The sequence below is a fragment of the Triturus cristatus genome, chromosome 4_1 (assembly GCF_964204655.1).
Source record: "Triturus cristatus chromosome 4_1, aTriCri1.1, whole genome shotgun sequence".
NCBI lineage: Eukaryota > Metazoa > Chordata > Amphibia > Caudata > Salamandridae > Triturus > Triturus cristatus.
In genome coordinates, this window is record NC_140585.1 from 1,030,792,558 (window position 1) to 1,030,864,646 (window position 72,089).

The following is a 72,089-nucleotide window of genomic DNA, read 5'->3' on the forward strand; positions in this document are numbered from 1 at the left end:
AGACTTGAACCTTTGCCGGAAACATAACACATTACCACCACCCCAACTCCTGGAGCATCAGCACCAACATCAATACCTGAAATGCAATAGTGTTCAAAGTAAAAAGAAAATGCTTTAATAAGCATAAAATAATATTTTTTTCAAGAACACTATATACAAAGGCCAATGGCCAATCCAGAATAGAAGTCCTTGGGGGGACACATTGGCACGTGTCTCCCCTAGCTTGCCTGCACATTTGAACCCTCAGGTTCGTCGACTGGGGGGGCATCATGTGGGGAAGGGGAAGGACCAGGCACCGCAGGGACAGGAGGTGTAAGGGTAGGTGTGGTGGGTGCAGGGACGGACGCCTCCACCACAGGGGGTGGGGCAGCACCAAAGGTGGAGGTGAGCTCGGCGCTGCACACTTCTGCCAGGGCGTCCAGAGTATCCCCTGCACCGGAAGAAACCACAGGCACAAAGGAGGGGGGGGTCGGAGGGATGGGGTGCAGCGCTACTGGGGGAGGGGGTGGACATATGGGGACTCAACTCCCCTACCCAGGGAGTGCCTTGCCCATTTGCGGGCTGGTGACCCAGTGGGGCTGAGGCTCACACAGACATGTAGCTCTCCTTGTCTGACTGTGTGGCAGGGGAGCCAAGGGGAGTGCTTTTGGAGGGACTGGGTAGTGAGGCATGCGGACTCAGACTGTGGCTGCGTGTATGTCTGTCTGCCCCAGACCCAGTGGGTGTGCCTTTATCCCCCTGAGTGTGCGTGCCAGCAGGTGTGTGCTTGCCCTTACGTGTTGGTGTGCTGCCTGTGTCTGGTGGGGTGCGTGCTTGGGAATTTCTGGGTGTGCATGAGACAGGCATGGGAGTGGGAAGTGTGGATGGGGCTGGGGTGGGGGGGGCGAAGCGCTGCAGGAGACTCACTGCTGCCGTCAGTGAAAAGTCCATGGACCTCAGCAACATCCATTGGTCAGACATCGCTGCTGACATGCCCTCCATGAACGACACCATCTGTGTCAGCAGTCTGGTGTGGCCATGGAGGACATTCAGCATCGATGTCTGGCCAACCTGCAACTGCCGCTGAATGTCCACAGACTCTGCAGTGAGGGCAGCAGGAGTGACAGGGGCAGGGGGTGCGGTGCCTGGCACGAAGGAGACATGGTGGTGCCCTGCACGGACAGAAGGGACCGGAGCAACTGGGAGGGCGGTGATGGGAATGGAGGAGGCGGGGACAGATGTTGTGCTGCTGCCAGGTGTTGTAGCAGCCTTCACCCCCTCGAGGAGTTCAGCCTCGGACCCATCAGCGTCGTAGTCACCAGACAGATCCTCCGCCTGACTCCCCTCGCCCTCCGTGCCACTTGCTCCCGCAGACTCGCCAGCAGTGGTGGCACCGGTACTGGATCCCTCCTCCAGGTCCATGCAGGTGTCTCCCTTGGTGTCCTCCGATGATGCTGTGGGCAAGGTGAAGATACAGAAAATAATCAGTCACCTGTATACATCTGACACATGAGTACAAAACCAATAGGTCGCAGTGCATATCAAGCAAGGCATCATGAGTAACATCTAGTTTACTCCGCACATATGTAAGCCCTGTACTCCCCAGTTGGTTGACCCACTATGCCACTTTGGAAACAAGGAAAAATAGGACACAACAGCCAAAAATTTGATTTAGAAATATACTAAGAAGCTAGTGTCTGGGAACAGTTGAGCACAGCAATACTATGAAGGCATGCCACCTCTTGTTTACTGTGAACGAAACAGTATTGGTGCACCCAAGGCTAAATAAGAGACCTCAATGCTGAAGGTGTCCCCACACTCAGAGACCTGTAAGTACTTTGGAAACCCAAACAAAATACATTGTGATCCCTTGGGATTCACACCACTTTACACAATCTACATGTTTAGAATGTGTGAATGTGCCACTTTGTGAACAGAACACACATGTGCCTGTATAAAAAAAGTCACACAAGGAGGTGCACACACTACTACATTTACACAATCATTGTATGAGCTGCCAGCCTTATTCAAAGAAGCCACTGTTAGAAAGAAATGGGGTTTCAGTAAGTACATATACATGGCACCACGGCGGTCTGGATGACTTGACACTCGTAAGTTGGTATCAGCAACAAACAAGGACTTACCCAAATGCCACCACACTCTGGGAACATGGATATGTATAATCTGAAAAACAGTCTTATTCGAACTGTGCCTTTCTTAAAAATGTGCCAGCGTGTCCCCTGAAAGTGTAAAGGTGGTTTCTTGTGCACTTCCCTGGGAGACATCTGTCATGCAGGCACATTATTGTCCCTCACAACTAAACATAAAAGTCAAGCATTGAAAACATGAAGACATGTTGACAAGTGTAGTGAGTGCCAAGGTACAAGACTTCTTGACTAACAACTTGAATCATGCCACCTGTCACATGGCCATCCGTACCATGATGACACAGTTGGCAACACATCTGACCCACTGCCTGTCATGTGGAGTGGCAAACGTGTCCAAACACAGGACAATGCATAAGCCAATGGGCCTGCAATTGTGTCGGAGGAAGGCACACCTGCACTGAGTAGACACCCTCATGGCAAGCAAGAGTGTCCACACAGATGTCAGCACACAAAGACCAAACTACGTAGCATCTTGACCACACACTGATGCCAAAAATGGATGAGCAGGAATCATGTATTTAAACTTTTGACACATGCTGCAAAGCACAAACATGAAAGCCTGCACAACATCACTGGGTCACTGCATGTTGAGTGTCTGTCCAGACAATTATCACACACAGGTCAGACCTGGCAAGGAGACATAAGGTATGGACATGTAGGCCTCGCCCGCACAAACCCCCTATACCTGAGACAATGTGATTGAGACAGATCAAGAAGTGACACCTCTTAATCAGGGTTTACAAAAATGTGCATCAAGAATTCCAAAATGTACTCCACATCACCTCGTGAGGCTGCCAACATATATTTGTCACAAACAACCATCAACAGATAGTTGTAAATAGACACACAGGCACTGCCCAGTGTGAGGATGCACAAGCCAAATGGGGTCACCCTGTCCAGGGAACACATGTAGCACACTTTAGATAAATACAAATGAGGCCAGGGAACAATGCCACAGAGGGCAACCTATGCTGAACACACAGAGAATGGGCAGAGTGTTGGATGACACCAATGATTCTGAGGCAAGGGTGTCTCAGGGGACTGTACTGGGCGCACTGCTCCATGGTCCTGGAATGATCTGACTGTAACATGAGCAACCGTCCCGGCACTATGCATATCTCCCACTCATGCACATCATGTCTGAGGCCACAACATCGGTCATGCATTCTGCAAGTCTGTTAATTTGAAACCTCACACTCCTATGTTGAGACTCAGCATCAGTGCCAACAAATATGGACCCCCAAATGACTGAACAGGACAGGGCACAGGCAAGGTACCAACACATGTCACAGACCACCCCCACACATGATGCAGAAAGCAATGTGCACTTGGATTAACTGGCAGCCTAGATGACCATGTGCAATAGTAATTACACACAGACCAGGGAACACATGTCAAGGAGGGGAAGGGAGGAAGAACAGCACTGGTTGACTTGGGGGAACAGGATATGCACTGCACATATAAACCCTGGCAGTGTATCCAGGCGACTGAGCACTTCCAAAAGCTGGTGACACACAACAAACACACATGTACCTACCCCCTCCTTGCTGCTGTCTCTCCTGTAACCGCCTATCCATGTCAGGGAAGACCACCGCCAGGACACGCCTCATCTGGTGAGTCAGGCATTGGCGCCTGCCGTGGGGCCGTGGGGGCGTGGAGGTGAGTCCTCCAGCTGGACCCGGGCGATCCTCCGGGTCCAGCACCGGATGTCCTGCCACCGTTTTCTGACTTGGGCTAGGCACCGACTGTGACCCTCCACCGATATCACTACACCTGCTCCATGTCAGAGAGACACACATTTGAACATCTTTGATATGTTGAACAGGGCATAGGATGCTGCCAAGGAATAGCATCTTTGTCATATGGACATTGGCCTCTGTGGAAGCCCCAATGCACTACATGGCATTTTAAAGTACACAGGTGGCATGAGGGGTGCGACACACTCCATGATCATGGCACACACTGTGCATCACAAGCAACACCAGGCTGATGGACAGCACCTCCAAGCAGTTACATGCCCCAGGCCACTGACGCAACCTCAGCAGAGTACACAGACACACACAGGCACAGATCAATCACATGCCATTGGCAACAGCGGATACAAACCTCACTCTGCACATATGCCACTTGCCTGTGGGGTGTCACAGGTGTGGGGCAAGCTCAGCAAGTCAGACACACAGCACGGCTTACTTCTCACATCAGATGGGTAGAGCTGTTGCCTCCTCCATGCAGCTGTGGTGCAACACTTCACATAGACCCACATGACAAGGAACATTCACACACATCAATGTCCAGGGGGCGTACACATCACTTGGACACTCTCACCACAGCTCCACTCAACTCACAGACATCTGTGGGTACAGTCACCTGTCACACTGGGGGGACCACTGAATTACCTCAGGACTATAGACAAAAAATGCCACAAAGGATTAGCCAGGCTGAACGTGTCATGCACTATGCAGTGAATGTCACAGTAAGCACAATGCAAGTGAGGAGTGCACACATGAACTACATCATGCTCTGCATGGGAGACATAAGCCAATAACCCCCTGGTACCCACTCTAAACAACATTGAATGTCTGTCACACCTGGACACAATGCCAGAAGTGACAGTCACAAAAAAGGTGCACAGTCAAAGGTAGTGAAGTCAGCACTCACCTGCTCCCCTGGTCTCCCATACAGGCTGGTGTACTGTGGGAGGATGACATCCAGCAATGCCTCATTCTCCTCCTGGGTGAATGGCTGGGCCCTCTCCACAGACCTTGACATGGTGCCAGAGGAAGCACAGACAGCAGCAGTGTTGTCAACAGGAAAGTTGTGCAGGCAAGTGCCCTCTCATGGGTTCTGGCTGACTTATATCTGTCTTGCTGAGGAGCATTCATTTGGAGGAGTACATAGTGAGTGGTCAGATTCATTTGCATCTTACGTTTACTCCAATCCCTTTCCACATACACCAGTGACAGCATTTGCATCGTTCAAATTTTGAGCATCATGTCAGGTCAACAACCACTTTGCAACATTGTATTTTGTGGCCAACTGACTTTTCCAGGACAACTGATGGAAATATTTGAACTGAAAACACTGTATCCATGACAACCAGCATGCATTTAGTGCCTAATACTTGTCCCTTATGTGTCCCCTATGTAATTTTCAAATCCACACACAGGTACGGTGCGTTTCACACGTACCCCTATGGCACCAGTTGCACAGTGCGTTTGACACGTACGTGTACGCACTGGTAGTACACGTACCCGTCTGGCATAGTTGTCAAAGATTGTGCATATGAGTCTATGTGTAGTTTGGCTACATGCATGCAGTTCTTCATGGGTTAGAATCTCGATTGTGCATGAAGTCCATGGTTGTGTATGTATTTGGGCATGTTGGTCCCCACGACGGGCCGTCACCGCCTGCTGAGGGTGTGTCTCCTGTGAGTGGCTCGGCCTTCTGTTTCCTGATCCTGTGTCAGTCATCTTTGGTGATTGTGCATCCATTTTCTCTGGGTGTGCCATGGGTAACCGGACACTCCTTCCTTTACATACGCCTGTTGCAGTTGTCCTTTCTGACATCCTTGTCTTTGTGTGCTACTTTTGGCATAGTTTCCAGGACATGCCGCCTGCTGCTGCGGCCCCTGCAGCAAGGGCCCACAAAGTAGCGGAATTCTGCAACACACACGCCTCAAAGATGCTCCTCCCTGCCTCCCTCTACCCATTCAAAGTCAAAGTCAAATAAGCTTTAATTCGGTTTGTATAAATACAACCATATAAGCTGAACAAAGTAAAATACAATAAAATAACATGACACATAATTCAACAAAATCAAGGACAGATAATTATTCCTATACCAGCCCTAACTTGCACTGAATGGTGAGACATAATTAATACATCCATATATATCCATGTTTAGAAATAGATAAGACATTGTAATATTAGGTCATTAAAACCAATTTTGTCAGTAGTTATCACCATATAGGTGGAGGAGACACTTGACACGTTAAAGTGATACACAGCTACCTAGCAGTAATAAAATTACTAATACATAGTCAGTTATGAGCTATATAAAACACGAAGCCATTGGCGGCCAATTGTTACTCACATAATGAGTAATAGGTTTCATGGCATGATTCTTAACTAATGGGTGTCTATAAAAGTAAGCGACTGGCAGCAAAGTTGTGTTAAATTCCCAATGAGAAGGGGGGGGGCTCTAAGTAGGACTTTATGTGCCCAAAATGGCGATCTAAAACTAATAATGATACAGTCCCCATTAAAGTTCTTAGTTGTGGGGCCTATCCATCCTACTCTTTGAGTGAGTAAGATCTGTTCTGCATATATGATTGGGAAACCACAATTATTAGTTAACCAATGGAGAGTTTTGTTTTTCAAGGTCTCATTGGTCTCAAATTGCCCTTTCCGTGGCCTGGGGACATTACAAAGGACCGCAACATACGCTCCACATTCTGGTGGTAGGTTCATTGCAGATGGTACATTATCACTTTTATAATCTACAAGGTGGAATGTGCTCTTAGGTTGGTCTAGTATTTGGGGCCCATGTTTCCCAGTGCCTTCCCTTGAAGTTACACCTTTTTCCGTTGAAGCTTTATCTTTACCTTCGCTAGTCCCTACGTCAGGAGGGCAACCGTTGCTATTACCTGAACTTTCGGGTAAAGTACTTGGGGCACCTAGTTGTTTATCTACCCCCCTTGATCTAACCTTGGCACCCTCAGATGCGTACGGGACAGGGACAGGGACAGGGATAGGTGTAGGCGTGACCCTATTCTGATCAGGGTCAGGTATAGGGACAACTAATTGTGCTGGAATCAACTTAATTGAGCATAGAATTGACTGTACATGTTGATCAATAGAGCTAACCCTAGCTTCAAGGGCCCGAATATTCTCATTAATTGGCACTAGAAAAGTTGATACAAGTGCGTCCAGTCTTTTCCAAAAGCCGTCAGTACTGGCCTCATTGTTGATTCCATTTGGCTGGGCATTAGTAACATCTAACTGATCTTCACATAACTCTACTACAGGTAGATTTTGTACCGCTTTGAAGTGGCGTCCATTACCTTTACCCCTAGGTTTAGATACCTTCTGCTCTTTGTTATTTTGTTTTTGTTTAATTTTAGCCTTTTGACCTCTTGTTTTGACTGGTGAGATAATAGCAGGGGATTGTGCAATAACAATAGGTGTCCCGATGGCACTGTTACCATCTACATCAATAATATCATTGACCAAATGCTCTTCCTCATTCGAAACCTGCTTCTGGAATACAGGAGTGATGGACAGTCTGCTTGCCGGAGGTGTGTGATCCAAAGTCAAAGAATGATTGGGGTTAGTTAACTCCGAGTTGATATTAGCTCCTGGCAGTTCAGGTAAACCAGCATAAGAAATCATAAACATAGAGTCATAAGAATTACCCAAAGTTGTGGATGGATTATCAGGTAAAATAGGCGGAACTAATCCAATGGGAAGTGAGAGACGTCTTTCGGTAGACTCTATTGCTGAGGCAACTACCCCTATAGTCTTTTGCAGCATTCTGTCAATTGCTGTTAGGCTTGGAAGATGGTTGTTAGTTGATTTATTATGTCTGGTATTGGGTCGAGGTTGAATAGAATCATTTTTACCCATTGCAGTAAAGCGTGACAAACAGGTATACTCTGGTAGGTAGCAACTCTTACCTCCACCACGGGTTCTACAGTGCGTTAAAGGTAATGGGGGTAGCCCAGCCCTGCCTCTGTCTGCCCCTGACGGCCTCAGACGGCCCGCCCTCTGCCCGGGCTCAGCCCGGCGCCGCCCACGCGTCGCCCGCGATGCGGGGTCAGCGACATTCTTGTAGGCGCCTCCCGGCGCGACCGCAGCGTCAGGTGGCGCACAGAGTACTGGGGAATGTAGTCCTTCCCCGTCCCCGCTCTGCGACCGCCGATGTAGATAGCGGTGGCGGGGGACTGCAGCAGAGCACAGCAAAGCCCAGGGTACACGGCGCTAGTGGCGAGTAGCAATCGACCTCCTTGGATGGCAGGTTAGTTAAATTTCGGGAACCCGCTCCTTCGGGTCAGCGACGTTCTTGTAGGCGCATCCCGGCGCGACCGCAGCGTCAGGTGGCGCACAGAGTACTGGGGAATGTAGTCCTTCCCCGTCCCCGCTCTGCGACCGCCGATGTAGATAGCGGTGGCGGGGGACTGCAGCAGAGCACAGCAAAGCCCAGGGTACACGGCGCTAGTGGCGAGTAGCAATCGACCACCTTGGATGGCAGGTTAGTTAAATTTCGGGAACCCGCTCCGTCGGGTCAGCGACGTTCTTGTAGGCGCCTCCCGGCGCGACCGCAGCGTCAGGTGGCGCACAGAGTACTGGGGAATGTAGTCCTTCCCCGTCCCCGCTCTGCGACCGCCGATGTAGATAGCGGTGGCGGGGGACTACAGCAGAGCACAGCAAAGCCCAGGGTACACGGCGCTAGTGGCGAGTAGCAATCGACCTCCTTGGATGGCAGGTTAGTTAAATTTCGGGAACCCATTCATTTGGCTGTCATCATCTTGTCTGTGCCACTGTTGCAGCCACGCGGTGCCAAAGACAGGACTATCAGCACATGCAACGTACACATTGCACGACCCTCATGTCCCTGCATGACCCACATCACACTACAGTCTGATGTTGCAGCCACCCTCCAAGCAATGTCTATCCAAAATTCAACCGCCTGCTCTCAGGCATACCCTAAGCGCACACACGACACCTTTGCATGCTGAGTGTAAAACTCCAACTGCCTACACATCGCTGCCCCACCTTCCAGGCCCTGTCACACCAACCAGATCATGTCCCTCCTGCTCCACACCGGCTCCGTCCACCATCAAGGCCAAGGGAGTGGGACTCAGGCCTTCAGCATGTAGTATGGTGGCGTCATCTGGCACATGGCCCAGGGATCATCTCTCAGCGTGTCAATCTTCAATGTGTCCAGGCCCCCCTCTCCACCATCACATGCGCACACAACCTCATCATCATGTCGTATGCCATTGACACCCAGGTGCTCCTCACCCTCACCAAAGATGCAGCCATTGCCAGTTCCAACATTCAAGAAGGCATGAGGTCCGTGGATGAATGGCTGAACATCAGCCACCTGAGGCTGGACTTGTACAGGACTGAGGTAATCATCTGAGGATTGTCCCCTTACAGCTGGCTCAACTCCTTGTGTTCCACCCGCAGGGGCCCTACACAAGCACACAGCGGCCACGCACACAAGATGGTGTGCATCATGGATTTGTCACTCACATTTGCCATGCAAATCACCAGCATCTGTACCTCATGCTGCAACACCCTCTGCATGATGCACATGATCCACAGATAGATCCACTCCAAGGAAAGACAGACCATTCCCCAGGTCCACGACACCAGCCGTGTCAACTACTGCCTCACCCTCTACGGAGCAAGTACATCCAAATTCACGGGAAACTTGTCCACATACAGGGTGCATCTGCACAACTCAGCTTCAACATCCCGCACCCCATCCACATCAACGTCCACCTGAGATAGCTGCAAGGGATCACTGTGTGCTGCAGGATGACCTTCACACTCCTCACACACTCTCAGGAGGCAGTCATCAAACCCAGACCCCAAAATCAACCTTGTACGTCTGTCATCCAAGACTCCGTTGGCCCAACTCTATGCATCCGAACTTAGACTGGCCACCATTCTTCACATCCAAAACACTCCAGCATGAAGGAGATGGTTCTCCCACCTGGACAAACATACCTGGAACTCCCTCTCTGGGAACCTCCACATGAGCCATGACCTCTAGGCCTTCATCACCCTCTTCCTGATTGGTGTGTCCGCACAGTATTTCAAGCCCCCCCTCAGCAGCTTGAGGACATCATGGGTGAGTATTGGGCTCCCAGGCTGTATCGGATGAAACATTGTGACCCATGTGTGTCCTGTACCGGACTCAGATCCCAGGGAATGGATGGCTGGAGTTAGTTCAACACTCAGGCATAGTTTGACATTTACCCACACGTATGTTGTGGACTAATGCAAGATGACTGCAACATCTCATGACAAATAAATAGTTTTATTCTCGGTGGAGTGCGTGTTTTGCTAGAAAAAATAAGGTGCTCTACTGGGTGCATTGAATCCAAAGTTCACAGGGGGAGATGGGATCCTTGGCATTTGAAGTCATCAGAGTCCAGACCACAGTGTTGGTCATCATTGGTCAGACTGTGACCAGCAAGTCCATGTGGCAGAGAATGTCAGTGAATGATGTGCTGCTTTTGCGCATGTAGGCCAGGTGCCTGGCCAGGTGACCTGGGAGATGTGGATGGTCTGCTGCCTCTCACGGTCTTTTCTGTGGACGACCCACCTTCCTCCGGGGACCCTCAGATGCAGGCCTTGACGATGCTTGGGACGCTCCGTTGAATGAATCCTCCTCTTCCCTCCCTGTGGCTGGTGCTGGTCTGCGCCTGGTGTCACAGGGAGGGTTGCCCATGTTGTCGGCGATCCGACGGAGTGAATGGCTTATGTCCCTTTGCACCACCAGGAGCTCAGCCAGTCTTGCCTCCATCCATCCTTGGTATTGTTGTTGACTGGTGTGTTGCTCGGACTGCTGATTCTTAATGTCTGTGAGGGTCGCCACTACCTGACTGATGGCCCTGGTGTCACGCCGGTATACCTCCAAGATGTTGCGTACATGTGACATACCGGTCCCTTCAGCTGTCTGGTCAGGTTCTCACCTTCGCCTGCCTCCACTCCCACCACCCCTGCCCACACGAGCCTGGCCTGCCATTGTGGGCACATCGGGTCTACGGGACCCCTGAGGGATGGCAGTGTCGGTGTTGGCTGCCTCCTCCTGGGTGCTCGGCGAAACTTGTCCCTCCAGGTCAGACTGGCTCAGTTGTTCAGTGTGGGCAGGGCTCCTGGGTGTCTCCTGGGATGTGGCAGTAATGGGGGTGGTGGTTGGCACAGATGTACCTGAAGCACGTGCTGCAGGGGCTTGGACACCAGAGGGGCCAGGTGGGTTGGGGTCATCCGCGGAGTGTTGTGAGGTGTCGCTGCCGGTGGGATCAGGTTCCTCCCGCGCCTGGGACTGTGGTACTTTCCCCCCATTGTTGGGGGGAGATCCATGACGTTGCCCTGTGTGTGAGAGAGAGACAATGTTAATGCTGTTTAATGCGACATCCATGTTTCATACATATTCTAGTTGCCACAGTTCCTCCAGGTAGTTGTATGTGCCTATCATTCACATCAATGTTCACTTGTGGATGGGTATGTTGCAGGGGACTGATTGAAATGTTCTCCAGGGGGTTTGACATGTCAAATTTGGGTTTGGATGCTTCTTTGGCTGTGGCTTGATCTTGTTGTGTCACATGTCCATTGTGAGAGTGGGTAACTCCATTGGCTGCCCCGGGGGTGTGTGCTTGTGTAAGGGGTGAGTGATCATCCCGCAGCCCGACGCTGTTCAACATCCACATGGCCCCCCTCACACAAATAGCCCACCACCACAACCTCAAAAACATCTCCTACGCCGACGACACCCAGCTCATCCTCTCCCTCACCAAGGATCCTCACACTGCCAAAACAAACATCCACGAGGGTCTGAGGGCCATCGCCGACTGGATGAGGAGCGTCCATCTGAAACTGAACTCGGACAAGACAGAGGTCCTCATCCTCGGACCCACACCCTCAGCCTGGGACGACTCCTGGTGGCCGATCGCTCTGGGGACAGCACTGACACCCACCGACCACGCACACAACCAAGGATTGATCCTCACATCCTCCCTCTCCATGTCCAAGCAGGTCAACGCCGTGTCCTCCTCCTGCTACAACACCCTATGCACGCTCTGCCGGATCTACAGGTGGATCCCGACCAAAACAAGTAGAACAGTGACACAGGCCCTCGTCAGCAGCAGACTGGAGTACGGCAACGCACTCTATGCAGGACTCCCATCCAAACACCAACAGCGGCTACAACGCTTCCAAGACGCCTCCGCACGACTGATCGTCAACGTCCCCCGCCACAGCCACATCACCCCCCTCCTGAGTGACCTGCACGGCTCCACATCAACAAGAGGATCACCTTCAAGCTCCTCACCCACGCACACAAGGCACTCCACAACGCCGGACAAGCCTACCTGAACATCTGACTCAGCTTCTACACCCCCACCCGCCAGCTCTGATCCGGCAGCCTCGCCCTCGCCCTTGCAGCTGTCCCCCGCATCCAACGTACAACTGCCTGTGGCAGATCCTTCTCCTACCTCGCCGCCAAGACCTGGAACACCCTCCTAACCCACCTACGACTGACCCAAGACCTACTTGCCTTCAGAAGACTCCTCAAGACCTGGCTCTTCGAGCAGTAGTGGAACCCCTCCCCCCCTCAGCGCCTTGAGACCCTCACGGGTAAGTAGTGCGCCTTACAAGTACCCTGATCGATTGTTGATTGATTGACGGTGCCTGCTGGTGGGTGTAGTGTGATTTGGCAGTGGGTCTCCCAGGTGATGTATCTGTGCCCCCGTGGAGCATGCTGCCATGTCAGTGAGTGTGAGTTCCTGTCCTAGATATCTGAGCTTGTTGTGTTGGTGTTAGAGTTTGCAGTGGTCACAGGAGGGCCTTGTGCTGCCTACAGCAGGGCCAAGTGTCAGCTACCTTGTCAGTACTTTGCCAGTCCCTGTGCATTGAGCATGGTGCATGGGTATGTACCTGGGCCATATGGGCTGAGGGCAATGGTGTCTGTTTCTGAGTTGTACAATATGTTTAGTGATCCCCACCCTCCCAGCATCCAGGACATCCAGTCTTGGGTTTGTGGTTTGTGTAGGCTGGGACATGGCATGGCCTTGCTTTGTGAATGGGGCATACACATGTTAGTGCCATGAGCGTTGTTTTTGAGTGTGGTTGTGTCCGGTAAGGGCTTGGGGGTAGGTGAGTGCATTTGTTGTAGTTGGGGTGTGAATGCCATTACCCCTATGTTATGTAAGTTGTTTGTGTACTCACCAGGCTCAGCAACTCCTTCGACTCCGTGTACTTCCACCGGCGGAAGCAGGGCCATCACCTTCTCCTCCCAGGGATGGTAATGTACCGGTCTGCGGGGCAGCCCACCTCCAGTGATGTTACTCTGGGCGTAGTCCTGGTTCATTTTGTGCTTGACTGCCATCCGCAGATCGTACCACCTGGCTTGGCATTCATTCTTGGTCCTTCTGATGGGTGCAACAGCATTCACCCGATCGACGATCCTCTGCCACATGCGTGATTTTTCGGCTATGCTGGTCTGTCTGACCAATGTTCCAAAGAGCTGTGGCTCGAATCTGATGACTTCGTTGACAAGGATGTCCAGCTCCTCCCTTGTGAACTTTGGATTCTTGTATGTGGGCATGGTGTGGGGTGTGGGTGTGGATGGTTGTGGGTGTGTGGGTGTGAATGTGTAGGTGTGTGTGTGAATGTGTAGAGGGGGTATGTGTGAAGGAGGTTGTGTGAAGGTGTGTAAGTTAAGGTGTATGTGTGCAGTTGTTTGTGTGTGGTGTCTCTCAGCAGTGGGTCTGTTGCAAAGGCTCATGGTTTGTGAGTGTGGGCCCTTTTTATTGGTCCATTTGTGGGTGTGGCTGTGTTTGAAATTTTGGTGGGTGTGTTGTAAGAGGTGGTTGTGAGTTTGGGCCTATGTTTGCCTGTTTGGATGTGCCAGGTCAGTCTTTTTGATGTTTTTTGTACTGTAGACGTGTTTTGTGGTGTTGAATTGACCCTCCTTGTGCTGTTTTACAGTGTCCTGGTTCTGTACGAGTCGTTTTAGCGCATGTAAGGTGCGTACATACGCGATGTAGTTGTACAGTGCTCACATATGCAATGTTGTTGTACGGTTCGTACATATGCGATGCTGGGGTACGGTGGTGGGGTACGGTGTGTCCAGGTACAGGGCTGGGGTACGGTGGTGGGGTACGGTGCCTCCAAGTCCGGGCATGGGGTACGGCACTGGGGTACGGTGCATCCAAGTACTGGGCTGGGGTACGGTGCGTACAAGTATGGGGCTTGGGTACGGTGGTGGGGTATGGTGCGTACATGTATGGGGCTGGGGTACGGCGCTGGGGTATGGGGCTGGGGCAGGGCGCTGGGGTACGGTGCGTACAAGTCCGGGCATGGGGTACCATGGTGGGGTACGGTGCGTACAAGTAAGGGGCAGGGGTACGGTGGTGGAGTACGGTGAGTACATGTACGGGGCAGGGGTAGGGCACTGGGGTACGGTGCGTCCAAGTCCGGGCATGGGGTACGGCGCTGGGGTACGGTGCATCCAAGTACGGGGATGGGGTACGGTGGTGGGGTATGGTGCATACAAGTAAGGGGCTGGGGTACGGTGGTGGGGTATGGTGCATACATGTACGGGGCCGGGGTATGGCACTGGGGTATGGTCCTGGGGTAGGGCGCTGGGGTACCGTGCATCCAAGTTCAGGCATGGGGTACAGCGCTGGGGTACGGTGCGTCCAAGTATGGGGCTGGGGTACGGTGGTGGGGTACAGTGTGTACAAGTAAGGGGCTGGGGTACGGTGGTGGGGTATGGTGCGTACATGTATGGGGCTAGGGTACGGTGGTGGGGTATGGTGCGTACATGTACGGGGCTGGGGTAGAGTGCGGACATGGGGGGGTATGGTGCTGACATATGGGGGGGTGAGGGGGGCTATACGACTCGTATCCCGGGCACAAGTTTACCCGGATATGAGTGGTACGGCGTTCGCTCCGTACGGGGCCTTTTCCATGCGCTTGTTTCTTTGGAAGGGCGGTACGGATCGTACTTGCGCGCTCGGTCTTCAGTTTTATGATTTGTATGTAAAACTGTCCGGGGACGTCTCGTAGACTTTACCCGAAGCGATTCGTATGTATTTTTCACATACGAATCGTACTTCACCGGTGGGACGGCACTTGTACGATTCGTACGTAAAAAAATACGGATAGGAGTCTTACGGTAATTTTTTTTAACGGATCGGAATTTGCACCTTAATGTACAATCCAAACGTTAAAGCTATTGAACCTAAATCCCCAAACAAATTAAAAACTATACAAATATGAAAAATATTTATCAATTAATAAATGATTATTAATGATCAAGTAAGGATTCATTATTTTAAACTAAATTACTTTCCACCCTCTACCCCAATAAACACCAAAACACACACCTTAAAATGTTTGCACAATTTCCATAACTAATTTTAGATTAATAAATTAATATCAATTAACAACAAATCATTCATTCTTTTTTTTTTAAATTACTTCTCACCATTTACCATTACAAACACCACAACTCACACACCAAACTTATTACACACCTGGCATATTTAAATATTAATTAATTAATTAGCTTTAATTAACAAATAATTAATTAATTATAAATAAATTACCTCCCACCTTATTCCCCTATAAATGCCACCCCCAATTTCGTAAATCATGACACAATTAACATAATTAACAATTAATTAATAACAATTAACAAGAAGAATATAAATACTTATCAATAAAAGAATTCAAACAATTAACATTATAAAATAACATCAATTAAATATTTTATTAAAAATATTATTAAGTGCACTAAAATGAAATTACTTCCCACCCTACTCCTCTATCAACCCATAACCTGCTCCTAAAACAATAACAAAATTAACATAATTTCCAATTCATTAATATTAATTATCAACCAATTAACACATATGTAATAATAAATTAATTCCCACAACTAACAATATAACATATACATTAAATAAATATTAATTAATAAAAAATATGAATACATTAATTATAATTAAGTTACTTCCCACCCTACTACCCTATCAACCCACAACCCGCTTCTAAAAAACACATTATTAACATAATTAACAATTAGTTAATAATAATTAACAACTAATTAATAAATAATAATAAATTAATTCCCACAGTTAACAATATAAAATATAAAATAAATAAATATTAATTAATGATAAATAAATTATAAGGAAATCACTTCCCACCCTATTCCCCTATAAACCCACAACCCTCTCCTAAAAAGATGACACAATTAACATGTTTACCAATTAATTAATCAATAACAATGAACAGATAAATATTAATTAATTAATTATAAATTAGTTCCCACAATTAACCCTATAAAATCAAAAATAAATAAATACTAAAAAATAAAAAATAATATTCAATGTATTATAATTAAATTACTTCCCATCCTATACCCCTAGAAACCCACATCCCGCTACGGAACTAAAATGCAACATGTAATTAAAATGAAATTAATAACTTCTAAAAATGTAACACATATATTAAAAACAAATGCAATACTTGGACAAAAAAATAGAGCACATACATATAAAATACATTCTAAAATACATAACACTAACTAAAAAAATTCTATTTTTTACAACTATACTTCTGCAAACGATATTAATAACTTTGATATTTTAGAAAATGATATTTCTTACCTGAAACTTGATATTCTTGACCACGATATTCTTGCAGTCAATATTTATGTATCTCGATATTTTGCACTTGATATTAGTGCAAGTCAACATTTCCTACTCAATATTTTGACTCTTTACCATCTCTGGGTTCATGTGGTTATTCTTCACCCTGGGAAGAAAACTGTTATTAGTAGAATTTGGTGCAGGAATGACAATCAGAATCAGGAATTCTTTACATCTAGTATCTGAGTACAAAATCTGTCAAGCTCATAGCGAGGTCCTGAAGGAAATTGGTATATCGATCATTGACAATCAAATGTCTAGCTTTGAAATAATCACAAATATTGCAGACATAAAGTATTTACTAAAGTTAATCTTGCGAAATATAAATAAAATAAAAACAACTACCTCTTTCCTTGTAATAGACATTCAGTGAGCAGATGGGATAGAATATGGTGTTAAATAATACTATGGGGCCGATTCCGATCCGGGTCGGAAGGGCACCGAACGCGATCCGGCCGGAAAAACTACGAGCCGTATGCGTGTTATCCGCCCAACTCGTACAGCTGTACGAGCGAGCAAGTACAATGCGAGCTACATGAAATTCACCGACCGAGTCGTTTCTGGGTCCGGACCGCTCCGTACGTCTCGGTTGTAAGCTAACCGTGGCGTGCAATGGATGCGATTCACGACTAACCCTGTACATTGCACACGTCGGACGGCCTGTGCGAGCCGGAGTGTCCGGCTCGCAAATTGTCCGAGTGGTTGTCTTTGGGAGTCTGCATCGGACCCCCTGTCACCCACAGCCCTACGACTCGGACACAGGGGGAGACCCATGGGTCTCCCCAACACAGGCATGTACGGTGCGGATGGCACCGATGCGTACCCACTGTAGGGGGCGCACTTGTCCGCGACGTACTCATTCAGTCAATGGGTGCCCATGTACGCGTCGTACGACCTGCTCCCATTTACTTCTATGGGAGTCCGACCGAACCGAGTCCGACAGCATACGGCCGCATCGCACTCGCTGGGTTGGACTGCAGGTCTCCGGCTCGGTTGGAAAACACTCCGGATCCGGTTCGGTCAGAGTGCTTTCTGACCCGGATCGGAATCGGCCCCTCTGTGTATAAATATAATACAGTTATTTAGTGAATATTAATTTTCATTGCACTTTCAGGTCAATGAACCATCTTAAAAAAGTACTATTATTTTGTTTCTTAGCTTGCCCAGCCCAGGCAGAGAAGGTTGAAGACCATTGAGAGACTTGTTTATTATTGAATTTTAGAGTTTTTGTATATTGCCTACTGTTTTTAGCTTTCCTTGGTGTTTCGGAAATGCATCAACAATATGTATTTCAAGGGGAAATTTACCACTAAATAAATGCATCTGCAGGTAGGTGACATATTCAGAAAGTAATACTTTAGGAACCCAAAACAGTATGCAAGAGACAGGGAATACGACGCAAGGAGACAGCTTGGACAAATGGAGTAATAAAAAGAGACAAATGGATTAAAAGCATTTTTATCTTTGAACGTTATTGTTTTTTGAATCATTGCAATGGGATTGAGGGGAATTCGCTTCTGCAGTAGTGAGTTTATAAATATGGCAGCAGTAACGTTTGTATTGTCTGTATTGATGTTCCCTTGAGTAAGAAACTGCAATATTAATTCTATAGGTCTGACTGTGACAAAAAGGAGTTATATTGTAATGTGAGAGCATTACTCCGAGTTGGCATTTTCCAGCTAGATTTATTTTAATAAATGTTTCATGCTGCTTTAGTTACACGTTTCTCTGGAATCCCCCATCCCACGCTTTGGTTCTTGATAGCTGAGCAGGCATTTCTATCAAAATTATGCCTTTTTCTATTTCTGAACTGCATGTTTCATGGCTATGATATTACAGCTTGAAATAAGGACTGGAAATCCTGTCAGTCATGCTTTATTTAACGCTCGATTGATTTCCCTGCAGTAAATGAGAGTGCCAATAGGAATCATGGCTATCGTGCTATTTGTCCACATACAAACCCTCCTGTATCCTTCCCCATCCCTCAGCTCCTTACTCATGTCACACAATTAACCCCCTAATGGATCGCTTCGATTATCAGCTGAGCTCCGTATTATTTAATTGCTTTGAGAAACACAGTAATCATCATTACGTGCATTTACGTTTTCTACTATTGCCCTTGAATATGTTTATGAAGTGTGCATAACAGTGATAAACTATCACGTTCATACATGATTCATAATCTTAGTCCAATGTACTGATAGAGGCATTTATACATGCTTGTTTTTTTGTTTATACGTATGGCAGGAAACCTCTAGGACACATTTGCAAAATATATCTGAATGATCTAGGTAGAAACAGTCTAGTAAATGTCTTCCCATTCACACTTCACTCATTTACTATTTATTTAATACTTTGCAAGATCATGAGTTATGTGTTTCACTATCAAAAATGGAGGCTGCCTTTCATTTCCAGCACCAGTGCTTGATGCTTTGCGTTCTTTCAGTTGTCATCAGTTAACAGAAGAGAGAAAGGGTTTATATTGTGCCTGAAATGGAAACCATGCAGCATATTTGTTAACATTTGGCACAACGCAGCTTAGCGTAACAACCAGAGTTGCATCACAGGGAGAAAGTGTGATTATTACTCCTACGTAAGTGCTTTCAATTATTTGCTCATTCAATTCGAAGTTTTATGTCTCCCAATTGCTGCAGATTCGTTTTCGTCCCAGCTTTCTCTCTTTCTTACAGTTTTTGCATCTGTTTCTTTTTGCTTTTTGTGTTTTTCCTCAGTAATGCCTCAGAGTCGAAACTCAAACAAGGTAGATTATTGATAGCAAAATCCTGACATGTTTTGACATTGAGGCATTATATAGAAATATTACACAAATGGGGCATTGACGGTTGCTAGTGATACCCTAAATTACTCGTCGAGTTTTTAATAGAATTGGTCAAGATTTGTCTCACAAAATGTTTTTCACTTTTTAAATCAGGGTTTATCCTGCAAATAAAAGGGGCAGCGATGGGATGCAGCTTTGCCCCTGAAACTGTACATATTTATGTGTCTTAATTTGCAGAAAAGTGGATCTATTAGAAAGACAGTTCTTTCAGGGATGCTATCATACAGTAGCATCACTATATTGACGATGTCATTGCCATCTGAAAGGGTCCAATAGAACTACTGTTCACATTCCATGAACGGTTTAGCAGGAGGTCAAATGACCTACATTTTATGATATATTTTGAAAGACTCCATTTTCTAGATCTATGGATCATCAATAGAAAAGGCAAGCTAAAGATGAATGTTTACTCTAAACCAACAGACTAAAATTATCTTTTACATTTCTCTAGTGCTTACCTCACTCCCTTACAGAAAATGTGCCCTATTGACAACTCTTAAGGAGAAGAAAAACATGCAGAGAAGGAATATTATTTTGCGAATGCTAATACCCTCAGCTGCAAATTGATTGAGGATGGACACCCAAACAAATTGGTCAAAACAGCAGCCAAACGAGCGTGGTATGCACCTAGGGAAACCTTACTCAGTCCTAAACATAAAAAAGCAATACTCCTCTGTCATCTATACTTACATTCGGACCATGAGCTAATAAATTCAAAAGAACGATTGAGAACAACTGTTACGTAACTTGAATCTTCCAGATCCTCTATTTACTTTTACAAGAGGAAAGAATATCAGACAGTATGTAGAATGCATAGCGACACAATCAGATACATTCAAATCTGATATGAGGACCATCCTAGCCTTACCACCAGACCAAGACCATTTCAAATGTAGCAATTGCAGTGTCTGTGTATGCACTTACAACATTAAGAGAACACAATAAATGGTAACATAGTCAAGCATTTTTTTTTCCAATTGCAACATCAAGCATTTATTTGATGCTATAAGTTTTCCTTGCAATTTGTGGTATTTAGGATGCACCACCCAAGAAGAGAGGAAAGGATCACACAACACAGGTCCAGAATTATATGCCATATACAGGGTGCCCCACATAGATATGCATTATATGGAAAAACAACATATCGCAAATGAAAAAACCCGGACAGTACTGGCAATATTAACTCCTCACTTTAGAGGAGGGTCCATTGAAAGAAATGAGTCTAGGTGTGAGGACACATTTATTGAAAACATTGTAACTGTATGTCATGCCCTGAGTGATCATGATGAAATGGTGGTTTCGATGAATAAGTGATAAGCCTAGGTGAATATTTAATTTGGCATCTTTCTGTAACACTCTATATCGATGAGGACCCATTGTAATTAAGGCATATGTGGCACAAGAGACCTGACATTTGAGACTGTCAAGAATGTGTTTGCTGAAACAGCAATAGACTACCACAATGTTCTACATGAAATGCTGAATGACAATTTTTTCTGTTGCGTCATACTGTAAAACCTGTTGTGTTATACCCTGATAATAGTTATTTGACTGGAGTTTAAATAAGGAAATTAGCTAATGATATTATACCATTGATTATGTATTGTGTAAATAAGGAATTCTACTATGAAAGGGATTATCTCTGAGTTATGTTCACCACATATGAGGATAACAGAATGAGAGATGTATTTCATTAAGTATTTTATACAACTCTTCGTCTTTCAAACATAACTATAGACATAGAAAGGTGCATAATAGTTCAAGTAACAATACTCCCCTCCAAATATGCAAGGGGGTAGTGCTGTACTTACTAGTAGTGAAAGATGGCAACATAGGATAGCTCTCTAGAGTACACGACGTTAGAATCCAATCAAAAGTACGAAACCAACTAAACTAAGTACTAAACCAACAGCTATATGCTGCATTGCAGATACCAAAAGCAAACAAAGGAAGGCCTTTTAGAGCATCTGACTCGTCACGCCAATTAGGACCCCTAAATGAAAAATGGAATCATTCGCACTAATTCAAATAGTCAGGGAACTGAGTTCCTGTTTACAAACCGGTGCAGCGGATGACATATGAATAATGCCAGCAGACCCTTGAATAACGTCATAAGAGAAAGATTTGTCAACATAGGTAAGAGCAAAGGCAAGCCCTAATATGAGCTCACAGACAGTTGTTTGGTATTTGATGAATACACATGGTTTTAAAGCATGGTCACGACTGGTATTCATCTTTTTACGGCCCTGGTATCGCCATCTTTGCTAAGGCAGGCGTGTCAAGACCAATAGCGATGCAGTATTTACACAACATTGTATTTGCTCACCTAATCATCTTTTGGGTGCATGAGGACATAGATATCACAATATCTCTTTCAGTATATATATCACCTGCATGGCAAGGGGAGTGCACAGCAAGCCAATTGCACACAAAAGAGACTATGGGGCATATTATCAAGAAACAGAGTTAAAATTATCGCCGCTTTACTGCCGCTAAAGCGGCGATAATGGGCTTGATAATATGCCCTTGAGAATTCCCATAGAAGCCCATGTTTTGGTGACAATATGGGCTTCTATCGGAATTCTCTGCGGCATATTATCAAGCCCATTATCGCCGCTTTAGCTGCAGTTTTCTGCCGCTAAAGCGGTGATAATTTTAACTCCATGCTTGATAATATGCCCCCTTGAGTGGAGGTTTGAAATTACTTTTCACTAGCAGGTGACTAAACAATGCAGTAGATGGAAGATAGTGGCTAGGACACAACCAATGAATGTAATTGTGAGTAAGCACACAAGATTGTATATTCAGGTATACTTAAGTTGACATAAGTTTATTTGCTTCAAGGTTGATTCGATGATTGAAATTAATCCTTGAGAATAGTCCTGAGAAGGCCCAAAGTAAACTGGCCAAAACAAATCGACCAACCTTATTAAGTGGAGTTCCCAACATTTGCGAATGAGCGAATATATTTGAAACCAATGGGCTGCCTATGCAGGACCATATCTATAGGGCTATAAAGTGCCATGAGGGTCAAGATACGGACTTATAGTAAACTGCCAAGTTGACTCAATTTGACAAAATGATTTGAGGCACTCATACAAGTGTAACACAATGAATATAAGACTGAAATTAAGATAGTGACAATAAGTGTCACTGATGTATTTATGTTTGTGTTGCCTAGATGTATGTTAATGGGTAATGTATAATATCACAATTAATATGTACTTACTGTGTGGCAATGCAATATTAAAACAAAGCAAATTGAAGTTGCAAAGCCATGTCTCCAATAGTGAAGCAGTTCTGTATCGTAGAGTTGTAACTAAGATCTAAATATTTAGGGCCAGATGTGCAAAGAATTTTTGTAGTTGCAAACAGAGAGATTCATAAAATAGGACCATTTGTCAACACAAAAAAGCTATTTCAAATACACAAAAGGCAAAATGTGATTCGGTAACTTACTACCAAATTGATATTTGTATTTGCCATTCAGTATTTGGAAGGGGAGTGTTTAGGGCATCCCTTCCAAACACTAAATCGGCATGGTAGATAATACTGTTTTGCAAGCGAATTCCAGTCGCGAAACAGTAATACTTTACCACCAGTTTGAAAGAGGCGGTAAGCCATTTGCAAATGTAAAGGGGTCCCCTAAAGACCCATTCACTTTTGAGAATGTGAAAAAAAAATGTTTTTAAGAGCAGGTAGTGGTCCAAAGGAAACATTGTTTTGCGACCAAATTCCAGTCGCAAAACAGTAATACTTTACCACCAGTTTAAAAGTGATGGTAACCTTTTTGCAAATAGGAAGGGACCCCTGCACCTTTGAGAATGTAGAATGTTAAAAAAAAATTAAGAGCAGGCAGTGGCCCAAAGGAAACATCGAATTTTCCTGTTTTCCTTAAAGGAAAATAGGCTGCATTTAAAAGAAATTGTTTTAATAAAAAGCAATAACAGACATGGTAGTCTGGTGACCTGTGATGGTGGTGATTCCCAGTGAGTCACAAATTTCGACCGATCTTCTTAATATAAATGAGGTAGGTCAATTTGCGACCTACTAGGAATTGCTATTTAATACAAAAATGCACACGTTAGGAATACCAATTTCCTAATTGCGATTCGGAGATAATCGCAATTAGGAATTCGGTATTCGCAATATCTGGCTAAATCTGGCCCTTAGTTGGCCAGGTTCACATAGGGTGACTCAGGCAGTCCCCTTACTAGCCTTACTGTTTATGCACCCCGCCAATAACGACTTGCCATCATTAAGCACTGGTTTAAGATTTCTTGGGATGTTAAATCACATAATTAATCAACATTGCTGGAAGAAAACAATGAAAGTACAATACAATATTATCGATCAAGACTGGCTTTTAAGAAACGCCCCTTTTGCTAATGTCCGGGTGATAGCAACTCAAAAGCGTTCATAGGTGCACCGCGTGTTTGTATGCAGAGTGGCAGCTTTCTCACAAGGGTGCTAAGGAGGCAGCTGCTGCGATCATTCATCCTCTCACAGCATTATTGCTTTTAGTTTTCGGAGTTTATTTGATACTTAATCAAGATGCCATATGTGAAATCATCATAATAAGAACATTTCACACCAAAAAAGAGATTTCCAATTGCCTTGTTCATTATTAAATCCTGAAATATAACTGTTTCCGTGTAGCAATAAAACTGAAATGTCTGCATATTGATTTGCCTTAACATCTTTACTGCACTGATTCATGCAGTTTGAGCGTCTTCCGATTTTTGATTGTGAAGTTTTATTAGGCTCCAGTATTTCTTTTCTCTTATAGGAACTCCACACTTTACTATTTAAGTGGCAGGAAGGTGGAGTTGCTGAGAAAGACAGTGAAACACACTGATACTGGGGCATATCATCAAGGACCGGCGATAATTATCGCTAAGCGCACTTAGCGTTAGGATAATTATCGCCGGCTAGCGTGAATTTTTATCGCTGAGATAGCGTGCTATTAGCAACGCTTATCTCAATAGCGATAAAAATCCTCACGCTAACAGGCTAACGTGAGATTATCGCTGGAAACCCAGCGATAATCTCACGTTACCTTGTTGATAGGGACAGGCAAACTTAGCCATGATATCCTTATGCCATAGGATATCATGGCTAAGTCAGAAAACTACCAGACGTAAAAAAGCAGCGTCAACCGCGGTTAGCGCTGCTTTTTTTGTCTCTAACAGGGTTAGCGACATTCTTGATAATAGGAGAAATGTCGCTTAGCGACATTTCTCCTATTATTTTACTCTGGAACGCCCCCTTTGCATCTCATTAGAGATGCAAGGGAAGCATAGAGTAAAAGGGTGCTAACATGCAAATTTGCATGTTAGCACCTTGTTGTTGATAGGGCGCTAGTTTTATCTCTCCTTTTTTGGCTTTTAAAGCCAAAAAAGCAGAGATACAGCCCTTGTTGATATGCCCCTAAGGAAGTGCCACGAGTAGCCATGGATTAATTAGTTAGCAGTCAGATGCGTGTCGGTTTTAGGAAAATCTCCGAAGAAGGGACCATGATCTGTATCTGTCCTTTAAAAAAGGGTAACATGAAGTGTTTCAGTAGGATTACAATAGTATTAATACACTAGTCCAAGGGAAACCGCAGTCTGTAGATCTGAGTACGCTTTACCTTTGGCAGTCTTCGATGTTAAAGGAATTGAAGATTATGCGAAGTAGAGTGTGTTGGACCTGGCCTGGTCTTCAGGGCCAGGTGCCCCAAACCTTTTGCCTTCCACTGCTAGCCAGTGCTAAAGTGCTTGTGCTCTCTCCCAAGTAGTACAAGTATTACAACGTTTATTGTGTAGATTACTTAAAACCAAGACAATATACAACATTTAGTAGGCATATTAGACTGAGAAAAAAAAAAAGGAGAACGATGAGTGCAATAGCTGGCACTTGGTGCCCAAAGATAACAGTCAAGGTATGCAAGCAGTTTTAATTAAGTTAAGGGTATTTGACCATTTAAAATCTGTTATAAGAAAGCCGGTTTAAATTTTTTATGTAAGCCGGTTTAAATTTTTTATGTAGAAAGTAAAAATAGTTTTAAAATCAACCGCAAAATAGAGTGAATGCATGACAGATGTTAAAACTCAAGTACAAGGTAGCGTGCCAACATGGCGGCCGCAACTTAGGCAAGCTCCGCTGAGCCCGTCTGCATTATCCTACATTTATCCTACCTCATCGGTTTGCAATCTCCTACGCGATGCCTGCGGAGCCCCTGAACATCTGGGGGATGCGGTGATATTGCCGGCGACTGGCCATCACCTACGTGGCGCTTGAGTCGTGCGGACGCGCGGCCGACGGGCCTGGCTGCACCTAAGGGGGCGGGGCTCCCGTGACATCCGCTGGGCTCGTGTCTGGCCACTTTCTACGCAAGGCCCCGGCTTCTCTTGAAAGAGTGGGACTGTTGTTCACAGCCCTTAGCACGTTGGCGCTGGCGACTGGGAGCCGGTGACGAGAACGTTGCCCTCGCCATTCTCTTCGCAGAACGGAGTGGCTGCGCCCATCAAGGATGGAGCCCGAACGGATTGGCGAACTTCAGTGACATCCTCGGTGGGATCTGCACAATTCACCTCCTCCCGGCCCCTGCATCATTGGCGTTGAGGGCACCTGAGACTACTACATTGGCGGTCGCTGCGCGCGATGGATCGCGCCCGCTGGGCCTGGCATTCCTGTCGACTGGTCCTGCCCACCACTTGCTGAGGGCCCGATTGAAGGGCTTGTGGTGCCAGCATCTGGTCACCCCTACGCCACAGCCATAGCGGACTTCCTTCTGTTGGGGTGCCCTGGGTGTGACTCCTGATCCACACAGCCCCGGGGCCTCCCCCTAAGTCTCCATCGGCGGTCATTTCGGGCCGTGGGGAGGGTCCTGCAGCGGACACTGGGGGACCGCCCACTTCTACACGGCTGCTGGAGTGGCTGCAGCGGTGGGCTACGTGGGGTATGCCCTAATTATCCTCGCCTTCATCTGCCCTCCGTTCTGAATGTGCGTAGGCCACGCGCTGGGCGATTTGGTGATTTGAGGCCTTCTGAGTCCAGCGGGGGTCCTCTACCTTGGAGAGGTAGCGTGGAACGACAGCGGTCCTTCTGGGAGGTACACCTGACCCTCTACCTTCTTTCTTGTGGCACCGGTCTGGTCCTAACGGTGCGCGCCTGGGCGCCTCCTGGAGATAGGGGGTGCAGACTGCCTGCGGCGGCGACCGGGTGTGTGTTCAGTGAGGCTGAGGATTGGACGGCTTTGACTCTGCTAGCCACGTATTCAACCTTGCCCAGATCCCCTCCATTTACTTGGTGGCCTCCTACTGACACCATGACCAGAGACAAACTCCATGGGGAGGTGGCAAAACACAACACGATTGATCGCTACACAGCCCCAGGGGCCTCTGCTCCTGACCCTAGAAGCGCCCAGGGTGGAGTTCCACACAACGCAGCCCTTATGGCCACTATCACAGAGAGCAGGACGACTCTTGAGCTCAAAATAGGAGAGGTGGGCTCTGAGGTTTGGCTTCTCCGCCAGGACTTACGAAATGCGACTGAACGGAATACGGTGGCTGAGACCAGGGTCTCCGAGGTTGAAGACACCGTAGCTGCATTGAGGAAAAAAGTTGCGTCCCTGGAAACGATCTCTAAATCATTGGCCACATGCATCGAATGCGCAGAAGGAAGGGCTCGGAGGTGCAATCTTTGTTTCATGGGCTTCTCGGAGGGCTGTAAATCCGGTGCAACGGAACAATTCCTAACCACATGGCTGACCAGCTGGCTCGCACTGGATGCTATGCCCGCTGTTTTATCATTGAATGCGCCCACAGAGCTCTCCTGCAGAAGCCACCCCCTGGGTCTAGACCGCGCCCAATCATTGCCAAGCTCCTAAATTACAATGACAGAGATGCTATCCTGAAGCAGGCCCGCCTCAAGGAGCCTCTCCATTATAATAATTCTCAGATATTGATCTTCCCGGATTACACCAGGCTAGTTCAACAGCAACACCAATCCTTCCGGGTGGCCAAGGCCCGCCTCCGCAGCCTATAGACACCATCCTCTCTGCTCTACCAGGCTTGCCTACGGGTCGTCTACCAGTCCCGCACTTGTTTTTTCGAGTCACCCGAAGAAGTGATCACCTGGACTGATAAGACAGTAAAGCAGCGCCCCCACGCGTCGCCTCCTTTGGATTCAGACTCATCAGCTGGAGGTCCTACTCGTCAACCTCCCAAGCTTCAGGACAAACCTCCTGGGAGGTCCCGTTCTCGTCGCCGCTCACAGCCCCGCAGTGATGTCAGCAGATCAGCCACGTTATCAGGCCAGGGCACTCGGCATCGTGAGTACTTTAGAATACTCCCAATGGAGAAATGACACGGTGCCTGCTGCTTGATGCCTAACTATGATGCCTAACTATGGTGGCCGCCTTCTGGTGGTTGTTTGTGGGTCCGTGGGCCTACCCCAGGACAGGGGTTGGGCATGTGTTCTGTATCATTGGTACATGTGATTTCTGGCTTGAATCTCCAACGTGGCATACGCATAGTTCTCTCGGCCCGTTGCTCTATAATAGAATCACCCGACCGATGGGGCTCCATAGGGGCCTTCTCCCTGTTTGACTCTCTGAGGTCCAGGGGACAGGGCTCAAATGTCAGGTGGGTTCTATGGGATCCATTGGCGAGATGGCTGGAGTGCTCCCATTGGGGCCCCCAGGCCGTCTTGACCATGACAGATGCTTCAATGGTTATGAGGTATGGGGGGGGGGGTTGTTGGGGGTTGCTTTTTTTATGCACTGTCTCTTCTCTTCTGCTATTGATATATGTACCTTGATTGATACTGCTCCTCTACATAGTGATTGCATTCATCTCCTGTACACTGTATATATAATTGTATTCTTAGTGTGCCGTCTCCAAGTGGCAGATCCCGGTGGTCTGGTCCATGCTCCAGATACCTCCGCAATGGTAATTGTAAATGTCTCCTCCTATGGTGAGTCGGCAGTCTAATACTGCAGATATTTCTATAATTAGCTGGAATGTTCGGGGGGCACTCGACAAAATCAAAAGGGGTGCTATCCTCCGGCAGGCCAAGCATGATAATGCTGATGTCCTGATGCTCCAGGAAACACATCTACTGGGTACCAAGGCCCCCTGTCTTCTCTGCTATGGCTTTGCACAGGTCTTCCACTCTGGCTTTGCCAGGGGCTCCAAGGGAGTGGCCATTCTTATCCACCGACGGGTTCCATATCTGCACTCCAAGGCATGGGTGGATCCAAAGGGCAGATACATTATACTTCAGGGCTCCATCTACGGGGAACAAGTAACACTAGGTTCTGTCTACACTCCTCCCCCCTGTCTTGGACCCTGGTAGAACGCCTTTTGACTCTCTGGGAGGAGATCCCCTCTGGTATTGCTGTTATTGGTGGCAACTGGAATAATGTGATGGATGTGTACCGGGACCGCTGGAGATGGGGCGGCCTGCCCATGGCCTGCCTCCCAACTAAGTTGAGCTTCCTTGCGACTGGTATGGGGTGGACAGATACCTGGCATGCACTACACACCGTGGACCGGTGCTACACTTATTTTTCCTCTGTCCATGAGTCCTTTTCCCACCTAGATTATCTATTCGTTCCGGTTGGAGATATCAATAGGGTGCAGGGGGTGGACATTCTCCCAAGGGGCCTTTCTGACCACTCCCAGGTAGCCTTAACATTGTAAATCTGCCCGTTACGACCTCCTTTCCGATGGCGTCTCTCCACATGGAAACTACAGGACGAACAATATCATGCGCATATGGATAAGGCCATAGATCAGTACTTCGAAGTAAATATCGGATCTGTGAAGGTGGCTGAGCCCCTTTGGGAGGTCATGAAGTCCATGATACGTGGGGTAGATATCTCTTATTGTGCCGCAGCACACCAGAAACAAAAGAATGAGATGCTGAAATCTGAGGCTCGCTTGATCGCTTTGGAGGAGTTGAGCACAGAGTAAAGCGGTGCGCTGGTGCGCCGTCAGCTGGGCCTTGCGCGCCAAACCCATGCAAATTTACTAATGGAGGAGGCCAGGTTGGTGTGGCTGGCTACCCGTAGCAGAATTTATCAATGGGGAGACAAATCGAGTAACTTACTGCACAGTCTCTGCCAGGGAGCTGTCTGTCCCCTGACCTTCCCTGCTATAGTGGGGCTGGATGGCGGACCCCTGGACAATCCCCATGCAATTGCCGAAAACTTTGCACAATATTATGCTACGCTATATACTCCTTGGGAGAAGGTATCCGAGATACAGATCCATCAGTTCTTGGATGCCATCCCGCCCCAGCGCTTTTCTGATGTGGCTCACGATAGCCTGGATTGTCTGCTCACGGTAGATGAATTGGGGGTAGCATTGGCCGTCCTCAGCTCGGGTAAGGCACCGGGCCCTAACGGGTATCCCAGTGAATTCTATAAATGATTACTAAATTAGGACCCCATCTCTTAAACACTATAGAGGAGGCAAGCGAGATTGGTTGTTTGCCACTAGCTTGGCAACCTGCCGAAATAGTGGTCTTCCATAAACCAGATCGACCCCCTGATAGTCATGCCTCATATCGTCCTATCTCGTTGCTTAACATCAAAGCCAAGATATTGGCCAAAGCTTTGGCCAATAGGCTCGTACCTCATATTACCTCGGTGGTCCACCCAGACCAGGCCAGGTTTATGCCACAACGGGCGACACGGCATAATACACGTCGTGTCCATGTCGCAGTTGATACTATCCAACGACTCAGTCTCTCAGGCGCCCTCTTCCTCACGGACATGGATCGGGCATTCGATTCACTCAGCTGGACGTATCTGTTTGCCCTTCTTGACCGACTGAACTTAGCACCGTGGTTTCTATCCTATTTAAGACTCTTGTATATGAATATTACAGCCTCAGTCCGTATTGCAGGATCCGTCTCATCAACGTTCTCGTTGGGTTGCGGAACCAGACAGGGATGCCCTCTGTCGCTGTTCCTCTTTGCCCTAGCCATGGAGCCCCTGGCAGCATGGGTACGCATTGATTCGCAGGTGGCAGGCTTTGAGTGGGCGCATGGGGTGTCAGATCGCATTGCTTTATACGCGGACGATGTCCTTCTCTTCCTGACTGATGTTAATAGGACCGGCTCTAGATTGCTCCGGATCATGGAGATCTTTGGAGAGACCTCTGGGCTATATATGAACCCTAGTAAGTCCACCCTTTTTGTTCTTGGCCCTCAGCTGGCCCTTGGGCCTCTACGATACAGACGACCACGCTTGGCATGAAATATCTGGAGGTCTTTTTGTCATCTTCTGCTGAAACTTCATGGGAACGCAACATCCAATCGATATGGGCGCGGGATGAATTGAAAATATGGTCCCATATGCCCCTTTCCCTACCGGGTCGCTCAGCTATCTTCAAGATGTTCTCCCTGCCACGCTTATTATACCAACTACAAAATTAACCTTTTCATATCCCTCCGTCGTGGTTCCGTCCGGGTAACTCGGTGCCGGGGCTATTTCTGTGGGCCGGGAAATCTTCCAGGGTGGCTTTACATACGTGTTTTCAGTCCACCTACTGTGGTGGCTTAGCCACCTCCGATATACTGTCCTACTATATGGCCTCACACCTGCTTGTCCTGAATGAGTGGTGGTATGGGGCTCGCACAGACCCGGCCAACCTATTAGAGCGGACACTCATGGGAACCCATTCCTTGCATACCATACTCTACTCTGCACCGGTGCGTCGGGCCCTTCCCTCTAATACCGTTGTGGTGTTTTAGGTTTGGAGGCAAGCCTTGCGTAAAATTGGATGGTGGGGTAGACTTACTAAGGAGACCCCATTGTGGTCAAATGGATTGCTGCCCCAACTGGCGGGCCTGGCGGGTTTCCGAGACTAGGATGCCATTGGGATTTCCACCCTTAGAGATGTGATGCAGGGTACGGCCCTTAAGTCCTTTGCGCAACTCCAACAGGACTTCATGATGTCCAAGACTCAATTATACAAATATTTGCAGCTCCGACATGCTCTTCTCCCTAGTGTCTCTAAACTGGAGTCACATCCAGACTTCAGCCCTATTAAAGCCAAACTGTTTATGGGGAATCTACAGGATCACAAAATCTCCAAAATGTACCAGTCCCTGGTGACTAATAGTTCCACCACACTGGATAGACTCCGGGAGTCCTGGGAGGAGGATCTGGGCCCATTGGAAAGTGAAGACTGGAGAGAGGCTCTTTATTCCCCTAGAGAAACTGCTATCGCTATGCGGCTTCGCTTAATTCAATTTAATTATCTACATCGGGTGTACTATACCCGTGTTTGTCTATATAGGGCTGGCCGGATAGCCTTTCCACTTTGCCTGCGCTGTGGGCGCAATGACGGTACTTTCTTTCATACGGTATGGCTATTTGAGGTGATTATGCGATTCTGGCAAAGAGTGTTGGCATGCCTGTCGGAGGTCCTGGGATGGGACTTTCTCTACTCACCCAGGCTTGTACTCCTGCATGTTATGGAAGGGATTGGAGGCAGTATATACAAACGTCCGCGTAAGTACACAAAGATATGGAGGCAGTGGCCGAATATAGAGGTCTTCTGTTAGAACCCGCCTCACTTGGTATTGACACACACTGAAGATGGTATGTTGCAATGTAGTTCAGGAGTAGCTCTGCTTAGCCGGGGTCATGTTCTTTTCTCCTTTTGCTTTCGCTTTTCACTGTGAGGTATGAGCAGTAACTGGTGGGGGAGGGCATAATGACAGTGCATCAGGGGGTGGGGGCGGGGGATTATTACTCTTTTTTGTTGTTTTTTTATATTGTCTTATAATTTGCATATCATAAACGTCAATGCTCTTACTGTATCATATCTGTGGCAGAAGTTCTCTGGGTTACAGAGCTCTGCAGAATATTTGTTGTTAGACAAAATAAAATCTGTTTTAAAAAAAACAAACTAAAGTACAAGGAGGTCAAACATTACTATGCATAATGTCCAAGATGCGAAAAACTAGAAATTGTCAATCCACACACATCTCTATGTTTGGTTGTGTGTTTTTAAGAAGGTCCCGCACAGCTTTGAAAAATGCGCCTATTCTTGCCAATTCAAAGGGAACCATCGTACTAAAAATCCAGTTCATTGCGTTGTTGCATGTTCTTATCCGTGAGTTAAAAAAAGTGGCTTAAATAGTGTTCGCCGGAGCTCGAGCAGCGTCGGACAACTGCAAAGTAGATGTTAAAAGGTTTCAGATGTGTAGCCACAGCGTCTGCACTTGACTATCTTGGAAAGCACTGGCCAGTTGGGGTTGAAGTCTTTAATCTGTAATGCCAGTATCCTTACTGCCAAAATTTAGGTCAGGCAAGCTTTCCTGATTGTGCAATTGAAATAAGATTGAGCCTGGAGGCCGACTTGGCTGTCGTTGTTGTATGATAGTGCCAGGGCCCTCAGTGGCAGGGTGGACTTAATGGTTTCCAAGTCCGCAGACTTCGAGAGGAATTTGATCTGTTTACTCAAGATGCTTTTTACTGCAGTATGCTTGAGTAATGGGGTGTTCAAGACAGCAAAGTCGATGCGAAGGCTGACTACCGCCGTTGTTAGGTAGGTCGACCACGGGTTATTGTTCTGTTTAAATATATTTTGCAAGGTAAATTTCAAGGTGCCTGGCGTCGCCGTGGTACATCTATAGAAGTACTTTAGAAAAGACCCCATACTGGACCATGCAATGCCCTCCAAGCCAAATTCAAGTCTCACCAAAGATCCCCTGATGTAATAGGGCAATTTGAACACTCTTTTGTAGACTTTTAGGTGTAGTTTTTCGATGGTTTTAATAAGTTGGCCTGGGAAGGCCTTACTGCCATAGGTGACTGCACATGGTAATACGGCCCTGAACACTTTTCTGATTGGAGCTGAGGTGGGGCTTTCAAAGGCTGTGTGTAATTGACAGAGTCTAGATGTTATCAGTGCCGCCTTATCCTTTAAGTGGCACTTGTGTGCTGTAGATGCGCCATTTGCAGAGAACCATGTGCCCAAGTAGTTATAGGATTTGGCTCCCGAGATTTTTAAGGGACCCAGAGACCAGTTGCTGCTTAAGTGTTTTAGCGTCCTGCTGAAGGATAGCACCTTTGTTTTGGAGGCATTTACTGTCAATATGTTTGCTATATTGTATTGGTGCAGAGATTTTAATGCTCTCTGTAGTCCTATTTTTGAATTGTCTAGCAGAATTATGTCATCATCCGCGTACTGCAATATTGTGATCTTAGTTTGACCAATTTTTGGAGGGATTAGATTAGCGTTGTTGAGTGCCCGGGACATGTTTGCCGTGTATAGATTAAACAGCATTGTTGCAAGGACACACCCTTACTTTAGCCCTTGGTTGGTGGGGATCTTCCTGGTCAATGCAGTGTCTGACAGCTTGACCCTCACCAAAGTTGATGAGTATAGTGATAAGATGGCGTTAAGCAGACCATTTGGAATTCCCCACACCTGGAGTTTTCTCCATAGGATACCTCTGTCCACCAGGTCGAATGCTGATGAATAATCCACAAAGCATGCTGTTAGACCTGGCACCATTGGCGTGAGTCTCCCTTCCTTTTTTCGCTGTGTCTCCTCTGTTTTTTCTGGTTATAGATGCTCTGGGCGCTGTGCCACTGCCATTCAGTGCCACAGCGCGAATGCTCCCTTTGTAAAGATGACACATGAATTGGTACATCCATGATTGGCTTATTTGGTTTACCTGTTAGCCCCTAGTAGCGTGGCCTGTGTGAGCCCAGGGCTGGTAAACCGAATGCTGCTGGTGGGCCTGCAGCACTGGTTTGTGCCACCCACAGAAGCAGCTTGTAAAGTGCGTCTCAGACCTGCCACTGCAGTGTCTGCGTGCAGTCCAGAACTGACATCTTGGCTGTGAAGTGCACCCACTTCCTAGCCCCTAAACCTTCCCTTGGCATCCTGTAAGCCCCCCTTATGATAGGGCGCATTGTATGTGTAAGGTAGGACATGCCCTGTTGTATGTAGCATGTCCTAGTAGTGAATTACACCCAATTTCGTTTTTCACTACTGTAAGGCTACCTGTTCTCCATAGGCAAGAATGGGAGGTCTGGGCTATTACATTCTATAGTCCTAACTGACCCACAGAACATGGTAGAAAAACTAATTTAGTATGCCTGAGCTCGGAATATTAAAATGCATCTTTTAGTGAAGGTTATTTTTATATTCTGTGTTTGAAACTACCACTTTTAGAGTATAGGTACTTTCTTGCCTAAGCCTTCCAGTTTGCTCTGCTATTATGTGTATTGGCTGTCTGGTTTTGGAGGGACAGGGCAGGCTGAGTCAGACCTGGGTTGAATAGAGCGACCTGCCTTGGTGTGAGGGGAGGGGTAGCTCCTGCACTTGAATAGGGCTGTGCCTGGCAAGGTGAATGCTGGCTCCACCTCCCACTGTGCGTCTGAGGCAGACCCCCTCGTTCTGAAAGGAAGGATGCAGCCTGATCAACAAAGTGCTCCAGGGCTGGGCAGAACTGTTTCTGGCTGGGTTCAGAGACTTGGGACCCCTAAGAACAAAGACTTTGGGGGTATAAATATTTGTGCACAAACCCCTACAATTTGTATTGCTCCTGGACAACAAGAAGAAGAACCTCTGTCCGTGTGACTACAGGAATCTGCAGGAGAAGGACTGTCCTTGTGCTTGTGTGCTGTTTCTGGGACTGGCCTGCAGTTGTTACTACTGGACTCAAGAGAAGAGGAAAGAAACTTGGATTGAACTTTTATTTTAGCTACAGCAACTACCCAAGGGCTAGAAGAGAGCTAGCCTCCTGCTGGAGTCTCAGGCACATCAGACTCCACCATCAGCCTCCTGTTTCCTCCCAGCGAGGATTTCTATCGGCAGGTGAGGCTCCTGTGAGTTCCAGGGCCTCTAGTTTACTGTTGAGAAGAGAGCGCTGAAAATCGACGCTAACCCCCGTTAGCGAGCCGCTGCAGCTGGTGAGCGTGAGGAAAATCGCCGCTCCGCTGTCACCGAGTGCTCGCTAACCCCGTCGCAGCACCTGTCTGCGGGCCTGAAAACGCCTGCTATCCGAAGATCGTCGCAGCACCTGTCTGCGGGCCTGAAAACGCCCACTATCCGAGGATTGTTGCGTTGTTTGTTAGCGGGCCCCAAAGCGCTCGCTAACCCCAAATCATCGCATCAAGCTCATCGCAGCGCGGACGCCGAGCGTTCGCCATTTTCCCCGCATCGTATCCAGATCGTCACTCCCTCGCGGAGCGCCATTTTCTTCAACGCTGCAGAATCGCACAGGCAACAGGCTCGGTACATCATCCTCCCTTCGCGGCAAGGATTTTATCGCATCACCGGCTTAGCGTAAGGAAGTTTGTCGCTTTATCCTGCCCGCAACCCAGCGCATCATCCTCCCTTGCGGTAAGGATTCAACGCATCGCTGGTTAGCGTGAGGAAATTTCTCGCTACAACTCCTTAGCGACATTTTTGTTGCTTTGCTCCAGGAACCAGATACTTTGTGAGTAAGAGGGTCGCAGAGACCCCTGCCTTGAACTAGACATCATTTTGTGCATCCTGAACTATTTTTCCTTGCAGCATTTCTGAAGTAATTATATTTTTATAGTATTGTGGATTTTTTTACTGTTATTGGTCTTGTGATTAAGTCTATATAAAAATACCTATTTTTCATAACTACTTGAGTGGTGTCCATTTGTAGTGTTCCTCATTATATTACTATGTATGGTCATAAATGCTTCACACACTGCCTCTGAGATAAGCCTAGCTGCTCGTGCTACGTTACCACAGGGTTGAGCAGGGGTTGTCAAAGGGTGTAGGCTGCTTACTCTGACTTAGGAAGAAGGGTCCCTACTTAGACAGTGGCCAGCCATTGCAAACTAGAGACCCCCATTTCTAACACATGCGTAAAGTACTGAGGATTTCCGACTGATTGCCTGGTGGGCAAGATAAGATAGGGTAATTATGTTATCCAGTGTGGAGGAGTTGGGTCGAAAGCCTGTTTGGTAGAAAGGAATTATTTCATTTGTTGTTACCCAAGTCTCCAACTCGTTTAAAAGTGTTCCATAGATCTTGACCTCAATATCCAATAGGGCTATCAGACGATAGTTGATAGGGTTCGGTCTGTCTCCTTTTTTAAATATTGGGTGCAGTATTGAACCTCTCCCACTGTCGGGCACTTGATGGAGCTTGGTGCAGGTGGTAAACAATGGGGACAGTATTACGGGCCATAGAGCTAAATCTTCTTTGAATAGTTGGTCCGGGAGACCATTTGGGACAGGTGCACCTGAGGCTCTTATTTTACGTATTACTTTTTGAATGTTGCTGTTTGTATATGTGGAGACACAGTGTTTCGTGTCATCAGCGGAGTCTAGATGTTCAAACGGGAAGATTATCGGATGATCGACTACGTATAGCTTTTTTACATGTGAGGACCACAGGGCTTCATTGCCTTGTATCTTCCTGGCGTGTTTTGTTTTTAATATGCCTCCATAAATCGTCCTGATTATGCTTGCTCATTATTGAGTAGAAATAGAGCCAATCCTTTTCCCTCTGCTTGTTTTTTTCCTGCCATATCAATTGCTTATGTTGTTTTCTTGCGGCTTGAAGTTCTAATAACAATGCGACGTTAGCTTGTTTGTTCCGGGTTTTCTTATGTGCCCTTGTCAAATACGCCGGGAGCTAGTCAGTATGAGTTGATTTTTGTTGAAGGATTTTAAGTGATGTCGCCCTCGGCCTGTGGGGGAGTTCATTGTTTCATGGATGCCCCTGGTTATAGATGCCCAGTGATTTAGTAGGTATTCACCACTTTGGGCCTGCAGGGGCTGTCCTGTGTCGGCTTTCCATGATGCTTGTTTCTGGAGGTTGACATGTCCCTGTTTTATTCTCCGAATTAGATGTGCTGATTCATCGTTACAGGCAGTGCCCAGAACGTTATGGCCTTTACAATTAGGTAGGTGGTGATTAAAGATTGTACAAAGAGGGAGGTGGTCACTATTGTTTGTGGTGTGTGCTTTGAAACTCACAAGATCGTTCATGAGTTTTTCAGAGGCAAAAATGTAATCAATAGTGCTTATCCCCTGAAAGTTTTTTTAGTCTGGGTTGATGGTTCAAAGTTGTTGACTATGGACTGTGCAGATTTTAATCCATGTTTACTTAAGGTTTTGTTTAGTTGAGTACCTAGGGAGATTAAAGATGGGCTTACGTTGTGAAATGATCGTAGGTGTCTCAGGTTAAAGTCGCTGCAGATTATTATTTCATGATTAACATGGTCACAGAGGATTTGATCCAAATTATCGCTCAGCTGGCTCAGTCTTGTTGCTCGTAATGATCCAAAACTATTGTAATAGACGTTGATCAGGAGGATCTTAATTCGTGACGCAGATGTCTTAGGGCTCTCCAGTACGAGCACTTGAAGCATCTCGTCTTGAGTTGGAATTGAATGTGTTATTATTTTCATGATAAGTTTAAGATATATTGACAAGCCTCCAGAGGGCCTCCGAAAGATGTTTTTTTTCTTTGCTGCTTGGTGGACCCCTTGGAAGCCTGCGATTGTTAGTGGAGTTAGTGACCATGTTTCTTGGAAACAGAGAATGTCTGATGCCATTAGCAGTGATGTTGCTGTGTTTGTGCTTAAATATCTTGATAGCCCAGCAACGTTCCATGACAGGAGAGTTATATGTTGATGTGGCTCATCAGTGCACGTCTCACTGCTAGGAATTAACTGTGGCTTCACTAAACAAGGAAAAGGGTGCTCTCTCCATAAAACCTGGTAAAATTGGCCTACAGCTGATTGGCACTTTTAAGTTACTTAGAAGTTCATAGTATATGGTACTGCATGTACCCAGTGCCTGTAAATGAATTGCTACTAGTGAGTTTGCAGCACCTATTGTTCCACCCACTAAAATGGGAATTTAGTACATGTCGCAGGCCTTCCATTGCAGCCTGTAGTGCAGTTTTAAACTGTCATCTGATCTGGCAAAGTAAACCTTCTGCCAGGCCTAAACCTTTCTTTTTATTACATATAAATTGCCTCTAAGGTATGCCCTAAAGTTACATAGGTCATGATGGCTTGTATTTAAAAATGTGAACATGGGCTTCTATTGGAATTCTCAATGGCATATTATCAAGCGCATTATCGCTGCTTTATCGGCAGTTTCCTGCCGCGAAAGCGGCGATATTTGTAACGCCGTTCTTAATAATATGCCCCCATATTTTTCTAAATTGGGTTGGGATTTTTCTTGCGTTGTGTTTTCACTTTATTCCTAATTGTGTGCTGCATAAATATTAGACGCATTACCATTTTACTAAGCCTGGCTTCTTTAATGCCAAACTACCAGATGGTTAAGCACAGGTTAATCTAATGACTTTTGTAGTTCACCTGAGTAGGGATTCCACCCCTTCAACCAATTATCCAGTATCTTACAAAGTGTGGGTTTTGCAGCAAAGAAGAAATCCCATGTGAAATGACTGGCTCATTTACAAAGTCCATTCTCCATTGAAATGTTCATTAATCCAATTTGAAGTACAACTCTATTGCCCGGTTCTTCCCAAGTGTATGTCTTCCTATTCGAGCTTCAGATGTTACCCACCTTTCTTTACATTACCCACCAGTCCCACAGTGTTATATTGCCCTTTTGTGTTTGAGATTCTTGATGTTCTGCATCCACAAGTTTCTTGGTGGTGATTATTCATATTAGAAGTTTAAACTTATTTTAGCCTTGAACATTTTTCTTGAATGCTATCAGAGGCTGCATTACAAAATACTTCCTTTACATATCTTTACATCACTGGAAAGAGGATTTCTCAGAGTTGGGTGAGAATACTATGTGGTGGGTCACATGGGCAAAAAGTCTGAGACACAGGCAGCCCATTTCCCTCAGCCTTTGTACAAAACTAGTCAATGACCTGTGAGAGAAATTATGTGCATTTCATCTGTGGAGTTTACAAGAGTACACTTTGATTTTAGTTAGGAAAAGTACTCAATTTTCAGACAAATTTATGATTATTTGAAAATGGGACTGCCAATCATTGTTTAAACTCTGCCACATGCACCATTTGCAGCTATGTGCATGACATTGAGGCCAAATTGAGATTTGATGATACAATGTAATTGGGAAAGGTTTTTGCGCCTAAGGATCTCCTCAGCATTTTTATCCTAGAAGTTTAACAGGTTTCTGTGGAAAGCTCTGGACGTGCTCGCTACAAATCAGATTTCGGCTGGAATTTTTATATCAGACTCAGAAAAATCATTTGATATAATGGTCTGGGAAACCACTTTGCGTACACAAGAGATATTTGGATTTCCTACCGAGACAATGGAATTTATAAAGAAAACGTACAATAGTGGCAAATCCAGACACATTTTACATTCTTCAGAAATCGGGACATTTAAGGTCCAATGTGGAACAAGGCATGGTTGTCCTTTGTCACTGGTTTTCTTTGCATTTTTTATTGAAACATTAGTCTCAGCTATACAGAATGACTTAATAATTCAGGGACCCAGCCCTCAAATGGCCAACATAAAGCTATATGGTGATGATAATATTATATTTTTGGACTCCAAAGAAGAAGCTCAGAAGGCAGTATTTCAAATAATATCTGCATTTCAAAGGTTTGAAGGATATAAAGTTAACAAATCCATAATAAATTAAGGAATTGCTCAACAGAGGATTTTCTGCCATAGTTCAGTAATTGTGTACATGACGGGCCTAAATGCTATAAGGGTTCTTTCATACACAGATGTGGGAGATCTGTATGATATAGATTAAAAACCCTTATGTGTAAAGTGGAAGGATTATTAACAAAATAGATACTGCTCCACCCTACACTACTTGGTATGGTAGCTTTAATAAAATGGTGGTCCTTCCTTTATTTAATTTTCTATTTGATGCTGTCCCCTGTATACTATATTCAAATTTTTCTAAGCAGGTGAAATCTATGATTTTGTCCCTTTTATGGTTTTAACTCCAGCCTGAGATTAACAGTAAGGAATTTATAGGAGCACAGAGGAGGGTCGTTTGGATCTTCCAAGCATAAAGTTATATTATTACGCATATTTTCAACAATATGCATTCAGTTTTAGTAAAACCTTTAATACAACTTGTATTTTACACAACCATTTGCAGAATGATATGTTAGACATGATGTTAACAGAGAATCAGATTAGAGATATTTTATGATTAACCAAATCCCCCAAAACCCTGCGGTACAAGATATTGCAAGGGTTTTTTTCAAAAGAATTGTGCAATTTTATAGAACATAAACAATCATCTATGTTAAATATGAGGCACATTTGGATCAACTTGAATGGGAGAATGGAGGCAATATGGGCCCTGCGACAGTAGCTAGTCAGTGGTTTTGGGGACTTTGTTGTCTTTCTGAGCAGTGATAAGTAGAAAACATTGAGTGATGTGGACTCACAGAATTGTAGTGATAAAATCTGGTTACAGTAGTCACATATTGCCTTATATATGTTCTACAGGTCCTAAAAACATATGAAGAAGAAAAGAGTTGGTCACAAGCTTTAATAATTTGGACCCCTCCGTTTTTAAATAAAATCAAATTGGCGGTACCCTAACCAATGTTTTGGCGTGGCACAGCTAACATCTGCTAAGATTTGCAGATCGTGCACAGACAACCACTGACAAATCCAATAGTCCAGGTTGGTTTTAGGAGTGTGAGAGATATGGCAGGACAAATAAGAATATTTGTAGTCTATTAGGAATTAGATTCTGTGATTGAATCAAGTATTTTTTGTGTGATCTAGACTCTTTAAATCTTCAGAGTCTTTCAAAGCACAGTGAAGACAGAAAGCAAAAGGTTTGTAGCACAGCCAACATGTGTCTTGCCCCCAAAACTGGGCCTTTCAGCCTGGGGCTTCCTCAGGGCGTAAAACAATCATAAGTTGTAGTTCCTTAAATAGTTCAGAGAAGTCCCAAAAACACAGCCAACTCATATTCTAAGAGTGAGTTATATTTGCGGTAGTTGTCTGTAAATGTCGTCAATCGGTGTGGGCCCGTTTTTTTGGGACTTCTCTAAACTATTTAAGGAACTACAACTTATGATTGCTTTACGCCTACATGTTGGCTGTGTTACAAACCGTTTTCTTTCTGTCTTTACTGTACTTTGAAAGACTCTGAAGAGTTAAAGAGTCCCGGTCACACACAAAATACAAGATTTAATAAAATGATCTAATTTCTAATAAACTACGAATCTTCCTATTTGTTCTGGCATATCTCCCAGTTTGGAAATAAATGTGTTATGGTGTCTTCCATTGCAGAGGACAAGTTGCTTCTAAAAAAATATCCTCAATCACATGGAGGAGTGCACAATATCTGGACCCATTACCCCCCATCTTTTCTTCTTCCTTGGTTCTAGGAGTATGTCAAATGTTGTGTTATTGTATCTGGATGCAATCACAGAAAGCTCAGAGAGACACCAGGATGCCGGTCGGGTGGTACACTATAGGAATCACAGAAACGTAGTTTAATTTTAAGCCATGCCTACAACTACACAGGACACGCCCTTTTTAGAGACCCCCCTTTTTTTATTCTACTTAAAGAAAAACCCATAAACATCTACGTGAAGAATGCAAATATTGCTCTGATTATTGTAAGTGTAATATAAGGGCACAAGTGGACTCTTCGTGCATCCTCAACAATAATCTATTTAGAACATAATGCCTGCCCACTTCCTTCTGGCAGAAGTCAAGTAAAGGACTTTAATATCAGGCCTAACAATAACACACAACTGAAAATTATCAGCCCCTGGCTTAAACCAGCGACTACAGTTTTTGTACCTGTCACTATGTAGTGACTGTGCATCTGTAGATGGGGTTCCAGCAGTGTTTGTGCTGTAAGAGGCATCAAAGACACAAAGAGTAAAGGATTGATTATAGAAACAATCTCATATCTTGTCAATATCAGTCAGTCACCACACAGGGATCATTGATAACCTAGTTTTCTGTACTTCACATTTTTGTTTGTCGTCCTAAAATAGTGAAAGCAAACAAAACCCGAAAAAATGGCAAAGCAGGTCATGAATTAAAACACAAAGTAAATATATTTTGCATCCATAATTCAGGTAAACAAACAGAGCATTTAAAAGAAAAACGGTTAAGTATGATGAAAATTGGCATATGAGAGACAGCATGATTCAGTACATCAACTGAGTTCCTAGATCTGTCATATGGCTAGGTATCACCGAGACCCAGCCCCCCATGAATGATCCTTGACCCTCCCACCTATACCTCCAATATACTCCATTGCTAATGACAGCACACACCACCCTTTAAAAAAAAATTTAGTTCGGGGTAGTAAACCCACGGACGTATTTGGTATGATAACAAAACAACTCACATAGAAATGCACTCTATTTTACAAAAGTTATATGCAGAAACCCCTTAAAACGTACAGTATTATTTACAATGTTGATGGATGGCTAACCTTAACATAGACTCTAATACATAGAAACTCCTAACCTTATCTAGCCTTGTCCCTGCGCATCCAGCACTGTGCCTATGAGTGAGATCATGACTGGTCAACCTGTGTGGGCCCTCTTGCATCCCATCCCCAGAGTAAGCTTGTGCAGGGGGCCCATCTGCCCACCAGTTTACCTAATTTGGGCACCTCCTATACCCTTATTATACCCCAAGGGCCTGTGCTAGCTTGGTTCCCAAGCGCCCATGCTTGGATTGGTTCTAAGGGCCTGTTGGCAATGAGCACTGCCACACCCTGCACCCTCTAGCTGCCTTGCTGCAAGCACCCATGCAGGGCCCAGTGAGATCGCTATCCAAACTATCCAAAGTTAAAGGGTGTCTTCTAAGGACTCGAAGTGACCCACTAATCATGACCTCACTTGCCACAGGCCAGCATAGTTCACCTATTATTTGCCCCCCTCAAGATGGTCCTGAGAAAGTGACCAATGTATCAATCATGCCAGAACATTTTCAAGAAATATCTCATTACCAAGTTTGGATAGGTGATCCCCATCCTGGACAAAGAAGTGCTCCCCTTGGATGTACCCATGCAGGATAGCCTGCAATCTTGATGATCTGAGCAGCTTATCAACCTTCTTATTAATCGGTTTGATAGAGTGATTGAGGGCCCTAAACGGACTCACCCCCTCTCCATTGTAAACTCAGGATGATGTGGGAACAAGCGATAATTGACTGAGGGAACTTCTTTGCCAACCAGCCCATTTCTGTGATCAATAGTTCAAACGATTCCCTCCTGCCACGATGCGCCAACATGTTGCCACCAAGATGCACTACCATGATCCCAGGGGGTGTGCCCCCCTTGAGTAGCCAAGTGTATGCCTCCAATGAGCCAACCGTAGCCCTCCTTGCCTGTTGAAACTTGAAAGACACATGGTAGCCTACCTGGCGGGCATGGTCCTTGAAGCTACTTGCAAAATAAGTGTGCTTAACCCGCTACACAGAAGAATGGCCTATTACCAATACTTTCATCAACTCTGTCTCCTCAGTGTGCACCAGAGTTGCACAGATTCCCTGCAGTCAACTTGGCACTTCAGACTTTCCACCTGCATCATAGGACTAAAAAAATTGTGAGAGAAGAAAAACCACTACGTTAAGCAGCAATCCTACAGCACGTTCAATCTAATATAATGCTTGTAACAATCAGAGGACCATCTGCCAATCCTCTGCACCACCTGACATGAGAATCCCATTCCTGTCACTGCACTGGCCACCCCACTCCTGAAAGAGTAAGAACCAAACTCCGTGGGGTTAAATCCCGCCTGTAGGAAAGTCCCCCTTAGTGCATGGTTATTCCCAAACTTTTTACCAGATACTCAATGCCAACTTAACTGAGTGTGCCCTGGGTCCCTGCCAATCAGGTTTCAAGGGCCTGTGTTCTTTCTCAAAACTGTACCTTGTTTCCACAGTTGGCACACCTCTTGGTGACATGTAATTCCCCCTGGTACCAAGGGCCTTGTGACCAGAGAGTGCCTCCGAGGGCTGCAGCATGTATTCTGCCATCCTCAGAGCCCCCTCACCGAAACACCCACACATTTTCATTGCAGGCTGAGCATTCTGGTGCAGACTAAACTGAAGAGTTGACAAGGCACCCATCCCTGGGTGCCATGTCCACCAACACTGCCTGTGGCATGGGTAAGTCACCCCTCTAGCTTGCCTTACAACCCTAAAGGCAGGGTGCACCATACCACAGGTGACGGCATAGTTGCATGAGCACTATGCCCCTACAATGTCTGTGCCATGCACAGACATTGTAAGTACACTGTAGCCATTTTGAGTGTGGCCTTTTGTTATTGTAAACTCCACAGCTCCATGATGGCTCAACTGAAAACTGGGAAGTTTGGCACAAAAGCCTCAGTACATTAAACCCACACTTATGCCAGTGTGGGATTTAATGTAAAATTCACCCTGAAAATGACACACCCTTGTGAGGTGCCTGATTGGCTACCAGCCATCTGCCATCACCAGACAGATTTCTGGACCCTTGGTAGACAGACTCTGCTCTCTGGGTTCTGAAACAAAGCACATCCTGGGCAGAGGTGTCATGTCTTCTCCCCCAGGATGGGCAGGCTCCACGAAGGGGAAGCTTTAAAGACTTGCCGCCTTTGTTAGCTACCCCCAGCCTCTGCTGCTATCAGCAGCTGGTTTCCACCTGTTTTGATGCCCTTTTTGGGTGGGTTATTCATCAGTAAAACCTAGTGAGACCAGGAGGTGTGCCCACCTTTGCCAACCCCACCCCTCAGGTGGGGGAGGAGAGGTGAAGCCCCCTCCATCTTGAAGATGTGGGGGTTCCCCCGATCAGGTTGAGTCCTATGCCACTCTCCTACTGGAGAGTTACTTAAAAGGTGGGGTAGAAACCCCCAGGAAAGGGACCCAGTGGTTGGAACCTGCACACACCTGTAACACCTCTAAATCTAGTATTTAGGTGCACCCATGAACCTTGCTCCTTAGATTTGACAAGACAAGACAAGAAGAAGAAGGACTGAAGAGCCGCGCTGCAGATTACCACTGCTTTCGCCCCAGCCCCACTGGCTTGTTTCCCGCCTCAGAACCCCTGCAAGCTGAAACCAACGTGTCGTGTAACCAGCAGCCTCCAAGAACCCCGTGGTCCTGCCCTGCCTTCAAAGAAAGACTCTGATCTCCCATTGGCACTGTATTTGTCCAACAACCCACTCCAGGTCAGACACCAGATCTGGACGGACCCGCATGTCTGCATCACTCTGTACCCAATGCTCATGGCCAGAGTCCAAGTGGCCCAACACCACAATGAGGTCCCCCTGCGATACGTACCGGGGATCTAGCATTGGACGACTTCCTCCAAACTTCACTGCAATGCCTGAAGCATCATCTTGCAGGGCCCGCCTGACCCCAACCAGAGCTGAAGAGAAAACCCCACACAATAGGTAACCCTTTCACCTGCAGCCCCCTGGCCATGAGGTGCCTGACCAATGGTGTCCCTGTGTCCAGCAACACTCCAACTTCACCCTCCAGTCGCTGGGTCCCTCCTCCAGGCTCCCCTCCGATAAGCCTAACTGCTCAGTCCAGCTAGCACTAACTTGAGAATAAGGCATTGTCTACTTTAACCTCTGCCATACCTTTGGGGACTCACTGGACTCCGTGCACACTATACCTCTTTTTACTATAGTATATACAGAGCCAACTTTTTACACCAGCGCCCTGATCGCAAACCCAAGCACCTTGGAGAGCTGAAACCTCATCAAGGGGGACCCATCGGCATGCACTAGGAGGGGGTCCCCTGCCCCACTGGGTCTATGAGCCAAAAATAATTCGAAGTTGCCCACAGGACAGCAGGAATTGCCCAATGCCATATGCAAGATGATGTGTTCACCCTTGTCACCCTGGTTTGTCTTAGAGCGCGGCAGCTTAAAAGTCAAAGAACCCTGAAAACATTCCACATGGGCCAGCTGCAGCCCCCCTTGTATGGCCTCCTTGTCTTTGGGCACCAATTCGCTCACCCTGAAAACCTGTAGAAGGCTAGCATAAACGCTGCCCTAAATAGGCGAGTCTCTTCTGCAAACCTACAGATATTACCCACAATGCCTGAGGACTGCCGTCAGATATCAATGGTGTGCTTGGCATCTGCATTGGTCCCCTGCAGCCACTTCCATACCCGCAAGGCCCTCTGCACTAGGAACTATCTGTTATGTATGGGTGGCCAAGCAATCTGGAAAAGAAGGAAATCACTAGCATGTGGAATCGCACAAGAGCTACAAAGCACCACTGATCCCTTAGGGCTCCAAAGAATGACAGGACAGAAGAAGAGGAAAGTCAAACTATCTCCCCCAGTCCTCAAGAAACTAAAGTAAGCATCGAATGCCCCCTGATACGCACACCTCATCTTTGGTGCTAAACTGGCTGCCACGAGGTCTGGTAGGCTTGGGCACTAAGCAGCCACAGATGGTCCAGAAAAGGTGTTGGGAATATCGCTGCTTCTGGGTGGTAAGACCTGAAAACCTCCATCTTGAAATGAGATAGAGCATCAGCAGGGTTGTGCAACATGCCAGGACATGCTTGGCCAGAAACAATGATTATACGTAGAACAATCTCCTTCAGTAACCTAAGTACCATCCTACATTTGGCTGTTTGTTGATGAATGCATCCCACCACTGTCATATTGTCTGACCAAAATATAACTGACTGGTTGAGCAACTGTTCTGATCAAATGGACAATACCACCAGAAGGCCAAAGAGCTCCAGGAAAACAATGTTGGGAACCAGCCGAGACTCCACCAATGCAGCTGGCCAGTGTTGTGCACAACAGGCTAAGCCCAGGATGGTACCAAATCCTTCGCTGCCCACAGCGTCCGTGAAGAGGCCCAGCTCCTTGCTGGACCTGGTGGGGCTGAGCCGCACCACAGTACCATTGAAGGTCTGCAGAAAGCCCAGCAAAATGCACATGTCCTGCCCAACCTGGCTTGACAACCTAGTGTGGTGGTGCTTCTCTCTCAGGCCAGACAGCGCATGTGCAATGGTTCGCGAGAATGGGCAGTCCATGGGAATGATTCTTAACGTGAAATTGAGCTGCCCAAACACCTTCTGAAACTGATTAAATGTGACCTTCTTTGTACCCAAACAGCCCCGCAAAGCCTGGGAATAGGCAGAAATATTTTCATTGGGAAGCCTTGACACATCAGCCTCTGAACCTAATTAAATCCCAAGTAGCTCAATGACCGTCGCAGGTCGCACAGTCTTGCCTCTTGCTAAGGGAACGCCAAACTCCCTCATCAATGCACAGAAAGACTGAAAACATTTCTGCATTCATGCAGACCAGGAGAACCCAAGAAGAGGAAATCAGCGAGATAATGCAAGACCCACCGATGGCTCATCCTCAGCCTGAATGCCCATTCGAGAAACAAACTAAACTTCTCAAAATAGGAACAGCCCATAGGCATGGATTTATCAAAAGAATATGCTCCCTCAAGCTGGAAACCTAGCGGGTGAAAAATCCTGGAGGTGCACATAGAGTGGGTGAAAGGCTGAGTCTATATCTGACTTTGCCAGGAAAGTGCCCGGCCCCAACTCCTGGACTCTTGAAGCATAACAATTACCTGGTCCAAGGAAGCATACTTGACAGAATATAAGGTCCCATCAATCGCTTAGTTTACCGACTGACCTATAGGAGCAGAGAGGTTATGTATTAATCTAAACTCCCTGGGATCCTTCTTGGGCACTACCCCTAAGGGAGAGCAGACAAAGCCTTCCAGGGGTACTGAAGAAAACAGGCCGGCCACTCTCCCCAGGCCCACCTCCTTGAGAGTCTTTGCTACGGCTACCTTCTACTTGGAACTCAGCGACTGCTTCTTCTTGCAGTAGGACACGCCCACCCATCCCAGGCTGGTATCCGGTAACCCTCTTTAAAACCTTCTAGCACCACCAGATTACTGTACACATTAAGCCATGGGACCATTGTCATCCAATTGACCAATGAGGGAGCCTTGAATAAGAGTGGAGTCATCAATCCATTTTTTGCCTCATTTATCTTTGGACTTCCTGAAACTCTTTGACTCGAGATGAGAGAACAAGCCACAGAAGGAGCAAGCATGCTTGAACTTGTACATATCGTGAGGCCTGGAAGAGGAATGCTGGTTGAAATCCCAACATGTCCCCTTCACCCCTCCGGCTGTAAAGAAAGCTGAGCGAAAGGGCTTTCTGGGGGCAGTGTCCGGGAGCTGATGTTTCATGTGGAGCAACCATGGGACAACATCAACCTGATCCCATTCAAAAGTGGAGCTAGTTGCCTCAACTCTCCTCAACTCTCTGTCATACTCCTTCCATCCCATGCCCGCATATTCGTTGTGCATGCATGCAATCCTGTTCTGGTACCATGACAACTGCACACCCAGGTTATTAAAATGCCCAGCCAGGATCACCTGATAAATCTAGAACCCTTTTATCCAGTTCATGAATGTTTCCACCACACTCTTCTAGGATCGCCAGTGGCCACAGTCCCTGAAAATGGAATGAATACACGCCTTGCACTGATTTACTTCCTCCCTATCAGGCTTAACCTCAGCATATGCCCCTCTCCGAATATTTATTTCACCTGGGCTGCGAAATGCCAGCCTATCTAGTCACATCTCGACTGGACCTCCTCTAAACTGGAGGATCCTGGGCCTTTGGAGCCGTCTCTGTCGCACCACCCTGCACACCTTCAAGTAGGGTCTTGCCAGTTATTGATGGCCTCTGGCTCATTGCCAGAGGAAACCCAGTAATCTGCCAACTAAGACCCCTGGTGGGGTGTGAGATACCCCTGCCAATGCAGCAGGGCCTGTTAGCGACACATGAGCACCTGCACCCTCAAGGCGTGCAACCAACCTCCTGGCCTTTTCAAGATCATCACCCTCAGTGACAAGAGCCCCCTCCAGTTGCAGGCAGATAACATCCTGAACTTTGAAAGCCACAGCAGATCGCTGGCCAGATTGGTCACTAAATATGGCTGGCTGGGGTCCCCCATCGGAGTCACCCCACCGTCAATCTGCAGAATCCCTTCCCCAGCAGCTGAACCCATTACGGCTGAAACACTACCTTCCGCCAATACTTGGCCTGGGTCACCCGGCTCCAAGGGCAACCCCCTCGGAGCCGCCACCACCGGCTCCCCCCCTCTCCTCCCCGAGAGATCAGCTACTTCCCCCTGGGACGTGCCTCAGGGGGCCTCTCCATCCTCTTCCTGTTAGCCTGCTCCCTAGCTCTCTTTGGGACAGGGGGAAATGCTGCCTTAGGGGCCACTGCCGCTCACTTAGGCCTCTCTCCTGATGTCTCCATCACCCCCTGCCTCTCGGCAGGCAGTTGGTCCCTTAATGCCACCAGGCACTCATCTATAGTATCCATCCAGCACATGACAGCTTTAATAAGTACTTCTGTGCTCTACCTTTCATCTCTGCACCCGCAGAAGAACTAGAACAATGCCCCACAAAAATTCAGCAAAAAACAAATTGTGCCTTCTAAAATACAGGAGGGTAGGAAATGAACAAAACGTACGACTCACAACCCACTGAAACCCAGGATGGCCCTGTAGCCAAAAAGACACCACCACCACGCACAACACAGCCCAGGGGAATCCAACCTATTTTTCGGTTCCCCTAGCAGCAGTGCCACAAGCTAAGGCTGACCTCCCAGCCAAAATCAAATGCAAGGCTTAAAAATAAATCTTCCTGTCATAATCAAAATGCAAACTGTAAAAACAATTTACTAAGAACCACCAACAGGCCACAATTCCCTGCCCCCTAACCTAGGCCTCCGGGGCTGCCACTGTGTGCGCTTGCACCATGGGTAAGGTGAATAAAATCTCAAGTCTGTGTGGCTCCCGGCATATGGCCAAATTATTACAGTTGAATTGTTCTTAGGAATTGAGAGAGTGCACTGGGCATGCCAACTGTGTGCCTTCAGTGATGAGAGATTAAAGCAGAAAAACACACAAACAAACTAAAGTAGTTCTGGTATCCCAGATGGGGGACCAGAGGCGTCGTGTTGGCAAAGCGGCAAGTGGAAAATAGACTGCTTTGCTGCAGCCCGTTTTATGGGAGGGGCCCAGCACGAACTGGATAGTATGCAACTCTGAGGCGCTTAAGCCGCTTCTGGGTCACCGCGTGACCGAGGCCCAATCCCTGATGCCAGTAGTGGCTGGTGGCGGCGGTGTCATATGCCACTGCCCCCAACAGAACAGAATCTTATAGAAATTACATGAAATTACACAATATTATGAAATTCCATGGATATTGGGTGAAGATCATTTTCAACGAGGGCTCAAGATGGCCACGCAAATTCAGAGCCTTAGGTGTACGCTCTATTTCTCTGCTGTGGCGTTCTGGTGAAATACTGGGCTTCTGGGTAACATGAAGATAAGGCAGAGGAAATGCCGCACCTTTGAGCATTGACTGGGGAGCCTCTAGAGTCTATATGTGGAGAACATTATGCAGGCTTTAACTGACTCAAGAAAATAGCCAGAGATGACTGAGAAGAGAACTGCTTTAAGTTTTATTTGATAGTGCTCAAATAAATCGTCGAACTTAAAATGCAATGGGGTCAGTGGAAACAGTCTTACTAAGTGATGTACTCCTCACCTGTTCTAGACATTGGCTAACAGAGGTCCCAGTTCATCTAGACTTTCTTTCGCCTGATACCTTTCCGTGGTGCCCTCCACCACTGATGTCCATTGAAAAGGAAACAGGTATGTATGAGTGACAAGTGCAAACCTACTATTGGCAAAATCAAATTAAAGTCTTTGGGCCTGATAAAGATCTCATCAGACAGGTTACTCTGTCACAACAGTGATGGATATTCCATCTGCCAAGATCGTAATCAGGCCCTTAGTGTCCCTTTTTGTTTTATCCTTCTAATTAAATCAGTTTCTAACTCCTTTAATTCTTATATGGTCTTTACACCATCTTGTTCAGTCTGTGGGTTTCCCCTCTTTCTTTGCTCTCTGTTTACTCCTTTCCTGTTTAATGAAATGAAATGAAAAGTGTTGCTTGAATAGCGCGACTGCCACTCCTAACGGAGTCTCCTGGCGCTGTAAATAACTAAGGTCAGCTGTATCAGATTAAGAGCTTGATCAGGGCCAGACAACAGGACTCTGCTTTTCAAAAGATCCATGTCTTTAGAGCCTTTCTAAACTGATCTTCCTGTTCTGTTGCTCTAAGTTCCTTTGGCATGCAATTCCAGGCCTTTGCCCCCAATACCGTTGCTGATTTTCCTCCTTTGGTTATCAATTTGAAGCCAGGCAGTTTAAGCAAGTTTGCAGAACTAGATCTAAGTGTCCTCGCTATGATATATGGTTTGAATCTTGTAGAAAGGTATACAGGACCCAGCCGGCGGAATGCTCTGAACGTTGTCAACAGTAATTTAAACAAAATTCTTTTATAAACACGGAGCCAGTGAAGGGTCTTCAGAGCAGCAGAGGCAGACGCTCTATGAGGAAGCCCTAGGACCAATCTGGCTGCTGCGTGCTGTACTACTTGTAGTCTCCTCAGGGTAGCTTTATTAATCCCTGCCAGGAGGCTATTACAGTAGTCCAGCCATGATAGTATAAGAGCCACTGCCACTGTTTTCCTAGCGGCAAGCGGGATCAGGTTAAATAATTTTTTCAGAGTTTTAATAAGGCCAAAACAAGTCCCTGTTACCTTTAGGACATGGGGTTTGAAAGAGAGGGAAGAGTCAAACCATGCTCCCAGATTTTTTGCAACCTCCACTGTTGATGGGGGGTTGCAGTATCATCTGGCCACCAATCCTCTGGTTGGAAAGAATTGTTTTTTCCAATCGGAAGGATTTCCGTCTTATCGGTCTTACAGCAGAGATGGTTACTTTTCATCCATTTGATGACTGCCGTAAAACAAGCTTTAACATTTTCTTCGGCTTTCGTGGAGTTCTCTTCCAATGACAGAATCAGCTGGGTATCATCAGCATAAGATGTAATTTCGATCCCAAAACTCAAGATCAATGAGATGAGTGGGGCCATATATATATTAAATAAAAGTGGACTAAGAGAAGCCCCCTGTGGGACACCCGTAGTAACGGTACGTTCCGACGAGAGAAAGGATCCCAAAGAGACAGCCTGTTTTCTATTTGACAGGAAAGATGTAATCCATGCCAATGCAGAGTCAGAAATGCCACAGGATCTCAGTCTGGCTCGCAGGATATTATGCGAGATGGTATCAAATGCGGCAGAAAGATCCAAAAGAATCAGACTGCCTTCTTGCCGTTGTCCGTTATAAATTTCAGGGTTACCGTTATCTGGGTAACGCTGATTCTGTCGAATGTTTTGGGCGGAATCCAGATTGGCGGGGATGGAAGATCAGAGTTGACTGTGAAAAGCTAGAGAGTTCTTTATCAACTATTCTCTCTGTGATCTTACCTAAGATCGGTAACAGGGATTTAGGCCTGTAGTTAGAGAGATTAGATGAGTCTACATTCTGTTTTTTCTTAAGTGGCTTCACAATGGCAAATTTCCATTCATCCGGTACAATGGCGGTAGATAGGGAGGAATTCACAATGTTGTTGATCACGGGATTCACAACATCGATAATATGATGTAATAGAGTTGGGGGGCATGCGTCCAACGGGGAGCCCGATTTACAGGCTAATATCGCCTCCTTAGTCTGGGATAGCGTAGCAGTTTGGAAGGCTTGAAGGACAAAGCAATCCTTTCTATAATCTAACACCTTTCCCTCGATTTGATCCGGGAGGCTATGGATCTCAACATTCTTTTGGATGGTCTTAATGTTGTCTTCGCAGTAAAGTGTAATTTCATTACATAGCTTAAGGGAAGGGGGGTCTCGGAATGTAAAGCTTAGGGATCTGTAAAAGATTTTACAAATTCGAATATTTCTTTTTGGTTATGCTTGCCATAGTTATCCGATTATAGAAATATTCTTTTTTAGCCTGCTCTGTGTGTTGGTCCCTGAACAACTTGTTTCATGCCAAGTAGGGTGACCATTTCCAGGAAGGATGAGACTCCTGGGCTATTATTACATTCCAGATGCAAGTTAACATCTCCGAGCAGTGAAAGATCTGAGCAATGCTTCACTGAGAGCATCCCCTAATGATTCCAGGAAGGTATTACTGTTACCTAGAGGGCGATATATCAAGGCCCCAGAAAAGGAATAGGAATTATTTATGGTACAAGAGAAGCCTATATTTTCTGCTCCTTTTAGCCCTTGTAGGATGAAGGTCTTCCATTGTCTTCCAAGGTCTTCTCTATGTATAATGGCTACTCCCCCGCCCCTGCCATCCTCTCTGTCTTTCCTACACATAGTAAAGTTGGGGGGCAGGGTGACCGCAATATCCGGATTACGACCCTCCTTTAGCCATGTTTCCGTGATACATAAGAAGTCTAAATCATTATCCATGATTAATTCTAAAGCATGTCTGACTAAGGAACATGCATTCATTAGGCCCCCCCTAATAAGCGCCTGATGACAGGCTTCTTTTACTGCCTCCCTTGTTTTGGAAAGATCATCAAAAGGTATCTGTACCTGACATTTCCAACAACTTAGCATTCCCTCTGATTTTATTAACATCTATGTAGTGTCCGCACTGTTTATTAGTAATCAGTTCCTTCAGGTGATGTGCTGAAATATTTCTTCCGGTATAGAAACTGGCAGCATGGTTGGCGCTGGTCGCGTGTCGGGCGCTGATAGGCGCTGACGGGCGCAGACGGGCTTGCCTTTGGCACGCGCTGGCGCGCCCACTGCGCGTCTTCGCCATTCCCTCGCTTTATGCAGTGGTGTGAGCAATGTGGCGAGAGACTAGACCGTCTCCTTGACAATATAGGGGCCGTTACTATCCCACCGGAAGTGTAGGAGAAATGTCGCGTCAGCGCTCCCTCCACACAATCAGCACAAGCTGTGGTGGACCGGGGAGCAGATGCAAAAGACGCCGAGGCGCAAAATTAAAAAAGTGAGGTAAGAGTTCAAGGGGCCCCCTATATCCCCTTTACTAAATATAATTGCCTATAGTATGTCCGTCACACAGAGTAATTGCAGGGCTATGCATTAAAAACAAGTGGCGCAGTGCACAAACAGATTCCAAACACGAGAAATAAAATCAAGTATGGAAGCAATAAGGTTGACTTCTGATAGCAGCTGACAATGTAAGACCTCAATTCTTTGCATCATATGTCTAGCTAGGAATACTCACTAAGTCTTCAATGACTACATGTTGCAGTCACTTCTTTGCATGCAGAATTTCCCTTTCCACTACACCCTATAAAGACAACATTCAAGATACTTAATCAAAGGCCAAGATTTTCTCTTATTTGGCCTGTTTTTAAATGGTGTCCTCAGAAGTCTTCCCAATGGGGATCCCGGAACAAAGCAAAAGGAGAACAGAAGTGAAGAGTTAAAAACAACACCATCTACCAAGACTTCGCAGCCCAAACCCCACCAAAGACAGCATCAAGTCCATCACGACGACTGACATGCACTCACACCAGCTCACCATGTGGAGCATCCTCTTCGAGAAAGAAATGGCATCCATTATGAGATCCATCCACTCTGGAGCCCCAGCAGACCCCTGCCCACACCATACTTTCAACCTTGGCAATCAACCCATTAGCAAAGAACTCACCAAGGTCCTAAACTTCTCAATAACCATGGCCCACTTCCCCCAGAAATGGAAATATGCTTATGTGAATCACTGCTGAAGAAGACATGCACAGACCCTGGGGAAGCTAAGAACTACCAACCTATCTCCCTGCTCCCTTTTCCTGCTATGGTCATCGACAAAGCCATCAACATTCAGCTCATCAGACTTCTGGAGAACCACATCCTTCCTGATCCCAATCAGGTTTCAGAGTTAACCACAACACAGAGACAGCTCTAGTTGAAGTCACAGATGCCATCAGAATGTTGTTGGACCATGTGGAAAGAGCAGCTCTCATCCTCCTCAACCTCTCAGCAGCGTTCATCGCCATTTCCTACCACACACTGCTAAACAGACTCCACCAGATTGGAATCCATGGAGCAGTTTGTATTTGCGAGCAAAAGTAGTCCCTAGAAGGAAAGATTAGAAGTATCTGTAAAAAAAGTACCCAATCAGTACTTATTTTATGAGACGTGTCCAGCCGGACAGAGGTCAAGAATTTTACTAGTGTATTAGAAATGTCAGAATTTCAAAGATTCATAAAGTGGGACACAAGCCTGTGTCCAGTACATACATCAAAACACAAAGAACAAACAACAAAAGGTTCAGGCATGAAGCAGGGTTTGTTATAAGTAACAGAGAATTGGAAAGACAAAAAATTCAACCAATGCCCTTATGCATCACAATTGATATTTTACAACATATAGGTTATTTGTAGGTATACTCACAACAGTTTGTGGCTCAACCACAACCTTTTCAACAGAGTTCTTGGGTTTACCTTCCAGTTTTCAGAGATTTATGGATAGTTTCTTCACCGATGTAGCTGGTGTGATGATTATCAGAATGACATTCTCATTTTTGCATCTACTATGGCTCAACATGATGTGATTCTGCGCTAGGTATTGTTCATTCTTCAGGAATATATGATGACAGTACATAAGGATAAGTGCAAGTTCAGAGTAAGTGAAATTGAGTACTTAGGTCACTATAGTTCTGAGAGAAGTATTGCACCCAAAGAAAATTTGCTTAAAGCAATCTAGGAGGCACCAATTCCAACTGATAAGGACAGCTCTTTTCTGGGACTAGGAGAGTATTCTGCAAGATTCTTGGTTGTATGACAGAGGCATGCATGGCTGAACCACACGTGCCTGTACCAGGCCGCCCTAACAATGAAGGCATCTAAACAACGCATTGCTTTACCACAAATGCTTTTACCAAGCATGCCTTTACCACACAATTTTGTAGTAAAAGCATGTTTAGTATAGGGATGTGTGGTAAAGTTTGCATCCTGAGTCCTAAAATTCAGTCCCATGCCCTCTAACCTGACCCCCCAAGCCCTAAAAATGACTCCACACCATAAACCTTAAACTATCCTGACTCCCCCTGCCCTGAGTCCTAAAAACTGCCCCCTGCCCTGAAAACTGCTCCTTCCTGCCCCTGAACCCTAAAACTTGTCCCCCTACCTTAAAACCTACACCGACCCCGGCCCCCCTGCCCTGAGCCCCAAACACCAGCCCCCTTCTTTCAAATCTAAAACCTACCCCCCTCTCCCCGCCACCTTCAGCCCTAAAACTGGCCACCTCCCTTAAAACGTACTCCCCCCAGCCCCATCCCAACTTAACTTGCAGTGTCTCAGTCCTTCGTGAAGGTCCTCCCTTCAGGTTCCTCTCCCTGCCCACTTAGTAAGCTAGAACGCAATCTGCCTTAACGACGCATATGTGTGGTTCAGGCATGTGCGTGGTTAATGGAAGCATTGTTTCGTTGTTTAGCTTGCAACGGAACACATGTTGGAAGCCGCGTTGTAAAGGCTGTTTCCCAAGATTTGTTTGAGGGTTTAGTGTTGTATCTTTGAAACAGTTGCTGAGAAAAAAAGGAAACTTGTGTTGGAAGGAGGAACAAACTAAAGCATTTGAAGAAGTGAAAACGCTAATCTTAAAGTGTGATTCTTTGAGGCCATTTGTTCCAGGAAAGTCATATGGGGTTACTGCGGATGCGAAGGCCATTTGGAGAGGTGCTGTGTTGTGCCAGAGAATAAATGGTAAAAAGAGGACCATCAAATTCACGTCTCGCATTCTCAAGGGTGCTGAGCTAAAATATAGCATCATTAAGAGAGAAACTCTAGCCTGTGTTTGGACTATAGATACATTTAAAATGTAAATATAGGGTGAACAAGTAAAACTTTGACAGATCATAAACTGTTATTGTATCTCATTTGTGACAAAGGGTCATGATCTAGATTGGTATGGTTGATTACTTCATTATGAAAATTCGACTTTGAGATCTCCTATGTGCCTTGATGTTTATTAATTCTGCCTGTGCAGTGCTGTGACCAAAGTGATGAAACATTTCTGGATGAATATGTGGTTTCTCCAGTTGAAAGATGTAATTCTGCTATTTCCCCTGATGAATGGCACAATGAGTGTTTGGTTCGTTCACAATATCAAAATCTCATTAGAAACATCAATTTTGAAGATCTTTGTTTGTAACATCAAGGACTTTTTATCATGTGTTGCTGGAATTAAGTGTTTAATCTGGTATTGTCCTCAGAGGGGACGTGTTTGTACCACCTGAAACATTGATGAAAATACGTATTACAATTGTTCATGAAGGACATCTTGGATTGACCTCCACAAAAAAATATGTCATCCAATCATTTTTGAGGCCTGCGATCGATAAAATAATGGACAGTGTCATACGCACTTGTCATGAATGTCTATCTTCATACAAGAGTTGTCATTTGAACAAAAAACGATTCATTAATGTGGAGATGTATGAGCAACTGTGGGATAAAATACAAATGATTTATTAGGAGGATTACATTGTCTCTTCATTGATCAGAAAAACTTTATTATTTTGATTGATTAATTTTCAAAATGGATATATTTTAAGTCTGTATGAGAAATTACAATTGATTCGTTGATTGATTTCTTAAAAAATGTATTCTTTATGGAGATGTGTACCTTAAAGAAAAAGGCATCAGTCATTTCAGAGTGGCACCACTCATATTTGAACGTCAGACTGAGATTTTGGGGACTATGTCAGAGACAGAGAAAAGGTTTAGGAGCAGTACTTCTACTGAAATACCAATACCACAAAGTTTGCATGAAGGATTTTAATATTTCCCCCTGCAAATTGAGGCAGTGGTTTACTTTACCTGCTTGGGCCTGCCAGGCCTCACATGATGGGCCGGGGAAGGACAAATCAATGGCATCACCCCAAATAGAGGGGGTCCTACCACTACTGCCATCCCTCGATCACAGAACTGATGGGACACCAGATGAAAGTTTTCTGACTACAGATTGAGCTAATGCTCTGCTCTCAGAAACCCTGTAGTTCCTCCAGCGCTAAACTGAGTGAACAACAAGTTTGGAGGGCATGGGTCCTGTCACTTTATGGTGAACCACCCATGCTGTTGCCCAATAAATCGTTCCATTAATTTATTGAATTAGCTCCTTTTGCCCTTGGTAGTAAAAGCGCAAAACATTCCAACGGGGATCTAAATTTAGGCAATACAAAATAGATAGACTATTCTGTAGTTATGATTCACACCTGAACCTTCCTTGAGCTTCGGTTATAAGAGCATGCAGTAAACATACATATTTAATATATTTCAAACGTTTGGGAACAGGACTATTTTGTCATTGTATGCAGCACTACGAAATGGCAATAAAATACCATCTGGCACATGCATCAACAATGCCATTTGCGATTCCTTATTATCGAAAAATAAGGATTCGCTAATAAGGAATAGCAAAAGGCGATGCATGTAGAAATCGCTTACAAAATAGCGATTTCTAAACATTCCTTAATTGCGACTCGCAAATTGCGAGTCGCAATTAAGGAATACCTCCCCATTTATTCCTATGGGCCTAGAGGCCCATAGGAATGAATGGGAAGACTTTCTCAATGTGCGATTCTCAATTAGAGAATCGCAAATTGCTCATGCAATTTCAAGGGTGCCAGGGTGTCAAAAGGACACCCTGTTGCACCCCTGAAATCTGCATATGAGTACATCTTGCACATAAACATGCCCCAAGGGCATGTGTGTGTGTGTAAAATGGAACTTTGAAAAATGCACTTTTGTGCATTTTTCAACGTTTTTGCAAATTACCATGAAGTTCAACTTCATGGTAATTTGCTCCCCCTATTAGCGAAATCGCTAATATTTTTACTTTAATGCATTGCATTTAAGGAATCGCAATTTGAGATTCCTTAAATGCAATCGCAATGCAAGTAATCGCAATTTAGAGATTACTTAAATAGCGATTTTTGCATTTGGGATGATGCATCCCAAATGCAAAAATACCGGTCGCAAAGGGGCAGATTCTGAGAATCTGCTCGTTTGCGACCGGTTTTTGCTTTGATGCATGTGGGCCCGTGTGCTTAGTGTATGCTTTCTATATTTTATTTATGTTTGAGCATAACCTTTGCATATGTGTGTGTTTTGTAGTACTACCGAATATTTATGCATTGTTCACTTGCCAACATAAAGCATTTCATCATCATCATTATTATTATTATTATTACACATTGTAACCCGTTCATGGCTCAGAGACATCCCCGAATTCCACCCAAGGGAATACTTGATGGCTTGTCATGGAGGGGCCTGGGAGTTTAGAATAAGGGTAAGCTCCATATTTTATCATCATAAAAACAATTGTAGGGCATACAACAGTTTTTGATCAGGGGAGAAGTTAAATAACTCGAAGTAGTATCCTGTGCCATGAAGTAGAATGTTGCCTTAAACTTAATAATATAAAACTTAGTTTATTCAGGTGTGATTGGTGAATTTGAAAAGTGTTGCCCTCTCATTTCAGGATGTAATGAGATTTCACAAGTTATCATGGTGTGAATCTCACTCAGCTGAGAGACTGCAGTGTGATGTTTGAGTATCAGCACCTACCTATAGAACAGGAAGCTACTCAACCGCAATATGCTGGTATAAAGCTCAGAGGTGATGTTCAATTATTTTTGGAAGGAATAATTTTAAGATGTCGTTGAATCAAGTTTGTAATAATGGCTCTAGTATTGTGGATAGCATTTGTTTAATTTGTTTTTACGGTTGTTAAAAAAGAATGCTCAAAAACATTTCTGGGTTCTAAAAGTAGGCATAATCTGCGTTCATTAGGTCTTTACATTTCCTGATTAAAGTGTATTTCCGATTTCATTGCATTTCAAATGAAAAGCATAACATTTTAAAATGTTCATGTGTATTTGATGTACACTATTTCTATAGCTTTCAATCTTTACAATGCCAAATGTACAATTAATTCAGACCCAGAATTCAAAGGTTTTGCATTGATGTGGTGTCACTTTTATGTCGCAGCCCTGCCAAGAAATCCTTTATCATTTTCCACGCCATGCAAAGCTGTTTCGTGTGGCTTTGCGTCATTAAGAAAATGCAAAGCATAGCGCTGCCTTCAATTACTTTACATTGTGGAGGCATTTCCTTGCATCCACTCATGAATTTTGATTCAATCCCAAATCTATTAAGGTGAGTAAACCTGGAATTACTCCGAAAAGCTATGCCTCTTTGAAGCAGGTGCAACAAGGAGATATCTTTATTTCTCCTAGTTATTTCTTCTTTCAAGTTGTGGTGCATTCTGTAGCATGCAAAGAAAGAGAAAAATGCCTCTGAGGATTGCTTTTGAGCAGGAATGTGTCTCTTCCTGCATAAAAACAATCCTGCCTGTAATGCAGGCACCCTTGCACTTCAGTGCCCGAGAGCACACTGGCTATAGAGGATTGTGTACAAAAACACATAGCTTAGGAAGCATTTCGTAGGCTATAGGGTCATCTTCAAGGGAGATGTCTGTCATCTGAGCCTGTCGTCTGTTTGTTGTCCCGTGTCTGGCGGACTGTGGCCGTGTTGGTGCACTTGTAGTTTTACTCTCAGACCTATAGTATAAGAGCTGCAGGTTGTGAGTCAGCTTGGAAAAAACACTTTCTTAGGCAGTTTGTAGGCAGTTTTGGAACATTCTTGCATTTATTTGTAAATGGTATGCTTTATATACTGGGGGTGTATTTTTCTCGAAGTGGACTGAGGTGATCAAATTATTGGGGAATGGTGGGGTTTTAACCTAATTTTAGTAGGTGCTAGAATTTTGGGGAAAATGGTGACTTTTAAACTTTTTGGGGCTATTCGTATTATGGGATTTTCTCATCTCTCCTTGCCGCAGTGGGGACAGTACTCCTCCCTAAGGGCTGCTCCGCTTAAAGGTGTGATATTTTAACTGGTGCAGTGGTGTCCTTTTTACCTGCATGGACAGCATGCAATTGTGAGGAGAGGTGAATGTTTACTTTTAGGGTAATGTTTCCGTTTACACTTGCGCGTTACTTGAGTCTCTACACGTGGCATGGAACGAGGTTTCTTTCTAATTGGGCTGAGTTACTGGGTAACGCCCTTCTTCTGGAAGGGTCGACAATCTTTGGGCTGTTGTCGGGCTGTTTTGTGAGCCTCCCAGGTGACGGTTACCTATCATTTTGGGTGTTGCTAACTTCAGCAAGGGATGCTGGAGGTTGTGTATAGACCCCCATTTGAACCTGCAGGGGAAAATGGCTGGCACTATGTTAGTTTGCTGTGTTTTCTCAGCAAGAGTCAGGGTTCTCGCTGGGACTGTGATGTATTTGGGCTGATGGAGATGGTGCCATTGACTTCAATAGATTTTCCCGATGGGATAATGCAGCTTTCGTGGCCATCACTGGGCTATGGTCTCCATGACTTAGATGTGGCCATGACTGGCCATGACTGGGGTCGGATGATCATAAGGTCCCATGAATGTCAGTTTGACCAGCTGGGCACACTTGTTAAGCCTATCGCTGCACCCAGGGCACGGGCAGCGAAAGTCATTTGTGGATTTTCCAGTTTTGCCACACCTGGCTGGAAACAGAGCCTCCCTACCTGGCAGAACTTGGATGTTGTTGGAAGCCTTTAGGGGAATGGAGGAGGCCAAATGTTCTGCCCACTAATAAAATAGGTTATACACAAGAAAACGATTAATGCCTTCATTACATGTTTAGGTATTTTACCCAGAGTGGTAACTGTTTTAAATTTCACAACCCAGAATTGTTCATCTGCAAACTTAAGACCTGATAATAATGGACCTGGCGACACTGGAGCTGAATTTAGTGCTACAGGGGCTGTAGACATTGCTACTACCATCTGGTAGAGAGAAGTCTGCCCAGATACCCTGTTCTATATAACACCACTCCCACTTGTTGCCCTCTAATTTGCAATTTCTATCCTAGATTCTGCAGAAAATGCCAGGAATATCTACACAGTACAAGGTAGATAGCCAAATGTATGGGATACATTTGTGGTTTCTTATATATAGTTATTAGAAGCATTTATGTCTTGCCCATTAATTTCATCCAATTAATAATGAATGCAGATTTAAGGAATATTCGGTACATCTGCCAAAATGATGAGTGCTTTGTGTATCATCCCAAATGTAAACTAAAATGAGGAAGCCATTTTTGAATTCTAGTATGTCAAACTATTTACCCTGTAGAGCTTTGCTTATTATTTTCTTTTTTCTATGTGTGGGCAATAAATCCCGCTGTGCTGGCGAAGTTTGACAAAGGTTTGGCCACTCCATGCTACTCGTACAATGCTGAGTTCTTGTCAAATTCTGCCGATCGCCACGTGCCAGAGATTTTTCTCACACACAGCTTGCCAATGGTAAGTTGGCGAGTGCTAATAAGAATTTGCTTCCCCTATGTGGGTGCTAAGAGGGCACCTGGTAAAGATTTTCTAAATGGGGGTAGTTGTGACCGTTTGCAGTGAGAAAGCTGCAGCTCGAATAGAAAATCTACTTGAGCGGCAGCAAAGAAGCAGTGCCATCTGGCATGCTGCACGGTGCTGTTGGCACTGATTTTGCAGTGTGGAACAAGCTCCAAAGGTCAGCACTAGCAGCACAACATGCTGATTTCTGCCCATATCCAGACCTTCGCAGAATCTCGCAGAGTTTTTGTGTAACTCTGCGAAAATCTGTTGAGTAAAACTCTGCGAGTTCCGCCCACCCCTACTTTTTTGTCTACTTGCCTCTTGCTCAGTTTGAAGACTGAATTGTGCAATGATCATCCTCATGGCACCAACGGAATTTCGTCAGCGGAACTGACTGTTGTTAAAATGGCTCCATTGGTGTTTGTGCTGACATTTTATTTAAAGGTAGTATTGGTTTTTGACTGATTATATTGTCACTGTATCATCTCTATAATCTCCCTTATCCTCTTGATACTTTGAATCACGTACTTGATTAGGATTTCCGAATGTATTATAAACTGCATTCAATATTATTCAGGGTAGGTATGGGAAAAGGTTCTGCATGCATATGTCCTCACACAGAAGAAGAGATCGATTGTAGACTCACAATTCACATAATATGTTGTAGGCAAACCAATTATATTCACAGGTACACACAGCTGCAGAGTGTTTCTAAAAGGTGTCTCATGTCCAGTATTATCAATTGTTTCAGATAGTTCAGTTCAGAAAACTATATAGTAAATGTTGTTTGTTTATCCTGTTTAGGACTCGAATACATGAGATAAATCCATACCAGGTCAAAGAGAAGGTACTACATAGTGACATGAGTCTTTTCCAATTCCCACTTTCCCCTTATGTTCTCAGGAGGGGGAAATGGGAATTGGGAAAGGCAATGAGTGTGATAAAAGGCCCCGGTAAAGGCCCTGGTAAAGGACCAGGTACATCATTTTTTCCATTTTCTGGGTAAAACTCAGAGTAGTAGGAAATTGGTGCAGGATACTGGCCCAAATCAAATATTTCTGCCCCCAGTATCCCTGCACCAAGTTTTGGCCAGCTAATAATCAGGGTTTATTAAATATACCAGAATAACAGTCGAGAAAACTCCAAAAGTCCTAAAAAAGTAAGTGTTAGAATCATGAGTTCAACATCTGATTTAAATCTAAGGTCCATACCTCTACCCAGATGGTGTGTCTGACAAACTGCTCTGGGTTGGGGGAAAAGATTCTTGCCCATCCTCCAGCTCAGACTTGAAATCCACAACCAACACTACTTCAGGTGCAGACACTACTTGAATTAATTTGTGAAACATGGGTAGGTTGGGAAACAACTGGGACATACCTGTTAGGAGACACAACAACAGTAGGTGGTGCTGGGTGACAAACAAGAGTAGATGTGGAAGTGTAGGTCATCAGACAAGATAATATTCTGGAACCCAGGAGGTCAGGGTGCTACAAAGTTCCTGATGCTGATCAGCTTGACCTTCTCAAGTTTCCCTAAACTCTACTATCATCTCCTTCATATCCCAAGAGAAAGCCTACTTCCCTGCAACCAGCTCCCTCATGACACCCTGAAAAGCACCTATGAAAGCAAACTCTTGGGCTATGAGGTCAGCACTGGGGACCTCAGGGGTGCCTGATGTAAATTTCACCCTCAGCCATAGTTTTTATTGGTAGGCATATGTAGGAGGAGGAATAATAACATGAGTGAAGCTGGAGGCCAGGTTGTTGCTGGGGTCTCTGGGTGAAGGAAGGAGGTAAAACCACTGATGTTATTTATTCTTGGCTATAACAAGCTCTGTGTTCCTATTCTCTTCTTGGCAAGTAGTTGTGTCCAGCTTTACCATTTCCTCTGTGGTTTCAACTGCTTCAATCTAGAGTATTTTGAATTGAAAATGAGTTACTTTCTGAACAGATGCCTCCCACTGCTGCTGGAATGTCCCTTCTTTTCATTAATGGTGCAGGAGTCTCGACTCTCAGCTAAGGTCTTTTTAGTTTTCACCCTGGGTCCTGCTTGTCTCTCATTTCACTTGAACAATGGGCTAGAAAGGAATGATGTCACAAAACAAAATGAGGAGTTCATACGTCTACTACTTCAAATACATTGAATACTTAAGAAAAATCTTTTTAACAGTAAATGTGACAAAGAATGAAACCATTAGGCAATCCCAACACTTTGTAATGCAATGTTATTTCCACATTATGCTTATGATAGTAATTGACCACATTAAAATAATATACATCTATAGCACATGTCTCCATGCAATCAAACATTATTATTTGTTTACATTCAAAATTGCAAATGATCAGCTTGGGACATAGGATACCTAGATAACTTGAGCAATGTCACCTTGCATGGCAAACAGAAACCTATCTATATGTCAATGATCAATCAGTAATGAATGATGGGTGGCACAAACATAGGTATTTTCTGGATATGCGATGATGGATGCTTAAATGTGTTCATGGAATAGCTATTATTTCATAATGATCATTTACTCTCTGTTATCAGCAATATGTTTGAGATGTTAGAAACTTTCTCAGATCTGTGTGCCACATGATGTAAAAGTAATATGACACAAGGGTTATGTAGATTACTGTTAGACCTGGCATCCTTGGTGTGGTTCTCCCCTAACGTTTTGCCTTTGACCCTGTTGTTTTGCTAACTCTGTTTTTGTTGCCTCTAGGACACTTCACACTTTCCTACTGCTAATCAGGGCTGAAGTGTTTGTGCTCTCTCCTTAAAATATGGTAGTATTGACTTACATGCAATTGGTCTATTTAATTTACCTGTAAGACCCTTGTACAGTGGTACTTCATGTTCCCATGGCCTGTAAAATAAATGCTACTAGCGGGCCTGCAGCACTGATTGTGCCACTACTGAAGTAGCCTTTTAAACGTGTCTCAGGCCTGCAATTTCAGCCTTTGTGTGCAGTATTGATACTGCCATTTTGACCTGGCAAAATAAACCTTTTGCCCGGTCCAAACCTTCCTTCTATATGCATATAAGTCACCCATAGGATGGGCCTGACCACACCAAGAGAACATAATGCAGTGTACTTTTACGTTTTACATATCCTTGTAGTGAAAAACTCCTAAATTTGTTTTTCACTACTGCAAGGCCTGCCTCGCACATAGGATATCATTTGAGTTGGTGTATTACATTTAATAGGCTTCAGCTTCCAATTAGGAGCACGTGATTGGGTCTAGTTTGGTGTCTAAAGAATTAAAATCCCTCTTTAATAGTAAAGTTGATTTTTTTGTCGCAATTCTGAAAATGCCACTTTTGGAAAATTGGCATTTTCTAGTCCTAACCATTTGGTGTCTGCAGCCTGTTTCTGGGTCACATGGCTAGGTGTAGCTAGCAGTTGGTCCTTGTGTATTGCTCTCAGACAGTGAAACAAAGGAAACCTAGGTTGTGGCAGGATGTGCCACTCTGAGTTAAAAAGGGAGAGGAACTATCACCAAACACACTTGTACATCACAAAGTCCCAGACTGAGCACTCTCACAAAGGGTTTGTCACTGATCTGGAGTGGCCCCAAACAATCTGGTGCAAGGACAGGGAGGAAGGAGATGCCTGACACCTCTGGGGTGGAAACCTCAAGAAGCTTCCTCTACTTCAAAGTAGGCACCAGGTATAAATATTGGACTCTTAGATCCAACGCTTCATTACACTCCTGGACCTGTGGACTCTGCCAGAAAGATGAACTGCAGTGATGCTGAAAGGACTGCCACTCTACTGGACTGCTGCCCTCTTGCCTTGGTGAGAAGGGCTGGACCTGCATCTCTAAACCCAGGACCCCAGAGTGACTCCAAGCGCCAGTAGGCTGACCTACGGATCAGAAGACTCAGGTGCAGACAAGCTTTCGACAACCTTGAACCCAGAACCTAGACTCTGATATCTGTGTGTCCTACCCTTCCAAGTGGGGCTATCCCAGTGCCGGACCCTTGGAATTGGGCCTGAATTCACTCTGCCAGCCCATCTGTGGATTCAGCAGAACCAACACATCTCCTCTGCGGTGCATCTCCCGCAGAACTGCCACATCACCTCTGCTGCTCAGCTCATGGCCCTCAAAATCTCTGCATCACGGACTTCCCGGACACACAGACTTTGCTACGCTCATCGTAGCCCATCAGAACCAACTCTGTACAACACATCTCCATTCAAGAACATCACCTCGCCCAAAGCAACCAATAAGAACTGAAAAAGTGAAATACATCTCCATGGAAGGACATCGAATTACATTTTGTGGCTCTCTGGAACTGCCGCTGAGTGATTGCTCTTCTCTCCCGGACCTCATATGGCCTATGCTACACGATACATCTTCAGTGCGGAACTCTGAATCTCTTCCCAAACAGAATTAAAGTATTTTGATCAGTGGGCCTAAGTTGGTTCCTGTAGCCGGCCTGTGCTCCATCCTGGTTGGCCTGAACTTGTGACGTTGTCCCAATATGGCGCGACCAGCTAACCACAGTTAGCACTTTGTGTTTTTTGGCTCTATTTTTACTGAAATCTTTAAACTAGCATATTTCCAGTTCTACTGATTGGACTATTGTAGTTTTGGTCTTGTTTTATTTATTACAATTAAATCTATATTTCTAATTTGGTGTGGGAATCTTCTTATGTTCTGTTTTCATGTTATTACTTTTGCACGAATACTCTACACATTACCTCTAATTTCAGGCTGACTGCTCTGTGCCAAGCTGCCATAGGGTTGAGCCAAGGTAATTTTGGGGTTTGCTCCTGACTTCACCCTGACAAGGATTATGGTTGCTGCTTGAGTAGGCTTTCACTCACTTCAACTCGTAACCCAATTTCCTACAATTACATAATGTGAAGTCACTTATCCAAAAAGCTGTGTGAAAATGATGAGGTTTATATTATTTTAAATTACTGAGCGTTTTTCTTTGTAGAATTCCTGTGTGCCAACATATTCTTTGAGGAGTAATAGAATATATCAAAATTAAAAATAAAAACATTCAACAACACTCTTTACAGGACAACATTTAGTACGGAAAATATGGGCATGAACAAAAGACAGAAAACATGACATAAGACAGGAGAAGATGTTCAAACCAAATTAACCATTTTTAATAATGAACAGCAAGATTACAACCGTTCTGCCTTTCAAGAGCTTCAAGCTGAACATTGAGGGCCAGCCAGGTTGTTTCCAGGGCCTTACTGTGCAGTGGTGGGAGTCTTTGGTACCACGTATATGGCTGGGATGATATGTCCAGCAGATTCTGTGCATCCAGATGGGCACAGTGCTAGAGGTCCTTCAGGCCTTGCAGCACACACTGTCACTTCCAGCCTGAACACCCAGAGCATTGCATTATGTAGCAATTTCAAGCTATCTTGGCGATGTGCTATATGAGCTTGCATTCTTCCTCCATACAGCTGAAGATGTTTATGAAGGACCCCTTCACCAAACTTTCTAATGCCTCTTGGATAAAATTAGGGGCCATTCGATTCACTATCCTCACATTTTGAGGGACAATATGACATAATGAGGAGCATTAAGGAGGAGGGTCATATTTGGGTGAAACAACAGGTTGGGACTGCCATATGTCTTGATCCTTTATGGCATTTCTTGTTTGTTGTGGTTGGTCGAGATCTCCACCATGAGTGTGATAATCTCCTGTCATTGACCATGTGTGGTGTTTGACTTAATCCTACACTTGCTGAAGTACTTTGAGCCTGTTGTCTTAGTAGTACTATTGTAGTAGATAAAGGTGTAATATTTGTGACTAGAAAATGTCTTGCTCTTTTTTGGGTGTGTTATTATTATTGGCATATACCTCCCTATACCCCTCCATACATTTTCATTGATCCCACCCATTTAGCAGTAGATATTCACCTTTTCCAACCACTTGTGTAAGTCCCACCCACATTTACAATGAAGGCATATATCTCACTGTGCAGAAATATCTGCACTTGTGGTGAAGAACTATGCACATAAGAGTAGGACAGGCGTGAGTGGATATCTTTGGCTGAAGATTTTTAAATAGTGTTTGTGAGTAATTAAAGTACTGCTACTGCAGTATTACTTCTCATAATAAAGAGGCTTTCGAGAATAAGCCCCAAGATTAAAAGAATATACTATTTTGTGAAATATTTACTAGCTGCCAGTAGCCTAAGCCGAATGTAAGGTATGTCATGTCTTAACATCTAACAATATAAGGCCTCTTCACACACCTTCAGAGTCACAAAGGGCCATATGTACAAAGCCTCGGTTGAGGTCACAGACAGCCTGATTCACAGAATCGGACCCTTTGCAACAGCAAAAAAGTTTTTTGAAATGTACAAAATTCAAATTGTGATTTGGTAACCTGTTAACGAATCGCAATTTAGGTTTGCAAATCGGTATTTGGAAGGGGCATGTTTAAGGCTTCCTTTCCTCAAACTGATTCACAATGGTATGTAAGAATGTTTTGCAAGCAAATTAAGGTTGCAAAAAATACACGTTTTACCAACACCTGAATGGCGGTGGTAACCATTTGCAAATCGGAAGGGGTCCCCATGGGACCCATTGTGAATAAATCTTAAAATAAATGTTTTTTAAGAGCAGGTAGTGGTCCCATGGACCACTGCCTAATCTTAATAAATGGAACATAGCAATTTCATATTTTTCTTTTAAAACCCATTCTCATTTTCCTATAATGAAAATGGGCAGCATTTCAAAATAAAAGATTGCTTTATTAAAAAGCAATTAGAGACACGGTGGTCTACTGAATCCAGCAGGCCCCCGTCCCTGTGATGGCTTCAATTCCTAATGGGTCGCAAATTGCGACCTACCTAATTAATACTCATGAGGTAGATCTAATGAAACCCCATTTGTTGTTTCCAACTTTTTTTTTACATTAGTTATTGCATTTTCCAAAATTTGTTTCCCAAAGAATCGCAATTAGGAAATCACAATCCATAAATTCTGCACATATGGCCCAAAGCTACTTCTTGTCTTGTATATTGTTTTTGATCTTTCCTTTCACAGAAGCAGATTGAAAAAAAGTGCCACCAGTATTTGGTTCCACCAGATTTTTTGTATTGTTTTTGGGCATTTTTGGTTTTGATCTTCTTTTACCAGAGAGGAAAGTAATATAAAGTAATTATGGGCAAAAATCATATTAACCTTTGCTTTCAGGTCAGTGAAGCCAAGGTTTGTTCATAGTGGGACAATTATTGATAACCTGCTAAATTATAATTTGCTGTGGGACCAGTACAACTTTGTTTTCTTTTTTATAATCAGAGGAATAAGACAAATGGAGTCCGGGGGTTAACATTATAGCTGGTGTTCTCATTAACCATTCCAATGTGAGTTAATACTCAACAATGCAATCTGTGGGTTTAGGGTCCTTTCAAGATACAGAGAGTCTAGTCAATCATGACAAAATACAACAGCAATTTTGTAATTTCTGCCTCCAGCGACAAACATTCTGACAAGCAGAATGAATCCTATTAACTTTTTTAGGTCTGGGCACAGACATTTTTAATGTCTGTTTCACATCATGTCATCACTACACAGTTCAATGCCCTTCCTTTAGCTATTGCTTAGTTGAAGCCTCATTCACATCTTTGATCAGCCTGTATAAGTAGCCCGCATATGTATTGAACACATTTACATTTTATAGTTAGGCACAAAAGACTGCCATGTAAACTAAACCCCATTGTAGCTTCACTATCCATAATAATGACATTCTCCCAGATAGCTGTTATACCCACAGTCAGGTATGTCATAATAATCGTAGATTTAAAGTAAAGTGTCAAGCCATCATTGACAATGTGACCCATCGGTCTCCTGTATACTTCTCATATATTACTTCAATAAATGAATTGCAGGAAAAAAGTTATTGCTAAACATCGGGGCAGGTATCCCCTAGTATGTTTCTTGATTCCTGGGTGTACGTGCTAAACAATCAACCTGCTCACATCAGTGTCACCAGATCCATGTACTTGGTTGAACATTAGATTGTGAGGCATAGCAGTAATTTTGTGGTAGAGAAATACATCTGTAATAGCTTGATTTGCAAAAGGTAAAAGCAGAAGGGACAATATCAAGGAATAAACAGGCATTGACACCCCTAAAGGGGAGATTATAAGTGAAAGAGATTTGTCATAGATTGGTGGGTTTGTGTGTGGTATTAGCTATGGATGAGTGTGTGCATGAAAAAATGGTTTGATGGGTGAATGGATGATGAACGGGTGCAAGGAAAAGTACATGATTGACTAGGTACATTAATAGGAAGTAATTGGGAGGCAGGACAGAATCAACCATGTTATCACCTACTGCCCTATTTCCAATTCACAATACGCTGCACACACACACGCAACTGTACATGCACACATGCACGCACGCGCACGCACACACACACACACACACACACACACTCATCAATCAATAATACTGAGGCTTTTTCAGTTAAAACCATGTTTTGGCTTTTCCAGTACTTCTTCTTAATGGCAGGTCCTTAAGCTTGTATCAAATGCAGGTGTGCATATGTTCCACTAATAAAACCTTTGGACTGGTAAATGATCGAGGTCTAGGTCCACTCTCTCCCCGCAGCTCCGCTGTGCCGTCTCTTGCCTCCAGACCCCGACCTCCTCCTTGGGAGGTTCGACGTTGCTGCCCGCTCCTGCGCCTGCTGTCTGCTCCAACTGGGACCAGACTGCCTGCAACCACCGTAACCTTTCTCAGCCGTTTTTGTTCTCAAATTTTCCCTGTTGTGCCACTGTTATTGTGCCCATCTGTGTCTCTAATTCCACCACTGTTTTTATTTTCTTGTGCCTGCCTGTTCCTTTCGCCTTTTGCCGCTGCTGCCCCTGCGGCCTCTCCCCCCTGGAATTCCCCCACACCCACCTAACAGCCTCTCCTCCCTCCCACCTCCCCTACTTAATGGTGGCCGCTGCGTGATCTCCCGCCGGCGCAGCAAAGGCAAGCCCGTCTGCACAGGAACCCTTGCCCTCACACTACCCATTGCTACGACACCACCACCCTCCCCGCACACAATCCTGGAAGACTTAGAGAATGCCAACAGACCTTGCCGAACACGACCCATGGCCAGTTCTCCTGCCTCCACTGCCGCCAGAACCTCACAGCCACCCCGGCCTCCAACACCGCTGACACCAGTACCAGCGCCACTCTAAAATGCATCCTCTGCAACATACGCTCCGTACACAAACACGCCATGGAAATCTGGAACCTACTCAACTCTCTGCCGCCCGACATCACCTTCTTCACAGAGACGTGGACCAACGCATCCTCCGCCCCCAACATCAGCACCGCCATCCCAGACGGATACAAGATCCAGAGGAAAGACTGCCCCAACCACCCAGGA